General features: G+C 34.8%; 4 protein-coding genes across 4 annotated transcripts in view; 2 read left to right on the top strand and 2 right to left on the bottom strand.

Annotated features, from left to right (window-relative positions):
• The first annotated feature begins 1039 nt into the window (after positions 1-1039).
• Positions 1040-2941, top strand: LOC144545753 (2-oxoglutarate-dependent dioxygenase 19-like). Its single transcript, XM_078294297.1, has 4 exons — positions 1040-1278; positions 1523-1764; positions 1963-2290; positions 2411-2941. The coding sequence occupies exons 1-4, from the start codon at positions 1126-1128 to the stop codon at positions 2666-2668; spliced, it is 981 nt and encodes a 326-aa protein (XP_078150423.1). The 5' UTR covers positions 1040-1125; the 3' UTR covers positions 2669-2941.
• A 2374-nt stretch (positions 2942-5315) lies between these two features.
• Positions 5316-7613, top strand: LOC144545634 (uncharacterized). The gene is made up of 3 exons (XM_078294197.1): positions 5316-5767; positions 5858-6197; positions 6303-7613. Exons 1-3 carry the CDS (start codon positions 5316-5318, stop codon positions 7611-7613), a joined length of 2103 nt encoding a protein of 700 aa, XP_078150323.1.
• A 26818-nt stretch (positions 7614-34431) lies between these two features.
• On the bottom strand, positions 34432-35485 carry LOC144545633 (uncharacterized). Its single transcript, XM_078294196.1, has one exon. The coding sequence runs from the start codon at positions 35483-35485 to the stop codon at positions 34496-34498; it is 990 nt and encodes a 329-aa protein (XP_078150322.1). The 3' UTR covers positions 34432-34495.
• A 23655-nt stretch (positions 35486-59140) lies between these two features.
• LOC144545632 (agglutinin-like) overlaps positions 59141-60948 on the bottom strand; it is a 6680-nt gene continuing 4872 nt past the window's right edge. Inside the window, exons 4-7 of the mRNA XM_078294195.1 lie at positions 60719-60948; positions 60312-60521; positions 59702-59935; positions 59141-59489 (exon numbers count right to left, since the gene is read on the bottom strand). The exon at positions 60719-60948 is cut by the window's right edge and continues 1 nt beyond it. Coding sequence (XP_078150321.1) covers positions 59442-59489; positions 59702-59935; positions 60312-60521; positions 60719-60948 — 722 coding nt within the window. The 3' untranslated portion in view covers positions 59141-59441. The remainder of the gene's footprint in view (positions 59490-59701; positions 59936-60311; positions 60522-60718) is intronic.

Here is a 60948-nt window from a genome sequence, read left to right as displayed (position 1 = left end):
AATCATTAAAAATAGAACATCCAAGTAAATAAACTAACACAACTTTATGCTATAACCTAAGCCCTTAGAGAGAAAATTAGCCTCTCATGGATGCAATTACAAAAGCAAAGCAATCCATGATAGAAAACAAGAAATCTAAGACAAGTAACACAAGTAAATAACTAAGGAAATAGAATACACCAATTCCCAAGCTATGCTCTAGTTCTTCATTGCAAGGTCCTCGAGTTTCGCCAAGTTCTTCAATCCTTCGCCTCTTGATTCACTTCATAGAGATGAGATGGATGAAGAGAGTGATTAGGGTTTAAGAGAGGTGAATTGTAAAATGCTTGCGAGTAGCATTGTAAAATGTTATAAATAGAGCTTTAAATGTTTGAATATTAGTGCTGAAAATGAAAGTTAAATAACGTTGGAAATTTTTTCTGTTAAACTACTTGAGGGACGAGCTCGGAGATTTTATTTGAGGTACAATTATCAGGCTCCTTTATTTTAATACTCAAATATTAAAAATTTTATTTACCCATTAAAACTACAAATCCTTTATTTTAACCAAGTTTCTTCATAAAAATAATAATTGCCTTTCATTTAAACTAAATTGATCAATTCTCCCGTCCTACAAATCGTTTATTTTAACCAAGTTTCTTCATAAAAATAATAATTGTCTTTCATTTAAACTAAATTGATCAATTCCAAATCGACCATTTCATGTGTGTTGACCCAAACCGTTGATTATTTTACTTATATCATAACCAATTAAATAATCACATTAGCCTTTTATTTCACATGTGAGTAGACTTAATTTTATAATCACCACTTTTATTGAAAAACAAAGGATTTATTTTTTTATTTTAAGGGGAAGGATAATTAGTTAATTTAATTTTAATATTTGTGCCAGATGAAGAGTGGACTTTCAGATTAAAACCATTTCCGTACGCTAGCTACAAAAAAGCATGAAACACATTTTGTTGAAAATAATGATTCCAAACTACAGTGTGCCTTCCCTTGTGAAAGTATATATATATGTCCCATCTTAATTTCTTCGAAATAATCATAAAGAGAAAAACACACATTCATAAGTTCATCGACTGCTAGTGTTTCATTAATCAATTCTTCCTTTGTTTCTGTCTTATGACTTCATTAAATACTTTAGTTGTTGAAGTTCCCGCTGAAGAGACGATCCCAACCATTGACATCGGACATCTTGTCAATGGAACCCCTGATCAACGGTCTGCGATGCTTCAAACACTGGCCAAGGCTTGTGAAGATTGGGGATTCTTCATGGTACGTACTGATTAGTTATTATTAACTTCTATATATATAATTCGGTACGCACGCTCACATACGGTACTGATAATGATATGTATCATTTGCCTAGCTTGGCCTATGTTGCGTCCTCCTGTTTGTTCCAGTTTAATAATGCTTGATGCTGGACTGGACACTGGCAAATTTTTATTTTTAAACCCTACGATTTCCTTTATGATCTTATGCACTACTTAATTTATTTGTGGTCATTTTTAATTCTTAGCTGGTAAATCATGGAATCCCAGAAAGATTGAGCGATGAGATGCTCGAGGCATTCAAGGCATTGTTCGATCTGACAGATGATGAAAAAGGATCATATATCAGGGCACATGTACTGGATCCGATTCGAATGGGGAGTGGGTTTAACTCCATGACTGATACAGGGGAGTGTCAGTGTGTGATAAATTATGCAGCGATACTGGTGCATCCTGAATTCTACTCTGTACCAAAGCCTCTTAATTTCAGGTACCACAAAGTATTCAACCCTAAGACAGCAGGTTGTACTAAATGTTTATAAGGAGCATTAAGGTTTGCCTGGTCAAAATTCTTTTGTCAAGCATATGAAGATCATTATATATCACTTGAGCAGCAGTCATAATTAAAATTGTACTATTTTTCAATTACCTTTTTTAAATTGTTGATTCTTTAAATTCAAATTCACAGGAATATATCAAAAGAGTATTCTGATTGCACAAGAGTTATAGGCCTGGAGCTCCTCAAGGCTATCTGGGAGGGCTTAGGCATAAAAGAAAGCCACGTCATGGAGGCCTTAAAACTCGGTTTATGCACACAACAGTTATCAGCTAATCTATATCCACAGTACTTGAATCCCGGTAGTGCATTTGGTTTGGTACCACACTCCGACCGTGGTTATCTCACATTTGTTTACCAAAACGGTGTTGACGGCCTCCAAATCATGCACAAAGATAGATGGATACACGTAAAGCCTGTACCAAATTCCATTATGGTCAATATCGGCGATCACGTGGAGGTACAGGCATCTTCGATATTTTTATATGAAATAGTTGTCTCAATTTGTAGAACATGCGCATTATGCCACTTTTGTTTTGTTCAGAAAAATTAAAAAGGAAGTTGTTTTGATATATTGCAGATAGTAAGCAATGGAAAATACAAGAGTTTGTTGCACAGAGCAGCGCTGAACAGTGAGATGGCGAGGATGTCGATTGCGATGGTCATCGCGCCGTCGCTTGATGCGATTGTGGAGCCATTTGCTGATTTGGTGAATGCCGATTCACCTGCCATGTTTCGTGGCATGACATACAGGGATTACTGGGAACACCAAAAGAGCAACAATGCTCATGTGGAGAAAAGAGCATTGAACATTGTAAGATTACGCACAGATAATTAAGACTTTTAAAATGACAATTGGTCGTACTGGTATGATGAAATATATTCACAATAGCAAGGTGTGTAGTGCTTAAAAAATAAAACTCAGAAATAATAAAAATAAGGAAAGACTATGTATACAGATCATAGTTTAAGGGGAGCTGTCTCAATGTGCTCTTTCCTAATTTGTTTGGATCTCTTTCTAGATTGTCCAACGCTTTATTTTGCCCTTTTTATTTAATCGATGTAAAATTTTAATTATCTCTCTAGAGAAATGTTGAGAATTAATATTGTATCAAGGGTGTTTTGGTAAAAGAGTAATTAAAAAATAGTTAGGATTCTTTATGTAATATGTATCCACTATATATGTCAATTTGCCGAAATTTTTAAAAACACCATTTTCAAAAAATTAATAAACCAAAACACCATTCCTGGAATTTTTTATTAAAAACAGCATGGCCGCTTCTGTGGAAAGCGGCCACATACAATCGGGCCGCTTTGGGGGGCAGCGGCCACAGGATTTTGTTTTTTTTTGTTTTTTTTTTTTTGGAAAACAGAAATTTTATTTTTATTTTTATTTTTTGTATTAAAATATTAGAAATGTTGAATATATTTCTTTGAATATAGATGAAATGCAATATAATTTGATTTATTAAAAATACTGCAACAAATAATCCGGATCAATATTTTTCAGGCCGGATTTTTCGCGGCTGTAAGAAAAATTAATATATTTCTTTATGTGTTATTGGAAAAAAATAAAAATGTTTAGATTCTGAGTTATTGATCCCGGTTCAAAAGTCACTTATAGATAATTCAGAAAATATTGTGATCTTTCTAATACATTTAATTTATAAAAAGTTATATCTATTTCGAGAATTATTTTTGAAAAACAATCATTAAATAAATTAAAGTTTTTATTTTTTTTCAAAAATAGATACAACTTTTTATAAATTAAATGTACTAGAAGGATCATAATATTTTCTGGATTACCTAGAAGTGACTTTTGAACCGGTATCAATAACTCAGAATCTAAATATTTTATTTTTTTCCAATAACACATAAAGAAATATATTAAATTTTTTTACAGCCGCGAAAAATTCGGCCTGAAAAATATTGATCCGGGTTATTTGTTGCAGTCTTTCTAATAAATCAAATTATATTGTATTCCATCTATATTCAAAAAAATATATTCAACATTTCTAATATTTTAATACAAAAAATAAAAATAATAAAAACATTTCTGTTTTTCAAAAAAAAAAAAAGAGCAAAAAAAAGCAAAATCCTGTGGCCGCTGTCCCCCAAAGCGGCCCGATTGTATGTGGCCGCTTTCCACAGAAGCGGCCATGCTGTTTTTAATAAAAAATTTCAGAAATGGTGTTTTGGTTTATTAATTTTCTGAAAATAGTGTTTTTAAAAATTTCGGGTCAATTTGGGAATGAATGAAATTAGATTTTGAATTATAATTTGGTATCAGAGCCACAGCCGCCTCACCCGTTTCTTTCCCCGCTTCTTCTTCTATCCGACAAAGTTATGAAAATAAAAAAAGGGAAAACAGAAGGGCTCGCTAACCTTACTTCGTTCCTTTACTTCCTTCCACCAGCAAACAAAAGAGAGAGGCGAATTTCTTAGTCGCCCAAGTGGGGGGGGGCTCTTTCCCACAGCGCTGCGATGAGAGAAATCACAGGAGGGGCTTGATGGGCTGGAGTACTGCAGCGAGGTCCTTATGAATTGGGGATGAGCGTTGGACTTGTGCAATTTGATGTCAGGGAAGAAGAGAGTAAGATGGGGGTCAGTGAGATTGGGCAGCCCGTGCTTTCTAATTCAGAGTCTAATGAAGGGGCCCAACTAAACAGTAATGGAGAAGGCCAGTTTGACAAAATGGAGAGGATCCAAGAGACAAAGGAGGCAAGCTGTTGAGAATTCCTTAGGACAGGTCAGCAGAGGAGAGTCATGCTTTTTATTGCTTTCTTTTATTTTTTTGCACCGCCTATATAAGGCAAAGGATTCTGTGAATCCATTTTATCAATTATCTGAACAATTTGAGTGAATTTTCGTTGTACTTTGTATCTCTTGCGAACTTGATTCGCTTTACCAGTAAAAAGATTGAACTTGTTGTTCTTTCATTTCTTTGCCTTGTGATTGATTATGCTATTGAGAGCTAAGAACACAGCAAGTGGTATCAGAGCACACGATCTCTAGCTGGGAAACCGATGCCTCGTTTGAGAAGTAGCGATCAGTCTGAAGATGAGATGCCACTGGATATGGCAACGCTTAGCGACAAGCTTGCTCGATTTGCCATGGAATCCGAATCCAATCTCCAATCCTCCTTGCAAGCAAGGGATGCAAGAATCGACAAGGTGGAAGGCAAGATAGATGCTCTTACTGCGATGTTCAAAGAATATATCGACAGTAAGCGTACTGAGGAAGTAAATGCCAGTAATTCAGCCAGAAGATCTAATCTGATACATCCTGAGAAGGGAGATACATCCGAGCGGGGTGATAGAGACAAACGATATTAGGATTTTAATTACCATCATCAGAAGGTTAATATTCCTAGATTCGATTTTCCGTCATTCGATGGAGATAATCCTGTTGATTGGTTAGAAACTTGTGAATTTTATTTTGAGTGCTATCAGACCGCTGAGATGTACAAAACGAGGCTTGCATCCATGAATTTTTATGGTGAAGCTAAGGAGTGGTATAGTTGTTTTAGGGTGGAAAATCCAGATCCACCATGGCAAATTTTGGTAGAGGCAGTGTGTGAAAGATTCAAAAGAAAGAAGGGGTGCAATGCTGTTGTACTATTCCATAAGGTGTGTCAGACCAGTAGTGTTGAGGAGTACATTAGGGTTTTTGAAAAGGCAAAATGTAGATTGCTAGCTGAAACCAGTATCAAGAATGAGTATTTTTACATGTGGAGTTTCATAAGTGGATTAAAGGAGGAATTACAGAATACAATCACACTGTTCAAACCCCAAACCCTGAATGAAGCATTTAGTGTGGCTCAAGAATTAGAAGTAGTGGTGGGGCCCACTGATAAGGAACCAGTGTTCATTAAACCCCAAAACCCTCAAATTCTCAAAAACAACAACAACCCAAATGAAATGGGTACAAGAAAATGGCAAGATGCCCCTGTGATCAATAAACCTCAACCAAAACCAACTCAAAACCTGACCTTATAACAAAAGAGAAATATGGGACTTTGTTATAGGTGTAATGACAAATGGTTCCAAGGGCACAGATGCGGTAAAGGGCTTCATGCTCTAGATGGTGAGGAGACAGAAGAAGGTCAAAGAGGACCAGAAATGGTGAGTCAAGAGGAGGGTAAAGGAAGTGAAGAAGAGGAAATTGAAGGAGTTGAACATGAGGTGGTAACTTTGAGTGCGCCTATTGGCACCATTAACAACAGAACTCTAAAATACAAAGGGATGATTGGCAACATTCCCATATGTGCTCTCATCGACTCTGGCAGTACACACTCTTTTATACAACCTTCTCTAGTACAAAGCCTCAATCTAGCAGCAATTAACACAAACCCTCTCTATGTGAAGGTTGCAAATGGAGAGAAGATGAATTCCTCAACTTTGTGTCTGAAAGTTAAAATTTACCTGCAAGGGCACCCTTTTGAATGAGATTTGAGAACTTTGGAGGTTCAGGGGTATGATGTTATTTTAGGTGTTGATTGGTTGTCCAGCTTTGGAGATATGATAATGAACTGGGCACAAGGCAAGATGGTGATGAATCATGGGGGTAAAGAGGTCAAATTAATTAATGAAATGACGAAGGCTGAAGTGAGAATTTGTGAAGGAGCACTAAATCCAGTTAAAGAGAAGAAAAATGGGAGTCAAATCATCTATGCACAGTTGTTTACAATTGAAGAAACCCAGCCGGAAACAAAACCAGAAATTCATCCTTTTCTCTTACCTATCTTACAAGAGTTTCAGATGCTCTTTGAAGAACCAAAAACACTTCCACCAAAAAGGCCCATTGACCATCAAATTGTGCTTAAACCAGATTCCAAACCTGTAAACCAAAGACCATATCGATTTTCATACTTCCAAAAGCTTGAGATTGAGAAGATAATTCAAGAACTCCTCAAAAACAACCTGATTCAGCACAACACTAGTTCTTACTCCTCACCAGTCTTGTTAGTTAAAAAGAAGGATGGCACATGGCGCATGTGTATTGATTACAGAAGGCTTAATGATGATACGGTCAAAAACAAGTTTCCAATTCCCATTATAGATGATTTGTTGGATGAGTTAGATGGTGCCCATTATTTTTCGAAGTTGGATTTGAGGTCCGGATACCATCAAATCAGAATGTCTGAGGAAGATATCCATAAAACAGCATTCACCACTCATGAGGGTTTGTATGAGTTCAAGGTTATGCCTTGTGGGTTAACCAATGCTCCTGCAACATTCCAAACCTTAATGAATCTCATTTTTAAACCATATTTGAGGAAGTTTATATTGGTGTTTTTTGATGATATCCTTGTTTACAGCAGAGACCTTGATTCTCATGCAAAACATCTCAAGTTAGCCCTAGAAACACTAAAGCATAATCAGATGTTTGTGAAGATGTCTAAGTGTGAATTTGGTGTTAACCAGCTGGAGTATTTAGGGCACATTATCTCTAAAAGTGGAGTTGCTACTGATCCAGCAAAGGTGGAAGCAATGTTGCACTGGCCTGTTCCTAAATCCATCAAGGAATTGAGGGGGTTCTTGGGTCTGACAGGGTACTACAGGAAATTTATCCAAGGGTATGGTTTCATTGCACAACCACTCACTGAATTATTGAAAAAGAATGCGTTTAAATGGAGTCAAGGGGCTCAGATGGCTTTTGAGTCACTTAAGCAGGCTATGGTAACAGCACCAGTGCTGAAATTGCCAGATTTTGGTCAACCCTTTTATTTTGGAAACAGATGCTTGTCAAATGGGTATTGGTGCAGTTTTGATGCAAGGTAGAAGGCCTGTGGCTTACATGAGTAAGAAGTTAGGGGTTAAAAATCAGGCTTTATCAACCTATGAGAAAGAATTGTTGGCTCTTTTTACTGCAGTTTCCAAATGGAAGCATTATTTGTTGGGGGGTGAGTTTGTCATAAGAACTGATCAGATTAGCTTGAAATATTTGTTAGAACAGAAGGTAAACACTCCTATGCAACACAAAGGATTAAGCAAGCTGTTGGGGTTGAAGTATACCATTGAGTATAAGAAAGGAGCAGATAACAAAGTGGCAGATGCCTTGTCAAGAAGAGAGGAGCATGGTGAGCAAGATGGGGAGGTTAATGCAAACATGAATATGGTGAGTGAGTTGTTACCTCATTGGGTAAATGATGTGCAAGACAGTTACAATTACTGCCACGTACCAAAGAGTTAAGAAACATTTTTATTGGCCCAAATTGAAAGAAGAGGTTTATCAGCATGTCAAGGAGTGTGACAATTGCCAAATTAACAAGTCTGAGTACATAGCACCACCTGGGTTACTCCAACCATTACCAATTCCTAAGGAAGCATGGGAGAGCGTGGGAATGGATTTTATCTCAGGACTTCCAAAATCTAAAGGGTTTGAAGTGATACTAGTAGTAGTGGACAGATTAACAAATTATGCTCACTTTGTTGCCATGAGTCACCCTTACAAGGCCTCAGATGTGGCTCAAATTTTTCTTGATCATGTGTATAAATTACATGGCTTACCCTCTAATATAATTTCAGATAGGGATCCAATTTTCACGAGTAGATTTTGGAAAGAATTGATGGGCAAATTAGGGGTTCAATTGAGGATGAGTACAGCATATCACCCGCAATCCGATAGTCAAACTGAAAAGGTGAATCAGTGTGTGGAAAATTACCTCAGGAGCATGGTCTATGACAAGCAAAGTAGGTGGGCTCATTATCTTTCCTTGGCTGAATGGTGGTATAATACCAACTGGCACAGCTCGATAAAGTCTTCACCTTTTGAAGCTTTATACGGGTACACTCCACCTCAATTGGCTCTAGGCAGTGTGCCTAAAGGAGCTATGGAATCAGTAAATGTTTTGTTGAAGGATCAACAGCATACTCTATCCCAATTAAAGGCTAATTTGGTAAAAGCGCAATCGAGAATGAAGCAGAATGAGGATAAACATCGAAGTGAAAGGAAATTAGAGATTGAAGATTGGGTTTACCTCAAGTTGCAACCTTATAGGCAAGTGTCAGTGGCAGGAATGTGCAACCAGAAACTTAGTGCAAAATACTATGGGCCATTTGAAGTGACTGAGCGCATTGGCGAAGTGGCTTACAGGTTAAGTCTCCCTCCCAATTCACAAATCCATGATGTGTTTCATGTGTCACAACTTAAGAAGAAGTTGGGAACCACTCAAACAGTATTTCCAACGCTTCCAGTAATAGGTCCAGTGGCTAAATCAGAACCTTCTCCTCATATGGTGCTGGCATGAAGAATGGTTAAGAGAAGAAATGTCGCTGTGGCACAAGTACTGATACAGTGGCAAGGACAAGTCGAGGAAGAGGCAACATGGGAGGATTATGATAGAATTGAACAAAAGTATCCGAAATTTATTCGTGAGGTAACGAATTTTGCTAAGGGGGAGGGAGTGCAGCGAGGTCCTTATGAATTGGGGATGACCGTTGGACTTATGCAATTTGATGTCAGGGAAGAAGAGAGTAAGATGGGGGTTAGTGAGATTGGGCAGCCCGTGCTTTCTAATTCAGAGTCTAACGAAGGGGCCCAACTAAACAGTAATGGAGAAGGCCAGTTTTGACAAAATGGAGAGGATCCAAGAGATAAAGGAGGCAAGCTCTTGAGAATTCGTTAGGATAGGTCAGCAGAGGAGAGTCATGCTTTTTATTGCTTTCTTTTATTTTTTTGCACCGCCTATATAAGGCAAAGGATTTTGTGAATCCATTTTATCAATTATCTGAACAATTTGAGTGAATTTTCGTTGTACTTTGTATCTCTTGCGAACTTGATTCGCTTTACCAGTAAAAAGATTGAACTTGTTGTTCTTTCATTTCTGTGCCTTGTGATTGATTATGCTATTGAGAGCTAAGAACACAGCAAGTACTGCCCGGTAGTTTGGTTTGAACTGGAGGCATCCAGTCCGAAAAGGAGAAAAAGGGCGTCTACAGTAACGGATGAACAGTAAAATCGCGGTTCTACAACAGTGGCGGGTATGCAGTATCTGCTGTACTACAGTATCCCTGAACAGTGTTTTTAGCAATGAGTTTGTCTATTTATGTCGTTTGATGTAATTTTTGCGTGAGTTGTGAGAAAAAAAAAATCGTAACTTGTGTTATTTTTGTGGAGGTAAGCACAAGTAGAAAAATGGAAGAAGTTTTTAAAAGAATGAGTGAGGATGATATGAAAGTGTTGGTGAAATGGATGAAGCAGGCAAAGACTTCTACATCAGCTGCATCAGTGTCAGCGCCAGTGACACAGTAGCAATCGCTGAAATTAGACCTTTCAGTGGATATGAAACTAAATGGACTAGCCATGTATTTGAATTGGTCACGACGGATCACGGGTGCCCTGGCAGGGAGAGACCTTAAGGGTTACCTGACAGGAGAGAAGGAGGAGCCTGCAAAAAAATCTGCTAAGTGGAAGATATGGAAAACCACGCACATGTCACTGTATACCTGGTTGCTCAACTCTATAGATTAATCGATTGTCAATACAGTGGATGGCATTCAGAGTGGGAAGGATATATAGGCTAAACTGCAAAGGACGTATTCTAGGTTGGGGAATAATATGAGGGTGATTCAGATAAAGCGAGAGATAAGCTTTGTAGTACAGGGAGATAAGACTATTCAGGAGTATGTTGTGCATCTGGAGCAGTTATGGACTGACTATGACCACTTCTCACCTATGTCAGGGTGCAAGGATCCTGAATGCAAGAGCAGGGAGATCTCCGCACAAGAGAGAACCATGCAGTTGCTACAGAACCTCAACCCAACATTTGATCAGAGGAGGGCAGTTCTTCTTGCTCAACCGAAAATTCCTCCACTCGAGGAGGCAATTGCAACTATTATACAAGAGGAGAGTTGCAACACTACACTCTGATGCCACCGCACTTCCAGATGCACGATCAGCCTTGGCAGCCATAAATCCTAGTCACTCTGGGAGTTATGGTGAAACTCGGAGATGCTACAACTGTGGTAATGTGGGTCATTTGAGCAAGGCATGCCTAAAGCCACTTAAATAAAGGGAAGCTAGTGGACGAGGGCAGCCTGATGGACGTGGGGGCTACCGTGGTGGTTGACGAGAAGGTAAAGGTTGCCCATCTAGAGGATACCGGGCAAATCTGACAGTGGCTGAGGAAGAGGAAGAAATTAGTGTGAGCTTCACAGAGGAGGACCGTGAGTTCCTGGAGATGTTGAGGAGGACAAAACTGGCTAGTGATGATGGCAAGAATGCCACTTCGAGGGAGCTTCCACATCCTCTTCATCCAAGGGTAATTTTGTCACTTATGCTCAGTCAGACAAAGGTACTCTTGATACACATGCACTTGCTTCTATACCTACCACAAGAGCATCTGAATGGATAGTAGATTCTGCTGCATCTCAACATGTCACAGGGGCTTCTCGTGATTTTTCTACCTATACTCACTTAGCAGACCCAGAGAGCATCCAAACTGCTGATGGCACTGCACAACCTGTTGTTGGCAAGAGTGTCGTTAAGTGTACAAAGTTTATGCCCTTAGATAATGTGTTGCATGCTCTTTCATTTTCAGTAAACTTGTTATCCATTAGTGCCATTATACTCCAACTAAAATGTGTTGTTTCCTTTGATATTCCTAATGTGACCTTTCAAGAAAAGGGGGCAGGCTGGAGACTTGGGACTGGAACTTGGCGTAGTGGACTATGGTACTTGGACAGGGATGGGATGGACACAGCGTTGGCATCTATGGTAAATAGAGTAGGGGCTGGTGGATCTGGTATGAGTGTGGAGGATGAGTTGTTGTTGTCCCATCAGCGCATAGGACATTCTTCTTTTAGTATTTTGAGTCTTTTGTATCCGTCTATGTATGAGAAATCTGACAAACAAAAACTTATGTGTGATGCATGTGAATTTGGCAAGCATACCAGGATTGGGGCGGTTTGGGCATTTTTAAATTTTTTTCAAAAACCTGATTATTTATATTAATTTGATTTTTTTTTTGGGTATTTTAAAAAAAACTCGGTCTTACGAGTAAGTGGGCAAATTTCAAATAAAAAGTAAAAACTAATTATCTAAATAATATTTTTATTTACAGATGCACAATTTGGTGTTATAAATATTTTATTTACAGTTTGTATTACTTTGGAGGAAACAAAAGGTAGGACTTAATCAAATACTTAATCTTATAAGCTAACAATATGCTTAAATATTAAAGCACTTGTAATATATTATAAAAAGGCAAAGGCTTCTATGGACATAAAGACCTATTTGTAAAATGAACATATTTTTATTTTCAAAGTTCAAATGATCGATCCAAACCGTTCATCTTGTTCTCCATATTAATATGTGCTTGGAGACCAAATTTTACGTTTTTTGGAATTTTTTTACTATTTATTAAGATGGGTACAAAAAATATCAAATTCAGACCATTGAATTTTGTACCCATCTTAATAAATAGTAAACAAATTTCAAAAAAAGTAAAATTTGATCTCCAAGCACATATTAATATGGAGAACAAGATGAACGGTTTGGATCGATCATTTGAACTTTGAAAAGAGGCAAATTAAATGTATGCTATTTTTTAGTGATTTAAGCACATATTAATAAAATTCGCTAGCATGATTTATGCATAATTATAATATTTTTAGTGATTAATTATACTTATTTGATAAATCAAATTAATGATAACTTTTTGTTGTATTCAATTTTTGGTGGATTTGTATTATTTTTAGAATTATTTTTGTTTATTATGATATGCAAGAGAGAGAGAACCACCGTTGAATCAACTCCAAGAGAGAGAGCGACTAATGTGCATTCGTATGTATATGGGCCGAAATACATACAGTTTAAATTTGAAATTTCAAAAATTCAAAAAGTCGACCCGAACCATTCATAAATATTTTCCATATTAATATGTGCTTGGAGACCAAATTTTACATTTTTCTAAATTTTTTTACTATTTATTAAGCCACTTTGAAAATTGTTAATTCAACGGTGGTTTAACAAAACAGTAAAATCAGCAGCCACCAAACTCTCTTGGAGTTGATCCGATATATTTTTGGAGTTGATCCGACGGTGGCTTACCATTTATCTCTTTGACGTCGATCCGACAGTGGCTTAACAAAACAGTAAAATCAGTCGCCACCAACGGTGGCTTACTATTCATCTCTTTGACGTCGATCTGGTATACTTTTGGAGTTGTGCTCACCAAACTCTCTTGGTGAGCACATCACACCCTAGATTTGCTATATATATATATATAGTCCGGCTAAATTGCTGCTGGCAGCAGTTCTGCCCAAGTGCTGCCGGGGCTATATTTAGCCGTGTGATGTCCAAACAACAAATCCAAACCGTTAGATGTTTAATCTATATTATAATCTACTTGGAGACCAAATTTTACATTTTTTGGAATTTTTTTACTATTTATTAAGCTGGTTTGAAAACCGCTGCTTTCAATGCTGCAGAAATTTACTGAAATCAGCAGTTTTCAAACCAGCTTAATAAATAGTAAAACAATTTCAAAAAATGTAAAATTTGGTCTCCAAGTAGATTATAATATAGATTAAACATCTAACGGTTTGAATTTGTTGTTTGGACATCACACGGCTAAATATAGCCCCGGCAGCACTTGGATAGAACTGCTGCCAGCAGCAATTTAGCCGGGCTCTATATATATGTATATATATTTACTGTTCTTTTAGTTTCAATTTTCTGTCTACATTATTTGAATCTGTTACTTTTATTGGATTTGGATGATCTGCATTTGCATAATTGGAATCTATTTTATGGATTAATTCAAATTCTGATTTTGTTGGGATTCGATCCAATTTAATTAGTACATGTAGCAGAATCAAAGGCGACATGTATTGTAAACCTGCACACATAGTAATTAATATTTGCGTTTAATTTGCAGATTATTCGTGAATTAAATGTTTTTGAGTCTTCAGCGTATCAATCAGCAATTTATATGGTAATTCGCGAATTAAACGGTAAGTTCGTGTATTATTTGCGAATTTTACAAATTAATCACGATTTATTCAGAAAAAACTTGTCAAAATCTCGCCGCGTCCTCTCGTATTCCAGAGCTCTATGCTTTTACCTATTTGGTAAGTTACCCTTTGCTTTATCAAATATTACAAAATATGCCACTCATGATTATTGCCTCTTTTCAAATTCCAATGGGCGTTGGGACTTGGGACCACTATGTGGCATTATTGATATATAAATAAATTTTGAGATTTATTTTTTTATGTCAATAATTAATTCTCAATGCGTGCGTCTAGAAGAAGGTTGTTTACTTGTCAATAATTAATTATTATTGTCAATAATTAATTCTCAAGATCAGTTCTGTCCCAGTTTTGGTTCTGTACCAGATTTTATTTTCTGACGAACAGTTTTGTATAATTTGTACAAGGCAAATTACAGCTTCAAATTGAGTGTTCTTGGTACCAAAATTTTCAAGATATTAAGATCTTTCACCATGATTTATTTAACATTTTTATGGATTTTGTAACTGAGTTGAATTTGGGGTTTCTATATAGGGAAGTTCTGCAACAGCAGCACTATTGTACCTGTTTTTGCATTTTTAGAAGCTAAACTTTGAGAATTCATTATAAATTGTAGAAAATTCCAAAAATGGAAAAGTTTGTTTCTGTTATAAGACAATAACCATCTTGTATTTTTCTTTTGAAAATGTTGTACCAATAATTACAAATTTTCCTTTAACTATTGTAAGAATTGTCTACTTTCAAGTTGAAGATATCAATATAATTATTTGTTTAATTTATTAATTTATTTTACATGGATAGGTGGATGTTACAATCTCGTCAGAAGATAGTTCTTGTATTGAAGTGATATTGAGGTGTTTGGTTGTAGAAGGCGATAACATAGGCTTTCATGAAGCAAATGATGGAGGCCTTTTAGCCACTGTTATGGCTGATGCTCTGGAAGGTTATAGTCCTTGTTATTTTTTTTCAGCATCTGTGGAGGTTCTTCCAGTCAAGGTCATATGTACTTCCATATAAAACATATGGCTTCTTTATTCCCCCCCCCCCCCCCCCCCCCCCCCCCCCCTCTTTTAAATAGAAAGTTTAGGAAATAGCTGCTGATCCTTTAGTCTACCCCTTTACATATGAAGTAGAATGGATGGGGGTAGTTTTGGTTAATTTTTGAGAAAAAAAATATTGATAACGGTAAATTATGTAGTCTTATACAAGTATTTTTTTTTTCCCTTGACAACTTGTGAAACCTTAAATAATGCAGGTGAGCAAAATCAGTTTTAATTTGGAGTTTCAATTCAAATTATTGAATATGTATGATACTTGTTTAAAAAAAGTGTGAGGTGATGTGGTGATGTGGTTGTAATATTTTTGTGGTATTGAACAAATTATTATGAATATATATATGTTATTTTGTGCTCTTGAATATATATGTTGCCCATGTATGGGTATATATTTAGAATAATATTCCATGGTGATGAGAAAAAAATAAATTAATGAGTGTTTGTTCAAACTCCAAAAATTTAAGTTATCAAAGTATTGAATTCTTATAAAATGATATTATTCATGTTGTTGTGATTTATAATAAAAAATTTCATTGAAAAGGAGATACAGAATAAACAGAAATAAATCTATCTCTAGGAACTAAACAGTTGCAAGGGTAGTCCCATGTAATTGCATGAGAACAGTTAGTCCAAACTTTTGCATTCACAAAGGGTTAACCAGTTGCATGGACCTTCAATAAAATATAATAAAAACAGGGGGTTTAGTAGTTGCATGTGTATGTGATTAAGTTGTTGCATGGACCTTCAATAAAATATAATATAAACAAGAGGTAAAGTAGTTGCATGGGTATGGGGTTAAGTAGTTGCATGAACCTTCAATAAAATATAATATAAACGAGGGGGTAAAGTAGTTGCATGGGCATGAGGTTGAGTTGTTGCAATGACCTCCAATTAATTATAATATATGACATTCAAAACGTAATTGCAAGGGTAGATGGAAAACAGTTGCATGGTTGCCTATCACACATTTGCATGTGATACATGTTGCATGGGACTACCCTTGCAACAAGTTTGAAGAATTCAAAAACATCATTTCTGTTGCATGGACCGTCCTTACCATGCAACAAATTAGTGATACGCATGCAATAAACTCATATTCTAGTAGTGACAGATCATGAGATATCAAGTCTGTATGTCGATCAATTTTAGTACGAAACTTCACTCAATTGAAAAAAAAAAAATTTCGAACCGCATATAATATTTGCGGTTCCAAAATAAATAAATTCCGAACCGCAAATATTATTTGCGGTTTCAATTAAAAATTCAGAACCCCAAATAATATTTGCGGTTTGGATATTTTTAAAATTTCGACTAGAACCTAGTTATTTATAATAAAATATATATTTTTTTTGGTAAAAATAAAAATGTCAGGGCTTGGGACATGTGGCAGCAGGAGAAGAGACAAGGAGCATTTTGTTGTGTAGTCAAAAGAAGGCAAGCGATTTGTGGTGCCATTGACATTCCTACACCATCCAATATTTCAAGTTTTGTTGGAGATGACAGAGGAGGAGATTGGGACTGGAATTCGGGGTCCACTTACAGTGCCATGTGAGGATGAACTAATAACCTACTTGCTTCTTTTTTTGAAAATGAAATAAAAATCAATGCCTTTATTGATGTACATTTGATCACAGTATAATATCGTTATAATGAAAAATGTGGTACTTAGAATTAATTAATTATTTTTTTTTCCAAAATTTTCTTCATGAATTACACTGATGGTTAGAGAGGAAAAAACGTGCCGTCCCGTATCATGCCGTAATTTTGATCTCGTGCCATGCCGTGACCAAGTGAATAGTGACACGTGCCGTAACCATTCGCGTGCTGTGTCCAAATTACACGTTTGATTCATCATTTAACTTTTTTTTTCATAATTTAAGTTAGTTTATTCAAGATTCACCATTTGATTAAGACCTAACGGTCCTAATTACACGTGACTCGCGCGGTTACGTACCGTGCCGTGATCGGATCTTCCGCGTGCCGTGCCAAATTTTTAAAAACGGGTCACGGCATGCGAATGATCACAGCACGGAACATGCGAGTCACGGCACGGAATAGTCACACGTGCTGTGCCGTTCCGTGATGGAGCTGGCTCCGCGGTGCCATTTTTCCCACTCTACTGATGGTTCTTGAGTTTCTATAAGAATCAGGCCCAGTGAAGCCCATAATAGGCTTAAAAGTCTTAGGTCCATATTTTATGGAGACAGGACCAGTACCACTCATGGCCCGAATAGGATATATAGAAGGTGTTCCCAAACAACAAACGCAATTTTTTTTCCCTTTTTTTTGGATAAAAATGGCAACCCAACTGATTTCATTCAAATGAAACCATTTAGCCAGTACCACCTTAACTACTGATACAGGCTCTGAAAATGTATATGTTTTCAAGAGTACAGACAACAATTAACAAACGCAATTTAAGAATATTCTTAGTATTGATCCGTTTTAGATAACCATTCTGCCCCTCTTAAAGCATAAATTAAGTTTCGCACATATGCATGTATATATATGTAATAAAGCATATACTGGTAAGAGAGATAGAGATGATCAGAATCTGTATTTCATTGATGCTTTGAATATTTACACAGTGGCTGTTTATATAGACACAGCAATCTTTCTAATTACAGAAGCTTAACTACTTTGCTTAACAGCCTAACTACCTTTCTAACAGTCCCAACAGTAACCGAAAGCTAACTAACTATCTAACTAATTACAATTAGTTATAACAGCAACCGTTCTTGTATTAATATGTCATATACTTAAGTCTTTTATCATTCTCTACTTGCATATAAATTTAATATAGGACACTTTATTCTCTCTTTGCATTGTTCAATTTAAATTTATTTGAGTGAGGTTAATGTACTATGCATAGCATTGTTCAAACATTGTTCAATTTAAAATTGTTTTAGAGTTATCGGCGAATAAACTTCTACAGTCTTCGGTGAATAATAACCATAAAATAAAATAATCAATTTAATATATAATAATATCTCCAATGTTTGAATCGCAATGATTCGTATCCTTTGAGAAAAAAAAAACAAGAAAAAAAATGATGAATTCGTATCCTTTAAAACCTCAAACTTCAAAATTTGAAAAAAGAAAATGGGGCCGCATTTTAGGGATGCGGCCGTGTCAAAATTCGAATTTTTCAGAAATGGTGGTTTGTTTTTATTTATTTATTTTTAAATAGTGTTTTTAAAAATTTTGGTTCAAACCGGACATGAAACTCAGTTTCATGGAAGAATCTTCTGTGCATTGTAGAAAGAGAGGATGGCAAATCGGGTACAAATTGCAAACTGATAATGATATCTGGTTTCCAAATTTTCTTTTCGAGAATCAACTTTGGTGGATATGATTTTTGTAAAAAAAAAAAGTTTAATCAAGTGAGTTTCAAAAATTTTGATTACTTAGTGATACTTTTAAAAAAAAAAATTCATGCAACGAGGTATCTCGATTGTGCACTAGCAAATTTTTTAGTTTTTTGAAAAAGAGGATGTAGCACAGTTGGCAAAAAAAAAAAAAAATCTACAATTGTTGTACCTAAAAAAGAGAATTCGATTTCCCTTCATGACTTCGCAGCTTCTGCCAAGGTTTCAAAAAAAGAAAAAACAGAATTTTTTTAGTTCCTCTTTTCGTCTGGAGATTTTGTTAGAGTTCTGATTTTGTTGACGGTTTACACAACGTGCACGCTAAAAGAATATTGTAGTTACAACTTTTGAAACTATTAGTTGAATATTGATCTATCTGATGATCAGAACAAAAAACATGCTTAATCCCAAGTATTATATTATAAAAATTGGTTGATTCTTAGATAACAATATATACGTATATCTGTCTCCCCTAAGGGCCGTCCAAAGGGGAGTTAGTAGGTGCTGACCAAAAATAATTCCTTTTGAGTTAGCATGAGGATACGCATTCTTGTCTCTATTATTGGGAAAAATCATATAATTAAATATCTTTTGTTACGTCAAATTATGGAAGTCAATAGTGCAGTCCCTTTCTAAAATGACATGTATCACGATCTCAGGAACCCAACTGGCTATTGGCACAGGGGCTTCTTCTGACAGTTGTGCTATGACAGATGGATTGCGGATCGGCGGAGTCCTGTCTCCTCCTCTCTCGCTCGCTCTAGAGGTTTTTACTTTTTTTTGGAAGGGAGCGGGGAAGGGATCGGGGAGGGAGACGATCGTTCGCTGTCTCCTTCTCTCTTGCTCGCTCTAGGTTTTTTTTTTGTCCTTTTTTTTGGAAGAAGGGAACGGGGAAGGGATCGGGCATGGAGATGGAAAAAAAAATTGCTGGGAAAAGAGGCGCAGCTCCAGCGAACAAATTACACTTGTTGGATTTAATCTGCATGATTTTTGATTCAATTCCAACAGTGCAGAACGAAAGAACATGTGGTAATACGTGCGGCGATACATGTGGCTGGTCTAATTTTAACTAAATTTAGACTTCTACATATATAAAGGATATATTTAATTAAAGGAAGACATATTATTTGATTGGAGGATTCATATTCAATCCCAGCTGTTGCAGAATAAGGACAACCAATATAAATTAACATGAATAATATAAATTAACATGAATAATATAGAGGAAATATATATATGTGTGTGTGTGTACACGCATTGTCTAGGATCCTCATACAAAGCGACAACATACACGACCAAATATGAGCAACCTAACTTTAGCAAATTGGCTGAGGCTTGGGACCGACATTTTTATTTGTACCCAAAAAAAAATTTATTTTAATATAAATGACCAAGTTTCAGCCGAAATTTTAAAAATATCCAAACCGCAAATATTATTTGCGGTTCCGAATTTTTAATCGAAACCACAAATAATATTTGCTGTTTGAAATTTTTCATTTTTTTTATGGAACCGCAAATATTATATGCGGTTTGAAATTATTATTTTTTTTTCAATTGAGTGAAGTTTCGTACGAAAATTGATCGACATACAGTCTTGATATCTCATGATCTGTTTGGAGATTTCGTACGAAACTTCACAGCCTTGTTCTATGATGTCAAGACTATATGTCGGTCAATTTTCACAATTTTTTGAGATGTCTTGCTATGTTATCAGAGATGCAAAGTTGGGCTCAGAATGCACTCCTTTAGCAGTTTGGTCAATTTTTGAGAACTGATATCTCATGATCTGTTTGGAGATTTCGTACGAAACTTCACAGCCTTGTTCTATGATGTCAACAATGCATGTCGGTCAATTTTCACGATTTTTGAGATGCTTTTCTATGATAACCAGAGGTGCAAAGTTGGACTCAGAATGCACTCCTTTAGCAGTTTGGTCAATTGTTGAGATCTGATATCTAACGATCTGTTTGGAGATTTCGTGAAAATTGACCGACATGCAGTCTTAACATCATAGAACAAGGCTATGAAGTTTCGTAGTTAATCTTCAAACAAATCGTGAGATATCAGGTCTCAAAAATTGACCAAACTGCTAAAGGAGTGCATTCTGAGTCCAACTTTGCACCTCTGGTTAACATAGTAAAATATCTCCAAAAATTGTGAAAATTGACCAACATACAGTCTTGACATCATAGAACAAGGCTGTAAAGTTTCGTACGAAATCTCCAAACAGATCGTGGAATGTATGTCGATCAATTTTCGTACGAAACTTCACTCGAAAATATATATATATATATATATATATATATTTCATACCGCATATAATATTTGCGGTTCCAAAAAAAAAAATTGAAAAATTTCAAACAACAAATATTATTGGCGGTTTCGATTAAAAATTCGGAACCGCAAATAATATTGTGGTTTGGTTAATGTTTTATTCACTAATTGATTCGTAGGATGCTTGAATCCGAATTATTCACGAATCATGTTACTGTGGTATTGAGTCCGGATCTGTAAATTAACACGCTACACTAAAGACACAAAATCATTGCCACAGAGAAACTAGAAAATCAAAACTTTGTGAAGTAAAACGAAAATTAATCGTAGAAGAAAGAGGAAGCCGACGAGAAAAAAGAGGGGGGGGGGGGGGGGGGGGGGGCGGTGGGGGCGGGGAAGGCGCATGATCAATTTATGAGACCACAAGTATTTCTGAATATTTAAAGTAATTACCTTATAAATTCAATTTATTTTTAGAAATAATTGATGACATCACATTTGTGCGACATCAGAAGAAGAAACACATGTATTGAATAATTAATGATTTAAGATTCCATCGCTTATCTTGAGTAAATTGAATAGATTAAATTAGTAGGTGATTACAAATTTTAAATTCGGTACAAAAATCTGACTTTTGTAACTTTTAGAATAATAATAAAGTATTTAATAAGTAACAAATATAAAGCAGTAAAAGAAAAACACATAGCAAGTAAATTAAACAACTGTCTATTTTATATAATTTCAGACTTGTTTTATAAAAATTTCAATTACATTTACCAATAAAAAAAATACAAGTCTAATAACTTATACATTCACCAAAGAAGTGATAGTCCAAACTAAACCTGTAAAATGCCAAAAATTCTAACAAAATTTAATATCCAAAGGAAAATAAAAACCTATATTAACCCAAAAAATTTAGAATAAAATTATAAAATTATTATATTAACATCTGGTCTCCCAATTCAGACCACCTGACGACATTTAGCACAGACGACACCATCACCATATCTCGCATCTATATGTCTTTCTTTTGCATCTATATAGTTGCATCAGTAGGAATTTGGTTCAGTTATGAGTGATTTGATGCCCAATTTTGGTACCAAAGTTGTTCCTGAAAATTTTAAATTAAAAATGAACAATTTTTATTTTATTTTAATAAAATAATAAAAAAAAATTGCCTCAATTTTCATGAAACAATAAAGGGGCAAGGCAATTTCATCTAATTATTTTAGAAGATAACTCTATTGTTCTCCCAATAGGAAAGTGTAGTTAAGACAAATCTAAATATATTTTGGGTAGGTAAGTCCCAATGATTCCGGTTGTAACCACTCGCTTCATAAATAATTGATTTCAAATTCTCAAATGAGCAATCTTCCTCAACAAAATATGTATTTATTGCATCTTTGAAGTAATGAACCCCATACTGGTTAGTTATAAACTTTCATCCAAAATGTAATAAAATTGCAATAGACATGACCAATAAACTATATTGGTAAATGGTAAACATTTTGTCAATTGTAACAGTTGGGAAAAAATTTAATTAAAAATTTATTGGAAAAAATTAATAAAAAAATATCCAAAATCGCTTCAGAAGTTGCAATTTTTCCCCTCTGAAATCGCCTTCTCGTTCTCTCTTTCTCTCTTTCTCTCTTTCTCTTCCTCTGTTTATTTCTTTGATATCTGTCGATTTTGAGAGGGAGGAGAGAGAACGAGGATTTCATAGTGCAAAAAACTAAAAAAAAAAAAAAATCCCAAACCGCAAGAAAATATTGTGGTTTGGATATTTTTAATAAAAATTCAAAAACTCTTTTTACCAAAAATCATTCCTTTCCCAAGTAAGGGTGGTAAACAAGCTCGTGGTACGTTGTTTGATCGTAATTCGCAACTGATTCGTTCGTTAACAGCTCGCTCGTTACTGAATTGAACTGGGATCTAGCTCGGTCCAGAATTAATGAGTTCAAGCTAGAACCTAACTCGAGCGCCATTCTGCCCCTCTTAAAGCATAAATTAAGTTTCCGACATATGCATGTATATATATGTAATAAAGCATATACTGGTAAGAGCGCCATTCTGCCCCTCTTAACAACCTAACTACCTTTCTAACAGTCCCAACAGTAACCGAAAGCTAATTACTAACTATCTAACTAATTACAATTAGTTATAACAGCAACCGTTCTTGTATTAATATGTCATATACTTAAGTCTTTTATCATTCTCTACTTGCATATAAATTTAATATAGGACACTTTATTCTCTCTTTGCATTGTTCAATTTAAATTTATTTGAGTGAGGTTAATGTACTATGCATAGCATTGTTCAAACATTGTTCAATTTAAAATTGTTTTAGAGTTATCGGCGAATAAACTTCTACAGTTTTCGGTGAATAATAAACATAAAATAAAATAATCAATTTAATATATAATAATATCTCCAATGTTTGAATCGCAATGATTCGTATCCTTTGAGAAAAAAAAAACAAGAAAAAAAATGATGAATTCGTATCCTTTAAAACCTCAAACTTCAAAATTTGAAAAAAGAAAATGGGGCCGCATTTTAGGGATGCGGCCATGTCAAAATTCGAATTTTTCAGAAATGGTGGTTTGTTTTTATTTATTTATTTTTAAATAGTATTTTTAAAAATTTTGGTTCAAACCGGACATGAAACTCAGTTTCATGGAAGAATCTTCTGTGCATTGTAGAAAGAGAGGATGGCAAATTGGGTACAAATTGCAAACTGATAATGATATCTGGTTTTCAAATTTTCTTTTCGAGAATCAACTTTGGTGGATATGATTTTTGTAAAAAAAAAAAGTTTAATCAAGTGAGTTTCAAAATTTTTGATTACTTAGTGATACTTTTAAAAAAAAAAATTCATGCAACGAGGTATCTCAATTGTGCACTAGCAAATTTTTTAGTTTTTTGAAAAAGAGGATGTAGCACAGTTGGCAAAAAAAAAAAAAAATCTACAATTGTTGTACCTAAAAAAGAGAATTCGATTTCCCTTCATGACTTCGCAGCTTCTGCCAAGGTTTCAAAAAAAAAAAAAACAGAATTTTTTTAGTTCCTCTTTTCGTCTGGAGATTTTGTTAGAGTTCTGATTTTGTTGACGGTTTACACAACGTGCACGCTAAAAGAATATTGTAGTTACAACTTTTGAAACTATTAGTTGAATATTGATCTATCTGATGATCAGAACAAAAAACATGCTTAATCCCAAGTATTATATTATAAAAATTGGTTGATTCTTAGATAACAATATATACGTATATCTGTCTCCCCTAAGGGCCGTCCAAAGGGGAGTTAGTAGGTGCTGACCAAAAATAATTCCTTTTGAGTTAGCATGAGGATACGCATTCTTGTCTCTATTATTGGGAAAAATCATATAATTAAATATCTTTTGTTACGTCAAATTATGGAAGTCAATAGTGCAGTCCCTTTCTAAAATGACATGTATCATGATCTCAGGAACCCAACTGGCTATTGGCACAGGGGCTTCTTCTGACAGTTGTGCTATGACAGATGGATTGCGGATCGGCGGAGTCCTGTCTCCTCCTCTCTCGCTCGCTCTAGAGGTTTTTACTTTTTTTTGGAAGGGAGCGGGGAAGGGATCGGGGAGGGAGACGATCGTTCGCTGTCTCCTTCTCTCTTGCTCGCTCTAGGTTTTTTTTTTGTCCTTTTTTTTGGAAGAAGGGAACGGGGAAGGGATCGGGCATGGAGATGGAAAAAAAAATTGCTGAGAAAAGAGGCGCAGCTCCAGCGAAAAAATTACACTTGTTGGATTTAATCTGCATGATTTTTGATTCAATTCCAACAGTGCAGAACGAAAGAACATGTGGTAATACGTGCGGCGATACATGTGGCTGGTCTAATTTTAACTAAATTTAGACTTCTACATATATAAAGGATATATTTAATTAAAGGAAGACATATTATTTGATTGGAGGATTCATATTCAATCCCAGCTGTTGCAGAATAAGGACAACCAATATAAATTAACATGAATAATATAGAGGAAATATATATATGTGTGTGTGTACACGCATTGTCTAGGATCCTCATACAAAGCGACAACATACACGACCAAATATGAGCAACCTAACTTTAGCAAATTGGCTGAGGCTTGGGACCGACATTTTTATTTGTACCCAAAAAAAAATTTATTTTAATATAAATGATCAAGTTTCAGCCGAAATTTTAAAAATATCCAAACCGCAAATATTATTTGCGGTTCCGAATTTTTAATCGAAACCACAAATAATATTTGCTGTTTGAAATTTTTCATTTTTTTTATGGAACCGCAAATATTATATGCGGTTTGAAATTATTATTTTTTTTTCAATTGAGTGAAGTTTCGTACGAAAATTGATCGACATACAGTCTTGATATCTCATGATCTGTTTGGAGATTTCGTACGAAACTTCACAGCCTTGTTCTATGATGTCAAGACTATATGTCGGTCAATTTTCACAATTTTTTGAGATGTCTTGCTATGTTATCAGAGATGCAAAGTTGGGCTCAGAATGCACTCCTTTAGCAGTTTGGTCAATTTTTGAGAACTGATATCTCATGATCTGTTTGGAGATTTCGTACGAAACTTCACAGCCTTGTTCTATGATGTCAACAATGCATGTCGGTCAATTTTCACGATTTTTGAGATGATTTTCTATGATAACCAGAGGTGCAAAGTTGGACTCAGAATGCACTCCTTTAGCAGTTTGGTCAATTGTTGAGATCTGATATCTAACGATCTGTTTGGAGATTTCGTGAAAATTGACCGACATGCAGTCTTAACATCATAGAACAAGGCTATGAAGTTTCGTAGTTAATCTTCAAACAAATCGTGAGATATCAGGTCTCAAAAATTGACCAAACTACTAAAGGAGTGCATTCTGAGTCCAACTTTGCACCTCTAGTTAACATAGTAAAATATCTCCAAAAATTGTGAAAATTGACCAACATATAGTCTTGACATCATAGAACAAGGCTGTAAAGTTTCGTACGAAATCTCCAAACATATTGTGAGATATCAAGAATGTATGTCGATCAATTTTCGTACGAAACTTCACTCAATTGAATATATATATTTCATACCGCATATAATATTTGCGGTTCCAAAAAAAAAAATTGAAAAATTTCAAACAACAAATATTATTGGCGGTTTCGATTAAAAATTCGGAACCGCAAATAATATTGTGGTTTGGTTAATGTTTTATTCACTAATTGATTCGTAGGATGCTTGAATCCGAATTATTCACGAATCATGTTACTGTGGTATTGAGTCCGGATCTGTAAATTAACACGCTACACTAAAGACACAAAATCATTGCCACAGAGAAACTAGAAAATCAAAACTTTGTGAAGTAAAACGAAAATTAATCGTAGAAGAAAGAGGAAGCCGACGAGAAAAAAGAGGGGGGGGGGGGGGGGGGGGGCGGTGGGGGCGGGGAAGGCGCATGATCAATTTATGAGACCACAAGTATTTCTGAATATTTAAAGTAATTACCTTATAAATTCAATTTATTTTTAGAAATAATTGATGACATCACATTTGTGCGACATCAGAAGAAGAAACACATGTATTGAATAATTAATGATTTAAGATTCCATCGCTTATCTTGAGTAAATTGAATAGATTAAATTAGTAGGTGATTACAAATTTTAAATTCGGTACAAAAATCTGACTTTTGTAACTTTTAGAATAATAATAAAGTATTTAATAAGTAACAAATATAAAGCAGTAAAAGAAAAACACATAGCAAGTAAATTAAACAACTGTCTATTTTATATAATTTCAGACTTGTTTTATAAAAATTTCAATTACATTTACCAATAAAAAAAATACAAGTCTAATAACTTATACATTCACCAAAGAAGTGATAGTCCAAACTAAACCTGTAAAATGCCAAAAATTCTAAAAAAATTTAATATCCAAAGGAAAATAAAAACCTATATTAACCCAAAAAATTTAGAATAAAATTATAAAATTATTATATTAACATCTGGTCTCCCAATTCAGACCACCTGACGACATTTAGCACAGACGACACCATCACCATATCTCGCATCTATATGTCTTTCTTTTGCATCTATATAGTTGCATCAGTAGGAATTTGGTTCAGTTATGAGTGATTTGATGCCCAATTTTGGTACCAAAGTTGTTCCTGAAAATTTTAAATTAAAAATGAACAATTTTTATTTTATTTTAATAAAATAATAAAAAAAAATTGCCTCAATTTTCATGAAACAATAAAGGGGCAAGGCAATTTCATCTAATTATTTTAGAAGATAACTCTATTGTTCTCCCAATAGGAAAGTGTAGTTAAGACAAATCTAAATATATTTTGGGTAGGTAAGTCCCAATGATTCCGGTTGTAACCACTCGCTTCATAAATAATTGATTTCAAATTCTCAAATGAGCAATCTTCCTCAACAAAATATGTATTTATTGCATCTTTGAAGTAATGAACCCCATACTGGTTAGTTATAAACTTTCATCCAAAATGTAATAAAATTGCAATAGACATGACCAATAAACTACATTGGTAAATGGTAAACATTTTGTCAATTGTAACAGTTGGGAAAAAATTTAATTAAAAATTTATTGGAAAAAATTAATAAAAAAATATCCAAAATCGCTTCAGAAGTTGTAATTTTTCCCCTCTGAAATCGCCTTCTCGTTCTCTCTTTCTGTCTTTCTCTCTTTCTCTTCCTCTGTTTATTTCTTTGATATCTGTCGATTTTGAGAGGGAGGAGAGAGAACGAGGATTTCATAGTGCAAAAAACTTAAAAAAAAATAAATCCCAAACCGCAAGAAAATATTGTGGTTTGGATATTTTTAATAAAAATTCAAAAACTCTTTTTACCAAAAATCATTCCTTTCCCAAGTAAGGGTGGTAAACAAGCTCGTGGTACGTTGTTTGATCGTAATTCGCAACTGATTCGTTCGTTAACAGCTCGCTCGTTACTGAATTGAACTGGGATCTAGCTCGGTCCAGAATTAATGAGTTCAAGCTAGAACCTAACTCGAGCGCCATTCTGCCCCTCTTAAAGCATAAATTAAGTTTCCGACATATGCATGTATATATATGTAATAAAGCATATACTGGTAAGAGCGCCATTCTGCCCCTCTTAACAACCTAACTACCTTTCTAACAGTCCCAACAGTAACCGAAAGCTAACTAACTATCTAACTAATTACAATTAGTTATAACAGCAACCGTTCTTGTATTAATATGTCATATACTTAAGTCTTTTATCATTCTCTACTTGCATATAAATTTAATATAGGACACTTTATTCTCTCTTTGCATTGTTCAATTTAAATTTATTTGAGTGAGGTTAATGTACTATGCATAGCATTGTTCAAACATTGTTCAATTTAAAATTGTTTTAGAGTTATCGGCGAATAAACTTCTACAGTTTTCGGTGAATAATAAACATAAAATAAAATAATCAATTTAATATATAATAATATCTCCAATGTTTGAATCGCAATGATTCGTATCCTTTGAGAAAAAAAAAACAAGAAAAAAAATGATGAATTCGTATCCTTTAAAACCTCAAACTTCAAAATTTGAAAAAAGAAAATGGGGCCGCATTTTAGGGATGCGGCCATGTCAAAATTCGAATTTTTCAGAAATGGTGGTTTGTTTTTATTTATTTATTTTTAAATAGTATTTTTAAAAATTTTGGTTCAAACCGGACATGAAACTCAGTTTCATGGAAGAATCTTCTGTGCATTGTAGAAAGAGAGGATGGCAAATTGGGTACAAATTGCAAACTGATAATGATATCTGGTTTTCAAATTTTCTTTTCGAGAATCAACTTTGGTGGATATGATTTTTGTAAAAAAAAAAAGTTTAATCAAGTGAGTTTCAAAAATTTTGATTACTTAGTGATACTTTTAAAAAAAAAAATTCATGCAACGAGGTATCTCGATTGTGCACTAGCAAATTTTTTAGTTTTTTGAAAAAGAGGATGTAGCACAGTTGGCAAAAAAAAAAAAATCTACAATTGTTGTACCTAAAAAAGAGAATTCGATTTCCCTTCATGACTTCGCAGCTTCTGCCAAGGTTTCAAAAAAAAAAAAAACAGAATTTTTTTAGTTCCTCTTTTCGTCTGGAGATTTTGTTAGAGTTCTGATTTTGTTGACGGTTTACACAACGTGCACGCTAAAAGAATATTGTAGTTACAACTTTTGAAACTATTAGTTGAATATTGATCTATCTGATGATCAGAACAAAAAACATGCTTAATCCCAAGTATTATATTATAAAAATTGGTTGATTCTTAGATAACAATATATACGTATATCTGTCTCCCCTAAGGGTCGTCCAAAGGGGAGTTAGTAGGTGCTGACCAAAAATAATTCCTTTTGAGTTAGCATGAGGATACGCATTATATTCTTGTCTCTATTATTGGGAAAAATCATATAATTAAATATCTTTTGTTACGTCAATTATGGAAGTCAATAGTGCAGTCCCTTTCTAAAATGACATGTATCATGATCTCAGGAACCCAACTGCCTTAAATTAATGCAGTCATGTACGTAGCTTTATGTTACATTCCGAGATTTTAAAACATGAATTAGATTGATAAATCGATCATTTGGCTTAAATAAATATTTTTAATTAACTTAACGACCGTTCAGAAATTTTCTGACCGACTAAAACGAAACTAAAATTTCGAAATATAAATAAATCATGAAATTTATAAATCTTGTTTATTAATGAATTATGGAAGTTTAATTAAATAAATAAATATATATGGAGATATTATTGGATATCGAAATTATTCGAATCTGAAATTTAGAATTTAACGCCTGAAATATTATAACGAATATATGATAAATTTTACGAGACTTGATTCTAATTTTTTTGTAACATAGAACATCATAAAATAACCAATTGAGACCATATATTAAAAATCAGAATTTTTAGGACCATTTGATCTTGAACCAGCACGGATCTTGAAGCAGCCATTTAATACAATCCCCTCTCCATTCTCTCTTTCTCTCCTCTCCCTCTACGTGACAGAGAGCCCCCAGCCCCATCCCGTCCCCTCTCCACCCTTCTACGCCAAAGAAAAAGAAAAGAAAACAGGGGCTCCGCCCCCTCCCGTCGCCGGTGAGCCGCGCCGCGCCCCAGCCCATCTCCCTCTCCTCCTCTTCTCGGTCCGACCCACCTGACCCGCCAGAAATTCTACGCCCAAAAACAGGGGCTCCGCCCCTCTCCCCTTGCGTTGCTGCCACGGCCACCCCGCCGGCCGCCACCCCATCCTCTCCTCTCTCTATCTAACCCGGGGCACTAATCTCTTGGATTCTTCGCAATTGCCGTTGATTTTTGCGAGCTTTCGAGAAACCCTAGAAACTAGGGTTATGGTGCTGAGCCGTGCTGGTGTTGATTGGTGCTGTCCCGGTGCTCCCTTGGTGCTGCTATGGTGCTTGCTTGTGCTCGAGTGAGATGGCCGCGAGGCGAGGCGAAACCCTCGGAACCGATCGCTTCCTTTGACATCCTCTCTTTCGGTTAATTTTTAAATTAAATTATAAACTTCTTGAATTGTGTCTGGATGAATTGATAAATGTCGTAGGATGTGAATTTGTTAGTTTTCGAGTACGGGTTGTTGATTTTCCCGACTCGATCAAATTGCTCGAATAAATTAAGTATAAGGGGTTATGTGGCAAAATGATTGTATTAATGGTCGGAATTGTAAAATGTATAGCCATTGTGTTTTGTATGAATTAAAGGGACTAAAATGTAAGAAATGATTTGTTTGAAATGGTGGCCGGCCATATGTGAAATTATATGAATTGGAGTGGATTTATTGGACGTGATTTTAGACTATTAGATTAAAATAAATATAAAGGAAACAAATAATATAATAATTGATAAACCATGTTCTTATTTATAATGATGTATTGTTATTAAATTAAATCCAGATTGAGGGTGATTATAGATGTGACATATTATATGCATGGCTTGATATTATGAAGTCCTATATGGCTCTAAAATGTAAATAAATTAAATTGAGGGTTGTTTTGTGCAAAATACAAGCCTTGGGAAATTTTATTTTAAATAAAAGGGTTGAATTGCAAAGTAGACACCAATGTGTGAAATTAGATTAATTGAGGACCAATATGAAAAAGATGTGAATTTATATGGATGATAGCCGTGACTTTGCGGTTGGGATATACTTGAATCGAATTGAAATGAATATGACATGATGTGTATATGTAAATTTGGAATTTGACTTGAATTAAAATGATTATAACTGAGCCGAAAGGTATAAAAGAATTGACGAATTGAAAGACGGCTTTTGGAATTTAAGTTTTGAGAATGTAACCGAACTAAACGAAGTAATCGTATAATATAGGTGTAGGCTCAGTCGAGCCAGATTTCGCGAGGCAATTTGAGACGCCTGATCTTTAAATTAAGCGGTACGCTCGTCATAATAAGGTGCGGGATTCTTGGACTTGTTTGATACTTTATTTTCAGGAATTAAACTGTGTTTTCGTTTGTCATGTTGAATATCATTGATTGCATCACTGAATTGCGTAGAGCATTTGCATAGCCCAATTAAATTAAACTCGAATTGATCTGAATTGAATGATTTGCATGCTGGTATGGTTATAGGTTATGTTGATCTATTGTGATCTGATTTTGATTGAAAGTCACCACGAGCTGTGTATGTGAATGTATGTGAATGGATTTACGAAGTTAAGCACTTGGATCCAATGAATTTGCCAAGTCGGGCTGTATGCTGACTTGGATTCCCAGGATCCTAAATGGCCTTAGGTGAACGGCCCTCGATATTCCCAGTACCGGTTGGGACGAGGGAGGGTGATTATGTTATGAGATGTGTGATTGGAAATCGTGGTTGACTTGTGTAACGTCTATGGCTCGGTGGCATTTTCCTACGTGTTAATGCATTTGAAAGGTCAATTGAATATTACGACTATTGGAATGATTCCAAAGTGGATTTTCTTTATATGATTCGAACCAGACCTTAATAAACTGTTAAGCCAAGCGATTGCAGATGGGTGCCAGATAAAGGGTCCAGCGGTTGGCCATCTGTAGGTGTCAGTAACCCTACAGATGTGGGTTTGATAAAGGTTCAGCTCGAAAGAACATCTGTAATTGCTACAAGCCCTAATGAACTGAGTTATGAATCGAGTTAAGCCAAAGTATATGTTGTGTTTGAAATTCATCTTGGAAATTCCGTAAACTGTGTTGCAGGTTGATTTAACTGTTGTCGTGCATTGGCATTCTGTTATTTATGTTTACGAATATATATCTGTTTGAACTGTTATTGGTTTGGGTTTCATTTTTGAATATAGAGTTTGATTGCAAGTCCAATAATTCAAATTGTGGCAAATTTCGCACTGAGAATTTATTCTCACCCCCACTCTCCCCGATTATTTTCAGGTTCATTACACGGACGCAGCGAATGAGGATATTGGTAATGCATATAAAAGATCCACTGCCTTGCGTGTATATGTGCCGCTTGATTTATACACGCGGCAGGCTGTCAGACCCCCGTGGATTTGGGGTGTGACACTTTATTTATTTAAGGTGCTTTACTAAGTGCAAAATTTGAAATTTTGAGAGCTAAAAGAAAATTTTCTTTCTAAATACCGATTTTGTCCTTTTATTCTATCTCCCTTATGTGCCACAATTAATTATGTCATAATTAATTTAAAAATTAATTTAGGAAACAATTAACAAAGAAGATTATTCGGTCAGAAAAAGAAAAATTGTAATTTTGGTAACTGTTTAGCAACTCTGTGTGTGTGTATTTTTTTTTTTTGTTGAAAAATTGGCAAACAGCTGCCAATTGCTAATGTATTAGATGAATTAAAAAGTTACGTCGTTCTCATACAACTACATACATAAACAATTAGACTGCATTGAAAGCCCTACTTCTACTTCTCCTAAGCATTAAACGTAGGGATATAAACAACTTACTGATTATGAAATAAAAACAACCAACATGAGAACAGAACAACCAAAAATAGAAAAAAATAAAACAAAGAAAAACATCTAAACAGCAGCTTGATCACATCATGAATCGCCCATTTAATCATCAAGCAGTTCTTGTGACCATGCAAGAAACTTTCTTCGGTCTGGATCCGGTGAGAGATTGGTACCCATTAAGCGGCATGTACCTGTGTTGCAAAATTTTAGCCACAGGCTGCCATCTTGGAGGATGTGTTCTGCCAGTATGCACGTTGTGGTTGTTCTACAGAGAATATCCTCTCATTTCTTCTTTTCCACATGTGCCAACAAGCACTCAGTAAATCTCTGTAGCGATGGTCTCCCATCATTCTTACATTCTCCATGGACTTGATCCATATCTCAGTCAAAGTTTGAGCAGGAACCATGAGGCGGTATCCCAGGTTTGCCGATATCTCACACCACAGTTCTATTGCAACTGGGCATAGAAACAGTAGGTGCGATGCCCCATAGGCCCACGGTTCTACCCTTTCAGCATGCCACGCCCTATTACTGCAAACCACACACTGCCGCGGGATGGCCTGGTTGTGCGGAGATCGTTCAGACAAAGCTGGCAGAACTCAAAAGAGCATCGTCTCCATCAGAACCGCTGTGTTTCAATTGCGGTGACCAGGGTCACTTTGAGGCGCAATGTTGCAACGCGACGCTGTGCTTTATTTGCAATTGCCATGGCCACCGATCCTCTCAATGTCGTGCAAACACCTCTTTCAAGCTTTCCAAATCTGATCCACTGCTCTCAGAAAATTCCTACCGATACTTTGCCAGATTCTCCACTTCATCCTTCACCACTCACGCCCCCTGATGCTGGTTCGGAGTCAAGCCAGCAATCCCTACCCGCTGAGGCTGAGGTAACTATTGCCCATGGTTTCAATCAAGAGGATGGAGATGGAGTTAGCAGAATTCAAACACGAAATGGAGATGATGGAAAAGAAACAATTTGAAATGGAGCTGGCCATGGCAAGTTTCAATGCTCAAATTCATAACAGTAAGTCAACAATAGATAAGATGGAGGTTTCTGAAACTCCACAACAGAGACTGAGACAATGAGAATGGGAACATAAATGAGGTGCTAGACGCTACTAGATAGAATGATGAGGTTATGAAAGAAACTCTTGCACATGAAACTGCAATTGAACAGGTGTCGACTTTGCGTCCTAAGACAGATTCAGATATTGAGGTCAATGGAGATGAAGAGGAGTTCGAAGGGGCTGAACCAATAAAGGTGCAGCTGGTGGATATTCAACAAACAATAATTGGGATTGAAGATGCAAGGCAGAAATATTTTATGAAAGAAACTCTCGCGCATGAATCTGAAATCGAAAAGGAGGTATCTTTCAGTCCTCAGGAAGGTTCAGCTAGTGCAGCAAAGAAAGTGGGTTGTGATGTGGAAGCAATAAGGCAGATACTACTTACTGATATTGCAGCAATGAGACAAAGATCTTGGGATGTGCGGAACAAACCTCTTCGGGGTGGTAGTCTGCGTCCGAGGAGGAGTGGTGGACGGAGGGTGAAATCTTGATTGTGTCACAGTAGAGGGACAAATGGTGGTGAAGAGAAACACAACTAGATAAAGAGAAGCACAACAAATAACTGACTCATGAAGCCTCTGTACAGTTAGGCAGATTCAGAGATGCTGCTGCTATGCATTTATTGCATTTATAGGGTGTTAGAAAATTTGAGTAAATTCTTGCTATTACCTAGCTTTTATGCTTTTAGTGCCTGAGTGCAGATAGTGTGATGTGATGCAGTTACGAACTTACGATCTTCTGTTTTTCTTTTCTTTTCCTGTTGCTTTTGTATGAAACTCTTGTAACTTTAATGGTTTCTATATGAAACGGGCCTTGAGCCTTATTTGAAAAAAAAATATGTTTACAGTCTGTTGCATTCGTTTAATTCTGTACAAGCAAACAAACTAAGAAAAGAAAGAAGAAAAATAGGGACCCAAATGGCTAATCAAAATTATTATTATTGTTGAAATGCTAGGTTGGTGTCAAGATATTTAGAACGGTAACCCTTGCATCAACCAAAGCTCTGAAAACCTTCTCACTTCCGTTCTCCAGTTCTGTTATGCATTTCTCCAGACCCTCCAGCTTCTCCATTGCTACCTTCCTCTCCATTCTCCTCTCCATTCCACCTTCCTTCTTCCTCTCCATTGCCCTCCTCTGTGCCCGACATTTCCACCTCATCAAATCCACAATCCACCAAATCTTTAACAGCTTCACAGGACCTCCTGTGGCAATTACCAGAGCAATCGATGATGTTGCTTCATTAGACAGCACCGCCAATCCAGAAATCAGCTCAGCTGATGCTGCTGCAAGAGCAAAGGTTGCATCACAAAAGACCAAAGGAAGAATAATCACACCAGTCGAATCAGGAGGGACTGATGTCTCTAGGGGTGGTGGTGGCGGCTTGGTTTTTGCGGCAGCTTTGGCCCTAGTCGCAATACGAATGATGTCTTTATTAGCCTTGTGTTGGGCCCGCACAGCAGAGGCAAGCCGAGCTGAGTCCCAGCGGCGAAGCGCAGCCTGCGTCTCCCCTTGGAGATGCGAAAGATTTATCAAAGAGATACGGAACAAATCATAGGAGTCCGCTAGCCGCATAAGATCATCCAAATACGGGTCGGTGATGGGAGAGTTGCGGAGAGGGTCGGCCGATTGAGGGTGGCTAAGCAAATCCGACAGGGAGGCAAGGACTACAGAGATGAGATTAACGCCAACCAAGAGACATGTGGAGGAGCCGGCCCTTGACTCGGACCAACTCCTGAGGGATGCCACATCATCATCGAGGTTGGAAATGATTGGATGGAACCTGACAGGAAGACTGGAGCTGCGGGTCCGGTAGGAGGAGCGCTTGGTGGCAACGGAGGTGCAGGTGGCATCAGGTCTAGGTGAACGCAAAGGCGAAGGCGAAGGCCAAGGCGAAGGCGAAGGCGAAGATAAAGTGATGGCTCGACGGAAACGTCCGGCCATGTGGGCGTTTGTTAAGATTTGTTTTTTCTTTGTTTCAATTTGGGATGGGGGATTTTAAGTTTAGAAGAATGTTAGCTTCGTAGAATATGTTCGACACAAGCAATCGGAACTCAGACCTCTATACTATACTATATAGTATTCTTTATTTCTGTTTGCTATCGTAAATTTGGTAACTAGGAGGATTTTTTTATTTATAGAAGTACATGACAAATTTCATATAACAACATTTAAGATCATCATTTTATTCGTAGAATGTTTTAATTGATGGACAATTTGGATAAGCTGTATGAAGCTAAAACTGCTTAATTGGTTAAAAATTTAATTTGTTCTTTTATTTAAAGGTGATATATTTCTTTTTTCTAATTAATAAGGTTTCTAAGTTCAGTTTCCGTATTTCTTATTTTCCATTTTTATTCTTGTTGGTTTTATGAATTATGAGGAGAGTTTCTATATTGAACATAAAAGTTAATCTTATTACAAGTTCCTACATCTATTTATAATAAAGAAGCCTGATAATTGTACCCCAAACAAAATCCCCGAGCGCATCCCCCAAGTAATTTAACAGAAAAAACTTCCAATGTTATCTAACTTTTATTTCCAGCGCTAATATCCAAACATTTAAAGCTCTATTTATAACATTTTACAATGCTACTCACAAGCATTTAAACCTCTATCTGCAAGCATTAAAATTCTAAATCTGTATAGTTTTAACTCCTAACTATTTTTGTTTTCAAGCCAAAAACGGAAAGATTTATTTCACCCAATTTTTTTTATTTTTTATCTGATCATTCTCATCCATGTTTTCGACGATCCATGATAAAAATTTTAATATAAAAATATGAACGTTTTTTATCCGATTTTCTCTTTCAAATGAGATCCATGAAGAATAATTTTCGAGTTATATTTGTGTCGTAATTTTTTTACCACTTTAAATCTCTGTAACTTTCAAATTTTTTTATTTTGCTTCAAAATAATTTAAACCTCTGTTTACAAGCATATAAACCTCATTAATAACACTTTAAATCTCTAGAATAAAACATATAAACCTCATGTACAAAGAATTTAAACCTCAACAATAACACTTCAAAGCATATAAACCTCAACAATAACACTGCATTTACAAAGCTCATTTACAAATCATATAAACCTCATGTACAAAGTCTTGAAAATTTTAATTGTTGTAGACTGAGATTTAAAAACTTGAAAATTGAAAGTGCTCATGAGTTTTACTTTAAAAAAAAAATAAATGACTTTAAAATTACTCAAAAGTATTTCTTCATGGATCTTATTTGAAAGATAAAATCGAATAGAAAACGTTCGTATTTTTAGATTCGTAAAATTCATCACGGATCGTCGGGAAAATAAATTATAATGATCAGAGAAAAAAAAAGAGTGAGTGGAAAAAATCTTTTCTTTTTTGGCTTGAAGACAAAAGTAATTGAGAGTTAAAACTATCTATAAATGATTTCAAACAGATGTTTATATGCTTGCAAGTAACATTTTAAAATATTATAAACATAGCTTTAAATGTTTAGATATTAGTGCTGAAAATGAAAGTTAAATAATATTGAAAGGTTTTTCTGTTAAACTACTTGGGGGACGCGCTCGGGTATAATGGCTCGGGGTGCCCCGAGAATTTCTCTATAATAAAAGCTTCTCTAAGTTACCGTTTATACTATTTTACTATTTATGGTAATACGGTACACGTTATTGTTTATTTTATTACCATAAAAGTCTATTTCTTATTTTGTCTATTTTTGACCCCTTGATCTATGATAAGTGTCTGAGATCAATTTTCTTGATATTCTTCTTTATTTTCAACAGTTCTCCTTCCTGAAAAAAACTAATAGTTTACCATAAGAAGAAAATATAAATTTCTTTGTTTAATAATTAACATGTTATTCAACCAAGTTTGTAAATAATACGCTCCAATCAGAATTAAATTAATAAACTGTGCACACCTGGTTCAGGGGTCGAGCTCAGGATGAGTCACGAGACACGTGTCCTTAATTAGGTCTAAAATCTTGAGTCAAACAAATTTATTGGCACTACCAAAAAGTAAATTATGGTTGGGCCACGTGTCTATTATACTGTGGGAGAGTGGGGAGACGTTTTTGTTGACTTGTGCATTGGTTGTTTATCAAAAAAAAATTGTTATTCTTGTGTTATTTAATATTTTTCACATATGTTGTTAAATATATATCTGACTGAGGCTGCGTATGCATAGCGCATTTTGGTCTATACAATAGATCCATATTTTTATTTTCAAAGTCTAAATAGTCAATTCGTGCCGTTCATTATAATCTACATATGAAAATGTACTTAGATGCCAAATTTTTCATTTGTTTATTATTTATTTGGATAGGACTAATCTCAAATGGTCTAGAATCAAGTAATTTTGTATCTATTTTAAAAAATTAAAAAATTCTAAAAAATATAAAATTTGATATCTAAACATATTTTCATATAAAGATCATATTGAACGAAACGGATCAGCTGCTTAGATTTAAAAAATAGAAATATACATTATTTGTAGTACGTACGGATCAAAATACGCGTTGCATATAGTACCATAGCTTGCGAAGAACTTCTTGATAAGCTTAGAATTAATACTCTAATCCTTATTTAATAAAATAAGCTTAGAATTAGTACTCTAATCCTTATTTATTTTTTTACTAGAATTTGCATGTAGTAAGTTCTGATATATATATTGCTCTATTCTTATTAATTAGCTGACGTATGTGCTAAGATGAAATCTTCTACAAAACTATAAAAAAGAGCCAAATTGCTAATTTTCCAATAAAAATATCAGTTTCCAAACATGTTAGGCCAAATGAAACCGACTTTAAAGTTCACACAGTGTAGGTTTAGCTAGCTAATCGCCTGCCTGAATATACCTGCCAAGTTAAGCATTCTCACAAATATTGTTAATGTATTGGAACGTAATGCATAGTCACTAATTAATATATTATTAATTTATTTTATCAGAAAGGTTTAGTATTTAACTAGATAAGGGATTGAATCACAATAAACTTTATATTATCACAGAAGAAGAGTAGAATTAATTAAGTTGAGGTTAAGCTTATCAAGAATTTTGACTTTATAATTTACCGAATTGGATTGATACGATGAATCCAAACTGTTAAGTCGATTTGCATTATTTATAAGTAATGTTGTCTTTACATATAAAATTTTCAAACTAATTTAGTATAAAATCAAGTAGTAACAAATCTTACATATATAAGTTCATTTTAGCGAGAATTTCATGTTACTCATCAAAAATATTGAAATTGCATATTTCTCCCTCTAATATCAAAATATCATATTTATCCTTCTAAATTAAAAAAATATATACAAATAAATTGACTTTTTAATCAAGAATCATTAAAAATTGAAGGACATATTCCGAAACTATAAGTGTTTTTGTATTGAGTAATATCTCAAAAATATTACTTGCACAATAAGTTGATTATATTAAATTTGCAAATAACTAGTCCAAACAAATACATGACATGATGTACTACAAATGTTACAAATTGTAGGCCTAAAAAGGAGGGAAGGGAAACCTCGGCCCAAAATTTCATAGGGATAATACATAGTTACAATTTTAAAGAGCCTCTATCTATCCAGTTATGATTGAAAAAAAAAATGGATAACACCATATAGCATATAGCATAGCAAGACTCATATTATCAATGTGGTGAAATGAACTCTCTCTATTTCATGTATATGACATCTCTCTCTCTCTCTCTTTTATTTGTCCTTTTGTGAACAGCGAAAGATTTGTGATCCCAAGAATGGAACGAGTATTCGCGACCGATACTGTTAGTATACTGTCGCGAATACTACCGTCACTAATAAAAAAAACACTTTTATAACGGTATATCCTCGTAGATAGTCACTTTTATCGTCGCGAATACTCTCTCATTCTTGTTTGGCCAAACAAAGATCGATGTAAGTTCTCTTTATTTGTAACCAATTTAGTTTCATAAAACCAATATATATATGAATAGTAATAATAGTCACTGTTTCAGATAATTAATTAGCATCTTTATGCATAATTGCCATGCTGCACAAAATTGCTATAGTAAAATAAGGCTCCCTTGATCCCTTGTAAAATAATATATATAGCACATTGATATAAGAGCTCGGAGTGTAATGAATGAAATTAGTTTACAATTTGTCCTAATTAAATAATCCATATCTAATTCATATTGATATTGGTCATACTTTTGAAAATGCTTCCAGACAATGCACTTGAAATTAGATAGTATATATACGTATAATTTCTCTCTTACAATGAAATGTTTGTTTCATTGAATGCAGAGTCTAATTACAAAGCTTCAAAATTGCAAAATACAAGAAGATGCAGCAGCAGAAGAAATCAGGTATGTGTTTGTTTATTTTGAATAAGAGATCGCATTCTTATAACATATCTTGTAATATATATGTGAAGTTAGGAAGTTTGACCTCCATCTTTAATTTATCTATATTAATATATAAATAAAAATATTTTGCATTCCGCAATGCTTTATTTTTCTATGGTGTCTATGCCTTTTATTTAATAGTATCGAGCAAGGAAATTTAAGGGCCATAACATCAGGTGATGATAGTCGATCGATCCAGGTATAATACTGTTTTAAGGTTTTACATGTTCTATTTTTACTGTTTACATTACAAACAACAAAATTAAATGTATTCTTCGGTGTTAATACTATTGTCCCACAAACTGGATCTAATTTACATAGGCCCATATGTTTTGATCAAAACCAGCATAGGGTTCAGCATTTACATAAGAACATAAATGCAACCAGAATTACCAGTATTATATTACAAAATTTTGTTTTTATATAATGTGCAGGATATATACTGAGGTGATTAATCCTCGTGATTTTCTTCAACAGTTCCAGAGGTTAGTTGCTTCTCTTATGAATCATGGTATTTCTTTCATAATTGGCCTGAAAATATCAAAATAAATATGTTAGCCAGAAGAAAGGAATCGGCATTTATTATGAGTAATATCTTATAGCGGGTTCTCCAAATATGAATAAACAACATGTTAAATTGTCTCAATTTGGTTTCTATAATTAGGTTGTATCAAATGGCAACGCCAATGACATCTGAACAGTTGTTTGATGATTATGAGCAAAAGCTTAAGGTTATGGACATGGTTTCTCATATTGAGCAAAGACAAGTACGTTATTTATAAATATTTGCTAGTTTAGAAAATATCAACTGTATTAGCAAATAATTTGGTGGCACAATACTCAACTCAGTTTTGAACAATTCACATCTCGACAGAAGTCTATATATGATTACTTGAGGCTTGAGCAATACTTGTCAGAAATATAATATTTCTTATTGTTTTGCTTTCATTGAACTATTGTCATTATTAATTAGGGAAAATTTCTAGTGTACACATGTAAGCTTTTAAAATAGCTAATTTCCCCATGAAAACATGTTAATATCCAATATCCCGATAAAATTTTAACATTATTTGTTTTATCCCCTTTTATTCATTAAATATATTATTTAGACAATATACCCCTTCATTTCAAATGGAGTTGTCCCTATAAATTAGCAACAAGATATAATTCATCTCCTTCATCTCCACACCTAACCTTTTGTGTTGCTTGTGTGTTGTTACTTTATGTTTGGGAATACAAGAACAGCTAAGGGAAGAACAGAGCGCGTTAGAGGGTTTGGCAGCAGAGGTGATGAAGCTCTCCGATGCTCTCAGGCGTGATGTTCAGCTAATGTGATCGATGAATAGGATGGTCATAAGAACCCTTTCATTGCTAATTAAATCCTTGTTGATTCAGTGACAAACGTTTTATTTTATTTTATTTTATTTTACTTTTTTGGATTTTTTTTTAACCATTTTTTCTTGCTAATTGTGAACGATGTTGGTCTATTCTTGATTTTCAAGGCAACGAATGGCTACAAATGTAATTATAATTGCACTTTTATTAGTATTTTTCTTAGATTGGACGATGTAATTCGTGGTATGTGGAGCGGTACCAGATAATTCTAAAGATAGATCCGTTTTATGTATACAAGGTGTATTTATCAACGGGATAGAAACAATTAACATAAAAAAGAAGCACGTACACCACTCAGTTTGAGTGTTTGACAATACATTATCATGACAAACAATGCATACGCTTAACATGATATTCATACTAAAATATGCTTGTAGATGAAATTTTATAATTTTTAGATTTTGTTTTACTATTTATTAAGATAGGTACAAAATTCTTGTTTTTGGACCGTTAAAAAACATTGATTTTGTACCTATTTAAAAAAATAGTAAAAAGTTTTCAAAAATTATAAAACTTGGTCTTCGAGCATATTTTAATATGGATATCATATTGAGAGGTTCGGATCGACAGTTTAAACTTTAAAAATAAAGATATAAACTTAAGACATAATGAGATATGAAAACATGAGGTATTGGAACCTCTTCTAAAAACATATAGCATTTATCAAGTCTGTCATGTTAAGAAAAAAGAAAAACGAACAAATGTTTATAACAACAATTAATATTAATTATATGCAACAAAATAATAAATTCCGTAATTATTTGAAACGGTAACTGCATAGTTAAGTAAAAAAAAATTATTGAACGAAAAATCTTGTTTTCAAAAAAGCAATGTTGTGAAAAACATCCGTTTAGGCCGATTAGTTATTGACAGTGACCAAAGCATATGGATTTTTCTGATTAAATATCGGCCAATTATTTCTAATTATAACCGATTATCTCCGATTATTTTCAATTAATCACTTGGCAGTACCCTATCTGTTCGATGACAGCGTACTGTAATTTACAACACTGCAAAAAAAGTAATTAACTAAGAGGAAAAGGAATACAAATTTTACTACCTAGCTTCATTTGTTTTCTCGAATATGTCTGATATTTTTGCAAAACCGACAATGAGCACCAAATTGTATATAAAAAAAACAATGTACATTTTAAAATTTATGATTCATGATCTAAGACTAGAATGTAAGTCAATATATAACAAAGATTGAAGAAATAAAATATGCACGGGAATCATTTTGAAATTGTGACCAATTTTAGATAAATCACAGAAAAAAGCTTAACCAACCAAAACCAGATCTCATAAAAAGAATGAAAATTATCAATGAATCTCTTAAATAATTTGGGTGAACGAGATTAGGCGTGGAACTATTTACCTGTAGGCTATGCTATTAGGTTGACCTTTGACACTTTTTCAGTGATACCGTTACAAACAAAATAGGCTGGTATTAAGTTATGACATGAAGTTGGCCCCTCATAATCTAAAAATGGGGCACAATTTATTGCCAAATTGGCCAATTATACGAAAACATTTTATTTTTGTTGATGTTTGATATGCAATTATGACACAAATTATTTTTTGGGATTTGATTGGAACTACTTTTTACTAGCTAGTCATCGCTTATAAATTAATATATTAAGACCTCTAAAAAGGGAAAAATAAAAAACTTACAGATCAGACCTCTAAATTATTAAATTCTTCGAACAAATCCTTTGAATACTTTATTTAGTACCAGTATACAATAAAGCACTGTACCAACTGGTAAAATTGTCCACAATATGGACAAACACGCACATATCCAATAAGCATGCAAGCTATTTCCTTTTGAAACTGAAGATTTAAAATAACTACTAAAATTTCAGTACTGGTACAACATAACAGTGCCATCAGCTGCAGTTGATACCGAAACCGGTACTGTACCAGATTACTGTTGTACCAGTACTAGAAACCTGAACACTCAATTAGGTGAAAAGGCACAAACTTAAGTTTGGTTTATATTAAACAAGCTAAGTACTAAATTACAAAATAGGGGCAAAAAAAAACAGGCCCCTTTTGTACTCATTTTTGTTCTTCATAAATCAACCTCAGAGGTATAGCATTGCTGTTTTTATGATTGTCACACTCTCTGATTTTAATCAACCCTTCTTTGCTAGAATCAAGCTGAAAAGTAAAAACAAATTAAGTTAATTGAAGCTTATTTGGAATATAAGCTTGATTGGTTTCAGAACAGCTGAGCTCTAATTTAGGCAAATTGGGTCATTTGAGAATTTACTTTACAATTAACTTAACCTACAGTTAGTGGGCTTTAGGAATTGCTTGAATTATGAGGGCACCTAAGCTAAATTGTTTTGATCATTCTGTACCAGTTAATGTTCATATAACCCTTTTACTTTTTTAATGTTAACTATCCATTTACTCTCTTATTATTAGAAAAATAGGCACCAACAAGGGTTAATGGAATCAGTACTGCAATGTAACTGGCATTGGTATTGGTATTGATAAAATGTACAGTACTGGTACTACCTGGTACCGACTGGAAGAAATGGTCAGGCTTCATTGTAACATACTTCTCTACTGTTACACAATCATGATTCCAAATGTATACTTCTGATTTTTCCTAAATTGGAATTGCAATCAAGCCAAAAAAATGTATAAGAAGATCCTTGGACAAGAAATCAGCCATCGGTCATGAAATCAAGAAAATCCCATATCTCATCATAAGTAATTTAAAGAGATACATCTGGTAACTTCTCGAGTGAGAGATCTACTGTCTCTCGTCTGGTAAAGTTCATACTATATTCTAATGTCTCTCATCTTGTAAAGTAGCGGCATGCAAGGTCCTTAAGCGAGGCATGACATGAACCTAGAGAGAAGATAGTATGAACTTTACCAGACCAGAGGCAGTAGAAGCGTATAATGGCGTTTTCATAGTGTTCTTCAGGGTCTTCATGGCAGCGCTCTACAAGCCACGGGACTTGTGATTGGGCTCAACTATTAGGATTAGGATAGGGATTGGAACTGCAGATATTATCCTCTGAGATATCTCATATTTTGCGTGAACGACGTGTCCAGTGCTTATTCGTGGATAGAGCGGGGACCAGTATTATTTGAGCTTTGAGATCCGTGCTGAACGTATTTGAACCGTTGAGATATTCACAAAAGTCACGCAAAATATGAGAGGATCTGATTTCCGGATAGCAAGGGCAAGTTGAATGGATAAGGCTCAGCAGCCGCTGTAAGTTTTGAACGATAAAACAAAAATGAGGAAACTAGCGCTTGAGGGTGCTCCAATGGGCCGATACTGGGCCTAGGCCCCAATTTCTTTCTTTTTCTTTTTAGCGTTTTCGGCGGGTTTCAATGGAGCCCGAGTTCATTCAAGGCCCGTTTGATTTCAAGGGATGAAGTGATGCCTCTTTTATGCAACAATTGCAAATCCTGAAATTAATTCTTCTGCCTTTACGCATTATTTCTCGATTGTGCATCAATCTGCAATCAAATGTACCGTTGTCAAATAAAAAAGTTCAATTTCTTGTCGCTGATTCTGAAATTAATTCAGTGAGAGATTGAGTGGTTGGGCAACTAATTAAGCATCTCTATTCCTCCTATAATGGCCATGTTATTAAGACTTGAGAGCAAAAAATTCTAAGCACCTCGAAGAATGAAGGTTTCTTGCATTTCGTGGTTAGCTTCGTTAAACAAAATTCTAACAACGGTTAATTTGGTAAAAAAAAGGAAAAAAAAAAAAAAGCTTGAGTATTGCAAAAGTGTAATACATATATTGAAATTCTAACAACGGAATCTTTCGTCTTGATTATTAAACGATTTTATTTATGATGTTTATTGTCTCATCTGGAATTGAAATGCTATCGTCTTGATTATTAAATATTTTATTTTCTTTTTCTTCTATGGAATTTTTTTTACTTTTTTCTATGGAATTTAATATTTTTTCACTTTCTTCTATGGAATATAATTTTTTCGCTTTCTTTTATGGAATTTATTTTTTGCTTTCTTCTATGGAATTAATTTTTTATTTCTTTTATAGAATTCATTTTTTTCGATTCCATCTATAGAATTTAATTTTTATAGAATTCATTTTTTGCTTTCTTCTATGAAACACCAAAACTAACATACTTCACATGATTCTTTTATGAATTTTTTTTTCGTTTTTTCTACGAACATTAATTTTTTTTGCTTTCTTCTATGGAATTTTTTTTTTGCTTTCTTCTATTGAATTAATATTTTTGTTTCTTTTATAGAATTGATTTTTTTTTATTCCATCTATATAGAAGAAGATATTAAATGCCTAGGCTTTCATGAACTGGAGAGATAGGAAACTAAATTTGCATGCAATCATGCATCCTGCTGTTTATTATGAGTTCTCAATGCATGTTATTTCACAGTGCATTGCTATTTCTTGCCAGCCATGTGCATAGCATGTGCAACAGCTATATTTGGATAAGTAACCAATGCATATAAATTACATACACTCATCATTTACTTAATTCTATATGCTGGTAGAAGTATTCGGTGCCCTGCAAATGAACAGGCAGTACCGGCAAAAAAATATTAATATAACACAATCCCAAATTATGAGAAATATGTACCAAACCTTCCTTATCTTTCAAAAAAATGCTAAAAGAACACATGCTTGTCCTACATTTCTCTGTTCTCTAAAGACAATTCATTTTTGCAGCACAAACATGAAATAGTCCCTCAAATAGACATTTATAATTTAATACATAAGCAATGCTAGAAAAAAAAATATAAACATAATAACCAAAACATTACGAGCAACATAAAAATTTACATAACTTGTTTATGACAACTTACAAATGACACGACAATCAAAATTCATAAACTTATTAATACAAGAGGAGTAAGCATTTTTAATCTCATCACTAATGAAGCAACTCAATCAAAGAGGAGCAAGTATCATCTTTCATTATAAAATAATATAAATATAATAATCGAAACATTAATTTCCAAGGGTAGCTCATGAAAATAGTGTATGTTACTACTTTCAAAACATTTCCAAGGGCATTGGGTCAACTATTTTCATAGGCTATCAATAAAATATAGTATTTGGTCTGTTTGGCAGGTCATGGGTCATCCAGAAGTATTTCCAAGAGCAGACATGAGACATTTCCAAGGGCAAACAGTAGGAATTTCCATGCGCTACTATTTCCCTGGGCCTGCCGTTGGAAATATTTAAGTGTGTCAGAAAAGATGATTTTACTTCCAAGGGCCTCTCCTACCATTGGAAATAGCATAGATTGCCCATGGAAAAAATGCAGATTCTAGTAGTGTATGGAATTGAAATTCTTTCTATTATTTCTATAAAATTGAAGTTTTTTTAATTCCTTTTATGCAATCGAAATTTAGTAAACCATTTTAGGTAATCCACTAATCAAGGTACATGCACAGTGATTTACCAAATTTAGTAAACCATTTTAGGTACTGTATACTGGTAACATAATTCTACTAGTACACATGATCATGTAAAAGTTAAGATACCATTTACTAGCAACAAAGAGGTAAAAAAGTTAACAAAAAAAAGCTCGAGTTCAGATGTCAATTCTTCTACACTGCCAACAAATCTTGAGAATTATGAGGAGGTTATATACCCGTTGTTTAAGTATTAAGATAGCTTTCAAATGAATTTGAGAGAATCTTTTATATATACAATCAAACATGCATGTCATGTGTATCTAGTGTTTCGCTAATACCCGGGTGGCTCAAATCCAGTCCGGTCCGCCCGTGCCCGTTACTCGACCAGACCGTGCCCATGTCTGGGTTTGTACGGGTACACGGGTGCGGGTATGAAAAGGGCCGGATCCGATTTTTAGGGAACAAACCCGTTGGAATCCGGACCAAACAACACCCGTGCCCATTCGGACCGGTCCGCGTATATGAGAACCTAGTCAGGTTTACCCGTGCCTGTTGTACCCGTGCCTGTGTCCGCTGTACCTGTGCCGCTTAAAAAATTTCAAATTTTTTTGAAAAATTTGGATTCCCCCCCCCACCCGACACGGGTTGCCCGTACCTGAGCAACCCGTGACTCGTGACAGATTTGACAATTTTTTTTATTTTTTTATTTTTCTTTTAAAATTTAAATTTCATTCCCACCAAACAAAAGTCTTTAAATACACCCCCATCCCTCACAAATTTTTACATCTTAATCTCAATCTCAATATTTTCATTATTCTCAATTTTATATTTATTGTTTAAAAAAAAATATAGTTGTAAATTTAATTCATTCTACAATTACACAAATGGAACTACGAAGGTATTAAATTTACGAAGTTTGGCACCTCCCGCAAGATTTTTCCACGAGATTTAAAGGTTACATTTATTTCATGTAAGATTAATTTATTTTTGTATAGTAATTTAAAATTTAAATTTGATGTTAGATTTATCTTTTTAGAGAAATTTAGAATTTAAATTGAATGTTAGATTTAGTTTATGCTACATTTATTGAATTTTAAGTAATTAGATTTGTTAGATTTGTTAAGTAATTAGATTTGTTACATTTATTTTATGTTAGATTTGTTAGATTTATTGAATATGTTAGATTTATTTAGTTTATGTTAGATTTGTTAGATGTGCAGTAATTAGATTTGTTTTGAATATGTTAGATTTTATTTTTGAAATTCAGATTTATTTTGAATATGTTAAAAAAGAGGAGGGTTCCAATGCCTCATTTTTTTCAGACCTCATATTTTATATCTTCATTTTCTTCATATTCAAAGTCTAAATTATTGATCCGAACAGTTCAACATGATATCGACCCTAAAATATGGTTAGGGATGAAATTTTATATTTTTTGAAATTTTTTTGCTATTTTTTAAGATGGGTAGAAAATCACTGTTTTTTGAACGGTTAAAAAACAGTGATTTTGTACCTATCTTAAAAAATAGCAAAAAAATTCCAAAAAATATAAAATTTCATCTTCATGCATATTTTATTGAACGGTTCGGATCAACAATTTGGACTTTGAAAACGAAAATATAAAATATGAGATATGAAAAAAATGAGGCATTGGAACCCTCCTTGTTAAAAAAATATGTTAGATTTATTTTTTTGAAAGGTTAGATTCATTTTTGTGAATATGTGAAGTAATTAGATTTATTTTGAATAGGTTAGACTTTATTTTTCAAATTCGGATTTATTTTTAATAGGTTAAAAAAATAGGTTAGATTCATTTTTGTGAATATGTGAAATAATTAGGTTTATTTTGAATATGTTAGACTCATTTTTGTGAATATGTGAAATAAATAGAATTGTTTTGAATATGTTAGATTTTATTTTTCAAATTCGGATTGATTTTTAAGAGGTTAAAAAAATAGGTTAGATTCATTTTTTTTAATATGTGAAGTAATTAGATTTATTTTGAATAGGTTAGATTTTATTTTTTAAATTGGGATTTATCTTTAATAGGTTAAAAAAAAGGTTAGATTTATTTTTTGAATAGCTTAGATTTTATTTTTTAATTTCGGATATATTTTGATTTTAAATGTTAGATTCATTTTTAAATAGGTTAGATTTTATTTATAATGTTAGATTTATTTTTGAATAGGTTAGATAATTAGAAATCTTTGAATGTTAGAAATATTTTTGAATATGGTTAGATTATTAGATTAAAATTTGTTGAATGTTAAAATTTAAATATGTTATATTAGATTTATTTTGAATAGGTTAGATTTATTTTTGAAAATGATAGATTTATTTTTAAATAGGTTAGATTTATTTTAAAAATATTAGATTTATTTTTAAAAAATAGAAATAAAAACAGAAATAAAAAAACAGAGAAAAATATGTTGCTTGGCCTCTGTTCCTAGCCGGAACAGGATGTTTTGGCCTTTACAGAAAATACAGTTTTTTTGCAAAGGCCAAAACAGCCTGTTCTGGCAGGGAACAGAGGCCGAAACAACATATTTTTCTCTGTTTTTTTTATTTCTTTTTTTAATTTCTGTATTTTTAATTCTGATTTATTTTTAATAGGTTATATAAATAGGTTAAATTTATTTTTTGAAAATGTTTACTAATTAGATTGATTTTTGAATAGGTTAGATTTTATTTTTCAAATTCGGATTTATTTTTAATAGGTTAAATAAATATGTTGGATTTATTTTTTGAATATGTTTAGTAATTAGATTGATTTTTGAACATGTTAGATTTTATTTTTAATAGGTTAAATAAATAAGTTAGATTTATTTTTTGAATATGTTTAGTAATTACATTGACTTTTGAATAGGTTAGATTTTTAAAATATTGGGAAGATGTACCCCTCCTGACCATTATTGCAAGCTATCTCAACCCAGCATACAAGAAGTATTTCACGATCAGAATATTTGAAACGTACAAAGAGAATCTACATTTAGACAAAACCGGGGTGGATACATACGTGAGTTCGAAGTTCGATGAGATGTTCAACTTATACAACTCAAGAATGGGTGACAACCAAAATCCGTCTTTGTCCCGCGCCGCCACTAGGTATGAATATAAATATACATGTAATTTTAATCTTTATTATTTATAACATCTGTGAGATTTGTCCACTAATTTTTTATTTTATTTTTTAATAGTTCCATTTCCAGGTGCACTAGCAGTGATGGATTATTATCATATTTCCAGTCCGAGAGCAAACTGCACACATCCACAAATGAGTTATTGAGCTATATTTCAATGCGCAACGAAAGTGAACATGTTGACATCATGGCATGGTGGAGGAGGAGCAAGGGCCTATCCAACGCTGGCGATGATGGCCTGCGACGTATTTGCCATACCCGTGTCAACCGTCCCTTCCGAAAGTTATTTTAGTTCGGCGAACAGGATCCTCTCCGATAAACACAGTAAGTGGGGTGCACATATTTTTGAGAGACTTGTGTGCTTGAAAGATTGGATTGATGCTGAAAACCGCAAGTAATATCAACATCAACAAGCATCATCATCCGGAGTCGACACTGAAGAAAGCAGTACCGAGGCGTGGCCCGAGACTAATTCGGATTCAGACGGTGTGGAAGAGAGCGGACAATGGCATATGAATGAGAACTTCTAGATATGTAGTGTCGGTATAAATTTCTAACCTATTTTAATCTTTATGGTTATTTTTTAAATTATAAATTTCTAAACATTTCAATTAGATTTGAAATTATTCATTTTAAAGAAGAATTACTAACAAAAAAAAGTTAGAACTCCGCCTATGTTATTTTACATAGCCAGTACAAAGCCCGGAATAAACGATGAGGGTAACTTTTATTTTTTAATCTATTGTTTTAAAATAATTCATAATTATTTTTAAAGTAATTGATTTAAGAAATTTTTTATTTATATTTTATTGTTTGAAAGTAATTGAGTTAAGATATTTTTAAGTAATTGATTTAAGCAACATTGTTTTAAAATAATTAGTAATTTTGATTTATATTTAAAGTAATTAATTGAAGTAATTAATTTAAGCAACATTATTTTAAAATAATTAGTAATTTTGATTTATATTTAAAGTAATTAATTGAAGTAATTGATTTAAGCAACATTGTTTTAAAATAATTAGTAATTTTGATTTATATTTTATTATAACAAAAATTATTGAGTTCAAATATGCAACCATGTCAAATGAATTTTAGTTTAAATGAATTTTCATTTATAATTTATTGGTTTACACTTTACAAAGAAAAAAAAAGAAAAAAAAAAACAGAAAAAAAGAAAAAAAAAATCCGGCCTACCTGTGAACCCGGACCGGAACGGACTGCATCCCTCCCCGGACCGCCCTGCCCCACTACCCAGACTGTCATGCCCCCGAACCCGAGACGGGCACTGGTTTGAAACTGGCAGGGCAAGGATTTTTAAAATTTTACCCGTGCTACCTAGCCTGTTGTACCCGTGTACCCGTTTCACCCGTGCCTGTTCTACCCATGGCCCGCCCTGCACGTTTGCAAACCACTATGTGTATCTAAAGTGGAGATAAGCCTGCAGTCATTTAAATAAAAAAAAAAATAAAAAAAAACTTATGAATGTTTACAAGGTCTTTTCTGATTTATATGTAATGTGGTATCGTTATCGATTGATGAGATTATTTATAGTAATTTTTTTGGAGGGAAGGAGACAAGTGATACTTTTATTAAAAATATGTCATATAATACTTGATTAATGTCATAGTAGAAAAGATCGGAGTTATTTACAATTAATTATCTCCACTAAAATTAATTGATGACAGTGAAGATAAATAATATATTATTGTTACATTTAATTATCACCATTAAAATTCTCCACTAAAATTAATTGATGACAGTGAAGATAAATAATATATTATTTTTACAATTAATTATCTCCACTAAAATTAATTGATGACAGTGAAGATAAATAATATATTATCAAGTTCTAAGGTTATCGTTTGCTATTATTATTGAGCTATACTAATCAGATACTTCAAATTTACCTTCGTACCCGTATTTGATACATATTAGATAACGATATGCACCTGATACGACACCGATATGTATCCGATACGCTAGCTGGCGTATCCGCTTACGTGGCTATCTTTACTCAGTCGATACGATCGCCGATACTCCGTTGAAACTGCTGGATACGTCTGGGTACGGTCGGATCCACCGTGAACCACGGTCCGTACCCATGAGCCGCACCCGCACCTATGAACCGCCATGAACCATTGCAATTTTTCATCCCTCTACGTGATTCAAAGTATTTTTTTTTTGTTTAATACGGATATTCTTTTTTGGTTTCATACGAGTCTTCTTGTTTGGCAAGTATGAAAGGATCATCCTCAGATCCCCGTTTTGAGAAATCAACAATCGTAAACCCACTGCCATCGACTTCGACACCACTCCTGATATCGACTCATATGTTCGGAAGCACATCTGATGGTAAAGGGGCAATGGAAAAAATATTTTTTGTAGTAGTGTATTAACTGTGTATGTTAGTGCTATATATACACGGTTCGATAACCGTGTACAATGTACACTCCTCTACATATGCAACGCTTGCTGACACAGTTGCGTTTTCTATACTAGTATTCCCATCTTGGGCGGAAATAATATGATCATGAAGTATAATTTTATAACAAAATTAGATCTTGCCAGGTCTGATCCAATTTGATCCAATTTGGCGATTGTAGTGGCGATTTAGAAAAATAGACAAACAGCGAAAAAAAAAAAAAAAAAAAAAAAACTAGATAGCGAATCCCTATGGCATCCATCCAGAGCCGCAGGATTATTCTTATGAGCGAGAGATTCAAGCGGCAGTCTCAAACCACACAGAGCTACACAGCGCCATTAATGGAGGATCCAAGGCCTCAACCCTTGTACAGTGCAGTTATCCAACATCCACGCATAGGAGTGCGCACATCGGATCCATTAGCGAAACCTGTTTCGCGTGTGAGTATAGTGCGAAAGAAAATTGAAGCGATTCAATCTCAATCCACCTTCCGTCGTCCGATCTGTATGAAATGTGGAGATCGCGGACACCTGGCCAGATCCTGCCGCAATAAACAACTGTGCTTCGCTTGTAATCAATTAGGGCACCGAGCCACTGAATGCGCCGATTCCTTCTCTCGTTCCTCCACTAGATCGCTTCCAGTAGTGCGAACCCCAATCCTGCGACCTCGCTCCACCATTACTTCAACGATGTCGATCAAGCCTCCTCTGGTAACCCTGGTTGCTACCCCCCGATCTCAGGCGATCGAAGCGAATCTCCAGCTGAGCTTTATTTTAGATGATATTGCAGCATGGGGGCCGCAGGAGGTCGAATCGGTGTTGCGTGACCGTTTCAAACAAATCAACTGGGTAGCCTTGGTGTTCGATGAGTTCAAATACCTGATTAAGGCTCCAAATCCGACATGGCTGAACAATGTCGCGAATCGAGGGTTTCTGCAATTCAAAAATGTACAATTCCCGGTGGTGGCCTGGGATAAGGAGTTCGGACAAGGGATTCCATTGCAAACAGTCTGGGTTAGAATTTATAATTTCCCCATTTTTATGGATGAGTTTTCTGATTATGATCGGGTCTTTAATCCGTTTGGAGCATATGTGCAAGAAATTGATCCTGCTACTCAAAGCGGATACGATGTTCGGTTTGTCCGGGTGAAAATGGCGGTTTGTGACCTCGACTTGCTGCCTAAGAAGCACGTGGTACCGTATCGAGATCCTGCTGGTGTGATGACACAGTTCCCCATTGACATTGAAGTGGAGACTGAGCAGACCGAAAGATTAAATGCATGGGCTAGATGGAAAAAAGGTAGGCCGTATCCCAATGGGACAGCGTTTGGGGAAGGTGAACGGCGTTCTGCTGAGTTGCCTAATGGTAACAATGGAAGCAACACTGGTGGCTCTAACTCCTCTCAACCAACTCAGGGGGGTGGCGGGACTGTTAGAATGGTTCAGCTGAGTGACGCTGATCTAATACCAGTAGACAAAGGAAAGCTAGTGTTGGAGAACACCAACCCGGATTCTGATGTGTCCAAATGGTATGGTAAAAAGCTTCAGTACAACGATGTACTTTTTAAACCTTTAATACGTGTTTGAGTTGAATTGCAAGTGCACAATTCTATCAAAGTAGTATTTGGGGTGTCGAACCACAGGGAGTACGATAAAAACTTAGTTTTAAACTTTAGTAATAAATTTCAGAAAATAAAAGGAAAGTAAAGTGCAACAAAAGTAAATTGGGGGGGGGTTTGTTCTAACAATTCCTAAATTTGGGTTCAATACCCGAATAGAGAGTTTTTAAAACAATAAGAGTAAATGAATGAAAGAAAGATTAGATTGCTTTCTAGATGAGAAGATCTAGGGGTCTTTGGTCTACATTCCCTTGCTAACTATATCTATTCGGTATTTGTTTAAGTTCATGTATGATTTGATGAGGTTTCTAACCTAATATGTCATTAAGGGTCACTTTCGTGAATTAATAACGTGTCTAAGTAATTCGGACTTCACGGTTAGGTCCTTCACCCTAGCTACTTAGACCATAAGCTCTTGTTAGTCTCTCCTCTCCTCAAATATTGATACTTCACGATTAAGTCCTTCATACCAATACCCGATTCGATTTGAGATGTCCTAATTAAGGTTTGCCTTCACGGTTAGGTTCTTCACCAAATTCCTAACCTTAATTTCTATAGTTCTGGTTTAGATCACAAATTGGTTACAATCCTAATCTAAACCTAGGGTATTTGCATTCATAAATGGTACTCTCCTCTCGTCCTAACTTCTTTGGATCCTTTGACAAAGAGATACCAAAGCGGGACTACAGCGATTTCAAGTACTAATTATGTAATTAACACAAATGATAAATCACAGAAATTAACATCAAATCCCAATAAAACAATCATAACAAAGACAAATAACCGAATAAGATACAATTAAACAAGTTCATGCATTGACCTAAACCCCTAGAGAGAGGACTACTCCCTCATGGAGAGATCCATTACAAAAATTGGCAAAGTAAGAAGAAATGAAATAAAGGAAGTAATTACACCCTTTGACAAATTAAAAACCTCTATCTTGCCGACTTCTTGCTCAGGAAACCCTTCTTCTCCTTGCTTGAAAGCTTTCCTTTTCTCCAGAATTTATCGCTAAGTATTGTGTATAGAGAGAGAATGAAAGAGATAGGGATGGATGGATGGGAAGAGATGATGGATGGGATGAGATGAGATGCCTTGAATGGAGAATGAACCCCCCTCTTTTATAACTAAAGACCATGTCCAATTTAGAGGCTAGGAAGTGGAGTTAGTGGGTGCTATATTTGGATTATTTCTTAGGATTTCCTTGTCCACATTTGGCTGTAAAAACGTGTCCTTGGTGCGCCAAAAATAGAAACCGTGTTGAAAACGTGTATTTCTGACTGTCTGCGAGTTTAGTGCGTCCGACTGACTCTAAATTTTCTTTTTTAGTTTCTCATGTTGTAGATCTTCTTCCTAGCTTTCCAAAAAGTGGTCGCATGCCTTAATCGGAGTTACGAGTCAAAAGTTATGGCCGTTTTAAGTTCAGACTCTATTTTTGACTGACTGCTACAGTGCGGCCGGGCCATCCGCATTGCTACAGTACCATCCGCACTGGGATCCGCACCGCTACAGTACACATCTTCTACATTGCTACAGTGCGTCCGCACTGCGTCTTCACCATCCGCACTGTGTCTTCACCATCCGCACTGCGGATGCATCGAGATCCGCACTAGGCTCGGACTTTTCCTGTGCGACCAGAGTGCGGCTGCATCGAGATCCGTGCGTCCGCATCGATATCGGTGCATCCGCACGGATTTTGATGTATAACTTATTATACCTTTTTAAAATTGGCGCGCGTCCAGAAATCCATCTAAGTACTTATTGCGGCCATATCACAAACCGTGTGTCTGTACTGGGCATTATTCTTCTGTTTTCTTCGTTTTTCTTCATTTCCTGCAAATTAAAGTCAAGCAAACGCAGTAACTTGATCCTAGGTGTATTCTATTCACTTTATATTCAAAATACAAGATATTTGGTGTTATTTCATGATAAAAATCAGATCGAATATGTATATAATTTAGGCCTATCAGATTCAGAAGAGATTGACTTACAAGACGACATGATGGCCTGGGCTTTACACATCAGTCAGCGCAAAGGTGATAGTGGTGCAGGGACTAGTAAGACAATGCCGATTTGTGAGGTCACCCCTATGCAGAGTACACAGACAGCTGGTGCTCCAACTGAGTTCCTTCTCAGCTCCCCCTCTACTCATACTCACTCTCTTACTGCTGAAAATGTACTTGTTACTCCTAACCCAGAGGACCAAGCTGTCAACAACTCAGAAGATCAACCTATTCTTGCACTGGCAGAAAGACTCACACGGGCCTCCCGAGTTGCTAGTGCTCCAGCTAAGACAACAAAACGGGGTACTAAACCTAAGAAGAAGGGTACCGGTGGGACGAAGAATGAACATAGATTAACTGTCACAGCTGCTATGAAGTTCAAAAGTTTAGGAACATCCAATCAGGCCCGTGGTATTGGGAACAGACTTAGGGGTACCAGTAGGCCCCGGCACAGCCCGGGCACCACCCCTGACAAACCTATCTGCGTGTCGGATTCAGCGGTAACTACTCCCCAACTGACTGCTCCTCCCCCTACCTCTGCTCGACTTAAGATGGCGGTCAGCAAGCCATCTAAGTTTCCCCCAACTCAGCCACGGAGGAGTCTCCGAGTCTCAGCTCAAGGAGATCAAGATTCCACCATGAGCAAAGCTAAAAAGAGGAAGCAAGCTGAAGGTAGCAATGGCACAGGTATTAGTCTCATCAATAGATTTCCTTACAATAGACTAAGTGTAGATCAGATCGTAGCTTTATTCCAAGTGTATAATATTAGATTAGGTAATTCGATTCATGATGGGCCTCTTATCATTTCTTGCCTTAAACAGATGGATAGATCTAGATTTGAAAAAGTAGTTAGATTTATGCTTAGTATAAGTAAAGATAGTGATAGTTCTCCTATTTTTTCATTGGAACAATTGCAAACTTTAGATACAGATACGAATGAGATAGGAGATAAGATAGTGGTTAGTGACACATTAGTAGCAAATCCTAACATAGATATAGATAGCTCCTCCATTAGTGACACATACTATGGTACATGGAAGGATCTTATAGTGTACAAATACATTACACATCATCATACTCCATCTCCCTTTTGGCAAACAATTTGTAGTTTAGAACAAATAGGATCTATTAGTGTTCGGTACATACCGGGCAGCTCATCTAATTGTAGCTTCTGGTCTGATATTTGGTATTTAAATTGTTCTCTAGCTACTAGATATCCCATTTTATACAAAAATTGTAGGAATAAACATGTCTTTCTTAGGGAGGTTATAGACTCACAGGGTTTGATAGTATCATTTAGAAGGGACTTGGAAGGGTTTGACCTTATGGAATGGACTGAAATTTTGCATATTATTAGTACTCAGTCTTTCACATCCACTTTTGACACTTTGATTTGGCGATGGGATCACACAGGGAAGTTTACTACAAAATCTTTGTATAATTTTTTAAATTCTCGAGGTGTTAATCCAAACATATATACCAGCCTTGATGTGGTGGATTTTACCCATTCCACCCAAAATACGAGTGTTCATGTGGTTAGTGACACATAACTCTATCCTCACTAAGGATAACCTAATGATTAGAGGTTGGGAAGGTCCTTTGAATTGTCAATTTTGCCCCCACGATGAAACCATTGACCATTTGTTCTTAAATTGTACGTTAGCTCAAAGGGTGTGGTTCTGGCTTGGCAATAGCCAAGAATACATGCAGCAATGGCATACTCTAGCTGACATTATAACATTTGCATTATCCATGTCTACCATCCAACGACAAGGGTTTTTGTTAGTTGTAAGTGCGGTGTGTTGGACACTTTGGAAACACCGAAATGAGCGATGCTTTGATCACTGTCAGGTGAAAACAGCTAGATCCATTATCTTTCTAATAAAATCTTTACTTTGTTATTGGGCAGGGAACACTTCCGAGGCAGTGCAAATGGAGGTGAGTACGTGGCTGCCAATTCTGGAGGATGCAATCCCTTTAAACCAGTACATGCCTTTGGAGATGGTGGTGTATCAACCACTTGAGTCTACTCCGCAGTTATGAAATCACAGTACCACCCAATTTTGAACCTAACTCTCGTTAGCCCCTTAAAGTGCGGCTTAGTAATAGCAAATTTAGAGTACTTTTGGTCATTAGATTCTTCTTTAGTTTGGTTTATGTGTTGCTTATTATGTCTCTTCTATTGCACTTGGCCAGTAGCTATGCTGCTGATTTTGTTTTGCTGGTTTGTTACCAGGGCTGGTGTACCGATGTGGGTACGTTGGTTTTGAATGGGTTTTGTAATATATTTCCTGTTCAATGGAATGGGCCTTTGGCCTTTTTTAAAAAAAAAAAAAAAAATTTATAACAAAAAAAAACCCAAAAAAATAGGACTGTATGATCTCTCCTTCAGGTTATGTCAAATTCTAATAGTTGATGTCATTACCGAATTCCTATTCTCCATTTTTGGACCAAATATCACTCTACAACAATTCCTTCTTTAAAGTCTACAGTCTACACAGACAAATTAAAAACATTTATGAAGCACTGATAATAAATAATATGTCGAACAATCAACTTTTCTTTAGGGTGGTTAAATTAATCACAAATAAAATAAAATAATCATTGCTGCATTTATTAATTCGAGATACACATATATTCAACGGGCACAGACAAAAAGATCAATAAGCAACATGATTTTGGGTGCATGCATGTCTATTGCTGTGAGTAATAGTTTATGTTTGTATAGTAGCTTTTAAGAGAAAAGGGGAGAGAGGGAGGGGTGGTGGTGAAAAAAAAATATTAAGTTCTTGTATTGAACCTTGGGAGAGTGAGGAAAAGAAGGGATGCTGTGTTGTGAATTTTTTCTTTACTTGATTGGCGCGCTTACAATTATCAAATTTTTTTTTTATAATTTTGGTCATTAATTAATGCATTATTAAATATGTGTATCGTCTTTTTATATTCAATATATATATGTCTTTAATCGTCTGCGGTGCGTAGCATGGCATTTTGTTAGTGGATTTAAAAATGATTGGAAAAATCAAATGAGATTGGAAAGGTTCTTTTTAGCAAAAAATGTGTTTCACGATGGAATTGCCATAGCTAAATTTCACCCACAATCATTTTTAGAAAGAAATGAGGACCAAATTAAGTCTCATATCGCACCTAGCTAGCAACATGGACTATAATTATATACTAATTTAATTAATTAAATCTATTTGTTAAATAAGTTATTACGATATTGAAGGCAAGAGGAACCGATAAATAACATAATTGATCCTATATACGAGCAAAAGAACTTAATTAATTTCATGCATAAACCAAACTCCAGTTACACCCGGACTCGATTTTATTTTATTGACCTTCTTAATTTATTGGGCAAAGGATCCATAACATGCATACGAAACAAAGATAAAAAAAAAAGGAAACCAAGATAAGAATTGAAGAATTCCTAACTTGGAATCCGTACTAGAAATTACAAACATGCAAAGATAATACCCATCTAATCTAACACAACTGGAAAGTGAAAACGATCGATATATTGATCTCTTATTAGGGAGTTCGGCTTATTTTCACATTGCTCACACAATGTTCACACCACCACTTGAGCTGTCCGTTGTCGTTTTAACCTAAAGATTTAACAAGAAATAGTGTATCAGTTACATTATGGTTTCGATTTATATATAAAGTGCTTAATAATATTCAATTATAAAGCAATATGTTTTAATAAAACACTATTGATAAAAAATAATTCAAGCAATTATCTCACGATCATTAATTTAATTGCCGTAAAAAAAATTAATGGTGAGGTTCTTTCACCAACAGTAATAATTTTACACACCTTGACGTAAACTCCAAGTGCATCAAGATATTCTCCGGGACGTCCATGGAAGCCAATAATTTGACCACCATTTGCTGAAAGTTCAAAGGGAACTCCGTTTTCGTCTCCATATGGTCCATAACTTCCCAAGTTTGTTTCAAATTTAAGTGATTTCACAACAACCCATTTATTGAAATTGAATTCCCCGTAGTGGCCTTTTACGGAGGTGATGTACTCAGAATCCCGAAGAGTGAACTACAAAACCAATATCATAAGACAAATATCATAAACTACCCTTTTTTTAGGCTTAGTTTAATCTAAGTTCAAACTTGCCGATGAAATTATTTCATTCCGGAATAAGTTTAGGAATTCCATTTAAAATCAACTTCTATATTTTTTCCTGCCACATTATTCTATTTCTCATCACATAGAAATCGTATTGGTATAATTATCAATACAAGTTCAAATGGTTCTCGTAATTGTAGGATGACATGTTATGCTTTTTTACATCCATCATAACAAAAGATCAATGTGTCATTTTGCTTTACAAATAAATTATAAGACGTTTCCACTTGTCACTCACAAAATTGAAATCTATTACTATTAGTATATAAATGCAAAGAGTTGGTACCTCTGTCAATTGTCCTCCTGACCGGCCCCACTGCTCGGTACTTTCCTCACGGCCATTGCGTAGAAAACGTACAGTAAGAGCATCAATAGCACCACCATGGCGAATGCTGATCTTAACAATGCGAGTTATACCATCGACATTCATGTGTTTCACTGTCCCTCCAGTGCCGCCGCATGGCCCGATCTTGTTTATGAGAACTTGAGTCGACACCTTCAATAAATCAACACAGTCCAGTCAACATCATTATCATATGAAGAGGTACTTGATTATCAAATTTTACATTATTTAATTTTTTTTATTATTTTCTTATACAGATAGAAAATTAATTGTTCTAGAGATTTCGAACTATATATATTTTTTATATCTAAAAGAATATTGGAAAATTTCACAATATTAATTTTACAAACCTGGACGTAAACTCCAAGTGCATCAAGAACTCCATGAGAGCGTCCATGGAATCCAATAATTTGACCAAAAATTGCTGGAAGTTCAAAAGAAACTCCCTCTTCGGTTCCATATGGTCCAAAACTTCCCAAGTTTGTCTCAAATTTAAGTGATCTCACAACAACCGGCCAATTTTTGTAGCTACCAATGTGGCCTTTTACAGAGGTAATATACTCCGAAGGCTTAAGATTAA

The sequence above is a fragment of the Carex rostrata genome, chromosome 28 (assembly GCF_964058835.1).
Source record: "Carex rostrata chromosome 28, lpCarRost1.2, whole genome shotgun sequence".
NCBI classification, from domain to species: domain Eukaryota; kingdom Viridiplantae; phylum Streptophyta; class Magnoliopsida; order Poales; family Cyperaceae; genus Carex; species Carex rostrata.
Note: the sequence above shows the minus strand (reverse complement) of the source record. Positions and strands in the feature narration are given on the sequence as shown.

Coding starts and splice junctions, on each gene's coding strand:
- LOC144545753 (XM_078294297.1), top strand. CDS start 1,126: ATGACTTCATTAAATACTTTAGTTGTTGAAGTTCCCGCTGAAGAGACG. Junction 1,279..1,522: donor AAGATTGGGGATTCTTCATG/GTACGTACTGAT, acceptor TTTAATTCTTAG/CTGGTAAATCATGGAATCCC. Junction 2,291..2,410: donor ATATCGGCGATCACGTGGAG/GTACAGGCATCT, acceptor GATATATTGCAG/ATAGTAAGCAATGGAAAATA.
- LOC144545634 (XM_078294197.1), top strand. CDS start 5,316: ATGAATTTTTATGGTGAAGCTAAGGAGTGGTATAGTTGTTTTAGGGTG. Junction 5,768..5,857: donor GAAATGGGTACAAGAAAATG/GCAAGATGCCCC, acceptor ACTTTGTTATAG/GTGTAATGACAAATGGTTCC. Junction 6,198..6,302: donor CAAACCCTCTCTATGTGAAG/GTTGCAAATGGA, acceptor TTGGAGGTTCAG/GGGTATGATGTTATTTTAGG.
- LOC144545633 (XM_078294196.1), bottom strand. CDS start 35,485: ATGGCCGGACGTTTCCGTCGAGCCATCACTTTATCTTCGCCTTCGCCT.